This window comes from Wyeomyia smithii, chromosome 1, assembly GCF_029784165.1.
Source record: "Wyeomyia smithii strain HCP4-BCI-WySm-NY-G18 chromosome 1, ASM2978416v1, whole genome shotgun sequence".
NCBI classification, from domain to species: domain Eukaryota; kingdom Metazoa; phylum Arthropoda; class Insecta; order Diptera; family Culicidae; genus Wyeomyia; species Wyeomyia smithii.
In genome coordinates, this window is record NC_073694.1 from 125,503,126 (window position 1) to 125,575,214 (window position 72,089).

General features: G+C 39.3%; 3 protein-coding genes across 5 annotated transcripts; all 3 read left to right on the forward strand.

Annotated features, from left to right (window-relative positions):
• Positions 1-11,523: 11,523 nt before the first annotated feature.
• On the forward strand, positions 11,524-34,026 carry LOC129730325 (solute carrier family 23 member 2). Of its 3 annotated transcripts, none has more exons than XM_055689609.1 (4): positions 11,524-11,644; positions 11,703-11,832; positions 32,029-33,527; positions 33,590-34,019. In XM_055689609.1, the coding sequence occupies exons 2-4, from the start codon at positions 11,746-11,748 to the stop codon at positions 33,642-33,644; spliced, it is 1,641 nt and encodes a 546-aa protein (XP_055545584.1). In that variant the 5' UTR covers positions 11,524-11,644; positions 11,703-11,745; the 3' UTR covers positions 33,645-34,019. The 3 variants fall into 3 exon arrangements, with proteins under 3 accessions (XP_055545584.1, XP_055545577.1, XP_055545592.1); XM_055689602.1 differs by having other exon boundaries at positions 11,537-11,640; positions 33,590-34,018; XM_055689617.1 differs by lacking the exons at positions 11,524-11,644; positions 11,703-11,832 and adding an exon at positions 31,783-31,972 and having other exon boundaries at positions 33,590-34,026.
• A 20,893-nt stretch (positions 34,027-54,919) lies between these two features.
• On the forward strand, positions 54,920-56,464 carry LOC129717176 (uncharacterized). Its single transcript, XM_055667022.1, has one exon. It carries the CDS (start codon positions 54,920-54,922, stop codon positions 56,462-56,464), a length of 1,545 nt encoding a protein of 514 aa, XP_055522997.1.
• Positions 56,465-56,487: 23 nt separating this feature from the next.
• On the forward strand, positions 56,488-60,309 carry LOC129717177 (uncharacterized). The gene has a single exon (XM_055667023.1). It carries the CDS (start codon positions 56,488-56,490, stop codon positions 60,307-60,309), a length of 3,822 nt encoding a protein of 1,273 aa, XP_055522998.1.
• Positions 60,310-72,089: the final 11,780 nt, after the last annotated feature.

The window sequence follows — 72,089 nt, forward strand, 5'->3', positions numbered from 1 at the left end:
CGAAATTTCCAAGGTCCGACCTAACAAGCTCCGTGTCGTGGTCAGTGATCTGGCACAGGCCAATGCTATCGCTTGCTCTGAGCTCTTCACACGCGAGTATCGCGTTTACATACCCGCACGAGACGTGGAGATCGACGGTGTCATAACCGATTCGAGTCTGTCTGTCGAGTGTATCCTTAAAAGCGCAACCGGTTGCTTCAAAAATACCGAAACACAGGCGAAGATTTTGGATTGTAAGCAATTGCGGTCCATGTCTCTCGTCGGCGGTAAAAAAGTTTACACTCCGTCAGACTCGTTTCGCGTTACGTTTGCCGGATCTGCACTCCCTAGCCACGTCTCGATCGACCGGGTTCGTCTGCCTGTGCGATTGTATGTACCCCGTGTTATGAATTGCACCAATTGCAAGCAGTTAGGCCACACAGCCGCCTACTGCAGCAATAAGGTACGATGTAGCAAGTGTGGGGAGACTCATGCGGAAGATTCTTGCAGTGTTAATGCTGAAAAATGTATTCACTGTGGGGAAAACCAGCATGAGCTCTCCACATGCCCGGTGTACATGCAGCGCAGAGATAAAATCAAGCGGTCACTTAAGGAGCGTTCAAAGCGTTCTTACGCTGAGATGCTGAAGAAGACCGTGACCACTTCTACCATAACATCGAACCCCTTTGATCTGTTGCCCTCCGATGAAACCGATTCTGACGATTCACCAGCGGGAACATCTTATGCCAATCCTGGGGAGTCTAGGAAGAGGAAAAATGTTTCTTCTCCTAAACTTCCCCGTAAAGGTCCTAAGATTTCCCAAAGTGTAATGAAAAGTACGAACAAACCAAACAGTGCTGCGGAAAAACCGAAGCAAACTCCTCCTGGGCTTGCAAATTTAAAGTCACAGAAGGAGTTCCCAGCACTGCCAGGAACATCTAAAACCCCAGTTGTTCCTATTGCACATCCAGTTGATGAAACAAACTCTGGATTAGTGAAATTTTTCTGACATTGTGGACTGGATTTTTGAAAATTTCAATATACCCGATCCAATTAAAATTTTTCTTACAGCATTCCTCCCAACAGTTAGATCATTTTTGAAGCAGTTGACTGCCCAATGGCCCCTCCTTGCAGCGATTGTATCCTTCGATGCCTAATTCAACTGCGTATATGAAGGATTCTATCTCTGTCTTACAGTGGAATTGTAGAAGTATTTTACCAAAAATTGATTCGTTTAAAGTTTTGATAAATAAAAACAAATGCGATGCATTTTCCCTTTGTGAAACTTGGCTTACTTCAAATATTGATCTCAACTTCCATGATTTTAATATTATTCGCCTTGATCGTGACACCCCATATGGAGGAGTACTTTTAGGGATTAAAAAGTGCTATTCTTTCTATTGTATTAACCTCCCCTCGATTCCAGGCATCGAAGTTGTCGCATGTCAAATGACAATACAAGGTAAAGAGCTTTGTATTGCCTCAATATATATTCCTCCCAGAGCACAGGTTGGGCAACGGCTGCTCTTTGATTTAATAGAACTTCTTCCCTCGCCACGTTTGATTTTGGGAGACTTCAATTCTCATGGCGTGGCTTGGGGTTCCCCATACAATGATAACCGCTCCTCTTTAATCTATAACCTTTGCGATGACTTCGACATGACTATTTTAAACAACGGTGAAATGACACGTATCCCGAAACCTCCAGCGCGCCCAAGCGCTTTGGATCTATCCTTATGTTCGACGTCGCTACGGTTGGATTGCACATGGAAGGCAATCCTCGATCCTCACGGTAGCGACCATTTGCCTATTCTTATTTCAATTAATAACGGGTCGACTCGCATGCGACCAATTGACATTCCGTATGACCTCACTCGGAATGTCGATTGGAAGTTATACGAGGAAATGATTTCAAAAGCGGTCGAGTCGATTCAACATCATCCACCACTTGAAGAATACAACCTCCTCGCGGGCTTGATTCTCGACGCCGCGTTGCAAGCCCAAACGAAGAAATATCCCGGCGTAACGATCAAAGAACAACCCGTGGTGGGACCAAGAGTGCTCCGATGTCTACACGCAAAGATCCGACGCGTTTAAGGCCTACCAGAAGGGAGGTATACCTGGCGACTATTTACGGTATTCGGAGCTTAATACCAAGCTTAAAAGTTTGGCTAAAGCAAAGAAACGCGGATATTGGCGTCGGTTCGTGAACGAGACGTCGAGGGAGACATCGATGAGCACTCTTTGGAACACAGCCCGAAGAATGCGGAATCGCGTAACGGTCAACGAAAGCGAGGAGTCTTCAAGTCGGTGGATATTTGATTTTGCCAGGAAAGTATGTCCGGACTCTGTTCCTGAGCAAAACATTGTTCGCGATGCGTCTCCGGGCCACGACGCGATAGAATCACCTTTTACGATGGCAGAATTTTCAATTGCCCTCCTGTCCTGTAACAATGACACGCCTGGGTTAGATAGAATCAAATTCAACTTGTTGAAGAATCTACCCGGCAATGCCAAGAGGCGCTTGTTGAACTTGTTCAATAAGTTCCTGGACATTGTACCGCAGGATTGGAGGCAAGTGAAGGTGATCGCCATCCAAAAACCAGGGAAACCAGCTTCTGATCACAACTCTTATAGGCCGATTGCAATGCTATCCTGTATCCGGAAATTGATGGAAAAAATGATACTCCGTCGTTTAGACCACTGGGTCGAATCAAATGGTCTACTATCAGATACTCAATTTGGCTTCCGCCGTGCCAAAGGGACGAATGATTGTCTTGCGTTGCTTTCAACAGATATTCAGCTGGCGTATGCTCGCAAAGAACAAATGGCGTCTGCGTTCTTGGACATTAAGGGGGCTTTTGATTCCGTTTCTATTGACATTCTTTCGGGTAAACTTCACCGACAAGGATTTTCTCCAATTTTGAACAATTTTTTGCACAATTTGTTGTCCGAAAAGCACATGCATTTTACGCACGGCGATTTGGCAATTTTTCGCATTAGCTACATGGGTCTTCGCCAGGGCTCATGTTTAAGCCCCCTTCCTTACAACTTTTATGTAAATGATATCGACGAATGTCTGGCAAATTCATGCACGATAAGACAACTTGCAGACGACAGTGTAATCTCTGTTACAGGAGCCAAAGCTGCCGATTTGCAAGGACCATTGCAAGATACCTTGGACAATTTGTCTGCTTGGGCTCTACAGCTAGGTATCGAATTCTCTCCGGAGAAGACTGAGATAGTAGTTTTTTCTAGGAAGCATGAACCTGCTCAGCTTCAAACACAATTAATGGGTAAAACGATTTCTCAGGTTTTGGTACACAAATATCTTGGTGTCTGGTTCGACTCTAAAAGCACCTGGGGTTGTCACGTGAGGTATCTGATGAAAAAATGTCAACAAAGAGTGAATTTTCTTCGTACAATAACCGGACAATGGTGGGGAGCCCACCCAGGAGACCTTATAAGGCTTTACCAAACAACGATACTGTCTGTTATTGAGTACGGGTGTTTCTGCTTCCGCTCCGCAGCAAACACACATTTGATCAAACTGGAGCGAATACAATATCGTTGTTTGCGTATCGCCTTGGGTTGCATGCAGTCGACCCATACGATGAGTTTGGAGATCTTAGCTGGAGTACTACCATTGAAAAACCGCTTCTGGAGCCTGTCTTCTCGTATTCTAATCAAATGTGAGGTCTTGAACCGTCCCGTGATTGAAAATTTTGAAAGGTTAATCGAACTTAATTCTCAAACCCGTTTTATGACATTGTATTTCAATCACATGTCCCAAACTATTAACCCTTCTTCGAATATTCTAAATCGTGTCGACTTATCAAATACTTCTGATTCTACTGTGTTTTTCGATACATCCATGATAGAAGAAACTCGTGGAATCCCGGATCATTTACGCGTGCAGCAGATCCATGAAATTTTTTCCAATAAATATCGAAACATCAACTGCGACAATATGTACTACACTGACGGATCACTTCTTGATGGGTCCACTGGCTTCGGTATCTTCAATAACAATTTAACCGTCTCCCATAAGCTCGATAATCCTGCTTCTGTTTACGTCGCAGAATTAGCTGCAATTCAGTACACCCTAGGGATTATCGAAAAAATGCCCACGGACCATTATTTCATCTTTACGGACAGTCTCAGTTCCATTGAGGAGGATCTCCGATCGATGAAAGATGTTAAGCACTCTCCGTATTTCCTGGGGAAAATACGGGAACATCTGAGTGCTTTATCCGAAAAATCGTATCAGATTACCTTAGCGTGGGTCCCTTCTCACTGCTCGATACCGGGTAATGAGAAAGCGGACTCTTTGGCTAAGGTGGGCGCAACAAACGGTGATATTTATGTAAGACCAATTGCCTTTAATGAATTTTTCGCATTTGTACGTCAGAATACGATCATCAGTTGGCAAAATTCTTGGACCAAGGGGGAACTGGGAAGGTGGTTACATTCCATAATCCCCAAGGTATCGACGAACCCGTGGTTCAAGGGGATGGATGTAGGTCGGGATTTCATTTGCGTGATGTCCCGGCTTATGTCCAATCACTATAGATTCGACGCGCATCTCCGTCGTGTTGGGCTCGGGGAGAGTGGTATCTGTGCCTGTGGTGAAGGTTATCACGACATAGAGCACGTTGTTTGGTCATGCCCTGTACACCGTGACGCCAGGTCTAGATTAATAGCTTCCCTGCAGGCCGAAGGTAGGCAGCCGGCTGTTCCTGTTCGTGATGTCTTGGCGAGCCGTGACCTATCCTACATGTCCCTTATATACGTTTTCCTGAAATCCATCCACGCCCCAGTTTAGTCCTATCCCCTTCCGCCTACATCCAACCAAACGACAAGAACACGTTAAGACCCCGGATCCGGAAACAGCAATCAGACCCGCACGATACTCTCAAGGCCCGATGGAAACAACCCAATATGCCAGTCCGTAATATCTTGGCCCAGCAGCGGAACAAATTTAATATGCTGCTTACCTATGGCAATGAAAACCATCAAACAGCAAACCTGTGCTTTTAATGCAAAAAATTCTAGCTTTAAGTTAGATTTAGTTTCAGCTCGTAGTCGGCAGCGAGGATAAAAAATTTGCTTTTGGTTATTAAGATACTTTAGAAAGTAAGCTACCAGATATAATTGGCGCCGTTAAACATTGAATTGTATTTGTGCCGTGTCAAATAAACTATAGATGAAGAAAAAAAAAATAAGAAAATCTTTCTTCAAAATTTAAGCTCTACATTTTTGAAAAAAGGTCTTTTGAATCAATACGCGATGAAATATTTATTTAAGCATGCAAATATTTTGAGAAAAACGAGTTTAAATTCACTAAAGTACGTATTTTCATGGAAACCTGATTTTCTCAGTCTCCCACAGTTGGTTTCAACTTGGCTCTTCAATTTTCAAGCTCTTTATTTCCAGAGTAACATCTTCTGAATCCATAGATGCTAAAAGATTTATTCTAGCATGCGAAGATTTAGAGAAAAACGATTTTGAATTCACTAAAGTACGAGTTCTTATGAAAACTTGATTTTCTCCAAATCTGTGCATGCTAGAATAAATCTTTCAGCATCTATGGATTCAGAAGACGAAACTCTAAAAATATGGAGCTTGAAAATTGAAGAGCTAAGTTGAAACCTACCGTGGGAGACTGAGAAAATAAGGTTTTCATGGAAATACGTACATTGGTGAATTTTAACTGGTTTTTTCTCAAAATGTTTGCATGCTTAAATAAATATTTCATCACGTATGGATTCAGGAGACCTTACCGCAAAAATGTAGAGCTCAATATTCGAAGAACGGTTTTGTTGTTTGAATTTTTATAAAAATACGTAGTTTTGTGATTTTGTACTGAAATAATTTAAAAACTCCAAAATTCACTCTTACATACCATATTTCATCCACCTGACATGATTTGATACATGGAGCAATTGATACGTATGAAAATTCCCAGTGTTTTCTCAATCTGTTTAAAAAAATAGAAAAAAACACAGACATATTTGCGTCTCACAAAAACGGGGAGGGGTCCAGAGGGGTGGCACCTCTACCAAAACTTAGAGCAACTATTCCCCTTGAATAAAAGTCCAAGTTTTCCCAAATCGGCCGTTCCAGTGCTGAGAACGAGCATTTTCAAAAAACAAGTTCCGTCCCGGGTCTTTACGGGTTAAGGAACATTCTCTTGACCCTACAATTTGGCCAAAGGGAATCTACTTTCCTGAATTTGAAGAGCGCAGTAATCGTCAGGATTTTTGGGGACCGAAGCCATCGAAACTTCCTCGGAACAACTCACCGTTCCCGTCGCAATCAACTTTAAACCCTTCAACGCAATAGGTGCTCGACCACCGGTGGATTTTGGGGGCCAACGGGCCCCCAGTCCAGTTGAGTTATTGAATTGTACAGCTTTGCAAAAAAGTCATGATTCTTTTGTATCCCATAGCTTGGTGTCTGACTGTATGGAACAATGCGGAAACGAATATGTCGGCCTGCATCATGCCGCCAACAGCGAAGTTGTATTAACGCAGCAGACGGATATCGATGTTGCAGACGCACGTGTTGTCGTTTTGGAACCACGGTTACATCAACAAATCAGTATCTATTATCAAAATGTGAGAGGACTGCGAACTAAAATTGATCAGCTATTTTTGGCTGTTTCTGATGGCGATTTCGCCGCGATAGTTTTGACAGAAACTTGGCTGAATGACCATATTAATTCACTGCAATTATTTGGCCCACTATATACAGTGTATAGAAATGACCGGGATCCTGCGAAATCGGGTAAATCGCGGGGTGGTGGAGTGTTAATAGCTGTTTCCAACCGGCTACAGTCTGTGCGAATAGAATGCACTGAAAATGGCATTGAGCAACTTTGGGTAAGCGTGTGTACTGAAGATCGAAATATTTGTGTTGGTGTTGTCTACCTTACTCCTGAAAATGCCATTAATTCCGTGTCGGCTATTTCTAATGCACTTCGGTTACATGACTTTCATGCTTTATTTGGTGACTATAATCAACCGTCGCTGACTTGGAAAACGTCACACTCTGGTTTTGCTTATCCCGATCCGTCAGAATCCGTTTTCTCGCGCTCCAATTCTTCTATCATTGATGGAATGGACTCGCTAAATATGTTGCAGTTGAACACGGTTAGGAATGAACGAAATCGTACATTATATCTCGTATTCGTTAACGAAACAGCTTCTAAAAATTGTGTAGTGTCTGAAGCCCCTGAATCAAAAAATATTCGTTTCGCAGAAGTAGTGGACTATAGGCGGCTAATTTTTTCTAAAACCGATTTTGAAGGACTGAATTGCTCCCTTGGAAATTTAAATTGGCAGCTTTTACTAAATGCTGGTGTGAATGCTGCTGTTGAAAGTTTCTTTTCAATTTTGAATGAGCTGTTCACTATTCCAATCCCGTTTCGCGTCCTCGGTCGACCCCTCTTTGGTCGAATCGGCGACTTCGAACACTCAAACGTATTAGAGCAGCTGCGCTTAGGCACTATACTAAGCACCGCAACCCAGTATCCAAACGCGAGTTTAATTGCGCCAGTAGCAACTATAGAATTTACAATCGCTTTCTCTACAAGCAATATGTGATAAAAACGCAATCAGACCTTGAACGAAATCCAATGCGGTTTTGGAAATTTGTAAACGAAAAACGGAAAGAAACCGGACTCCCATCTACCATGTTTCTTGAGAACGAATCTGCCAGCTCACCCGATGGAATCTGTGATTTATTTGCCAAACATTTCTCGAGCGTTTTCAAGCCAAATTCAGCCACTGCAGAGCAAGTCCAAAGAGCTATCCAAGATGTTCCAACTAACTTGATTAATCTGTCCAATGTGCAGTTTACTGACAACGATGTTTTGACAGCTCTAGGGAAAATGAAGTCCTCCTTGTCCCCTGGACCAGATGGAATTCCTGCCATTGTACTTAAAAAATGTGCAGCACTGCTATGTGTACCTCTTAGGGTTATTTTCAACAAATCACTGGCACAGTCAGAGTATTCATTATTGTGGAAAAAAACCTTTCTGTTTCCTGTTTTCAAGCACGGCGACAAGCAAAACATTGTAAATTATCGTGGTATTACCTCGTTATGTGCAAGTTCCAAGTTGCTTGAAATTTTATTCGGAATTCTTCTATCACGCGCTACTAAACCGTACATTTCTGAGGATCAGCATGGCTTCTATCCCGGACGATCGACAACAACAAACTGCAGTTTACCTCACACTGTATTACGCGCATGGAGCTTGGATTGCAAGTGGATACAATATACACAGATTTGAAGGCAGCATTTGACCGCGTTGATCATGCTATCCTATTAGCGAAAATTGAAAGACTTGGAGTTGCATCTCCTCTTGTTAATTGGACGAAGTCTTATCTTATAGATCGATCTTTATCGGTTAAATTGGGAAACGCTGAGTCCTACAGTTTTGTGAATTTTTCGGGTGTGCAGGAAGCAACCTTGGTCCACTGCTTTTCTTACTGTTTTTCAACGATATCTGTCTGGTTTTGCCACTAGGATGCAGGCTAATTTATGCCGATGATCTTAAATCATATTTGGCAATCAGATTTATTGCTGACTGCCGGGAGCTGCAGAGGTACGTTGACCTTTTCTGCGACTGGTGTTGCAATTCTTCACCCGGAAGAAAAACCCAATAATCTGGAACTACACGATCAACGGTGAATTACTTAATCGTACAATTGAAATTAAAGATCTTGGTGTACTGTTAGACTATCAAATGTCATTCCATGCACACCTCTCACATATCGTTTCAAAAGCGAACAAAAACTTGGGTTTTTATTATGCGAACCACCAGAGAGTTCAGAAACCCATATTGCCTACGAGACCTATACTTCTCGCTCGTGCGTTCTGTACTGGAATAAGTGTCATTGTGTGGAGCTCGTACGCAGGAATATGGATCAGAAGAATTAAGTCTGTGCAGTCTAGGTTCATACGTTTTGCCCTTCGGTTCTTACCTTGGCGTAACAGGATGGAGTTGCCTCCTTACGAAGAGCGATGCCGTCTACTAGGGATGGATACCCTGGCTAAAAGACGGAAAATATTTGGAGCTGTTATGGTTGGTAAACTGTTGACCGGCCTTATAGATGCCCCTTGTATCTTGTCGCAAATAAACATCAACGCCCCTGCTAGAAACTTCAGATCAGCAGATATTCTTAGACTTGACGTCCAGCGTACTGTATACGGACAAAACGAACCAATTAGAGCTATATGTAGTTTATTTAATAGTTTGTATGTCCATTTTGACTTTTGTAGTTCTAGTGATAGTTTTTAAGAATGGGCTAAGACATGCTCTTTGACAAATTTTTAATGCTAATGTTAATGGTTTAATGTTAAATGTGGTATGTTGAGTGCTAATTGTTAAATGCTAAATGTTAAATGTTTATCGTTAAATGTCATTTTACGAAATTCTGGTGGGGTTTTTACGCCCGTTTGAGACTGACTCTTGGTTATCTCAAGTGGGCTTTTCCCCACCCTAGAAAAACCATCATGACCTTAATGGCTTGATGGTCGAATAAGAAAATAAATAAATAAATAAATAAATATTTGGTAATGCATCATATTACTGGCCAATCTTATTCGAGCTCCATTCTTGACGGATATCGCGCCAACCCGGGCTGGCAGCACTCTCTCAGAATTTGATGAAACAACCTAACTCCTGTGAAAACCTTCTTTCTTCGCTCAATTACGACCCAGTACTTATTGACCTGGCGTGCTGCTCGAAGCGCACTGTAAAATGAAAATGAAGTGTAAATAAAATTAACTATGTACAGTTACATATTTTTTTCTTTAATTTATGTGGACATATGAAAAGGTCTAACATGTTAAAACTTTGTTTTAATAAATCCATGTATCCAAAGACATACTAAAGATAGAAAAATGTTATCAAGGCTTTTAAGGAAGGGTCTGATTTTACAAATCTAAAAAAATTGAAATTCTTCTGAATTGTAATGTTCAGCAAAATGTTTAGCAAATTTTTTTTATGTCTAACACTGTTTCACGTTGAAAACGGCCCATTGACATGACGAAATTTTCGTTAGAAAAACTTTTTGAATTGTTTAAAAAAGATTTAGGTAATGAAATTAATTACTTAAAAAATTTAAATTTTAGGAAATCTGAGATGAACGTTTTTATGGGTAAGTAGGATCTAAAATTAAATTTTTCAATATTTTCAAATGAAAATTCAAGCAATTCTTTAAGAGTTTTTTCTTAACAACCTTTCTTAATGTCTTGTCATTATTCAGATATATTGATTTATAAAAATGCCTGAAACTTTGGCTCTTTTTAAAGGTAAGTCAAGATAAATATTAGAAATTGATTAGATTAATAAAGCCTACACCCTCAGTGAATTCTGAGAGAGTGCTGCCAAAATCTAACCAAGTTGTCGCGAAATCTGTCTCTTAGTTAATTACGTGCATCTTCATAATTACTAAAAACAATATGATAACCACTAACAGCATTTTAAGCGAGATAAATATCTTTTTTTGACCAACACGAATGATTTATATACCGTAACTATAGGAACACTATCGCAACTATTGGAACAAAAACGTGCAACATATTTTATATAATTTATTCATACTAGCTATTTATTTATACTAGTTAAATAAGTAATTTCGTTTATGCGATCAAGAGAATTTACCTATATTTAATGTTAACATATAATAAGGAAACAGCTGGTATTTGGGTATGATGCCGGTCTAACTAGCAAATCACCGTGTGCTTGAATCTCGACATGGAAAAGACTGTCAGTGTCAATAGGATCGTTAGCGCTCATTAGAATAGTTGGCCGCAGAGCAAAGCAAAAAGCTCGGTGTTACTGTCCGCTATCGTAAAAGACTGTCAGTGTCAATAGGATCGTTAGCGCTCATTAGAATAGTTGGCCGCAGAGCAAAGGAAAAAGCTCGGTGTTACTGTCCGCTATCGGAACTTGACTTTCTGTTATACACAGACTTCGTGGCTAACTGTCGAGTACATACAAAAATTGCGGCACTAGCGCTATGACACTACGATTTTAACTACTGACACTAACAATCTCTCCCGAGCACGAATTCGAACATACAATGATTGACTTGTTAGACCAGCATCGTACCTCGAGACCAGCGGGAAGAAATAGCTGGCCGCTTATAAATAATAAACAGTAGGTCAAGTTCTGATAGTGGAATGTAACACCAAGGTGTTGCTTTTTGCTTTACCAAGAACGATGTTTATTCTTCATCTTTTATCAAATCTATCTGTAAACAGTTTGTTTATGATTACAACCTATAATATAAAATTGCACGTTCCACTGCAATGGATTTATCACAGATCTTGCACTTATAATGCAGGGTGCTTAATAAAATATAGTTTATGCTACTTTTTTCGGAAATGATATTTTTGTAACAATCTATTTCAGTTCGGCGATTCAATAAATATTTTGAAAAGTGTTCTTGTTAATTTCACTTTTTAGCTTACGGGTTCTGATTTTATGACGATCTAGAAATACTAACATGTGCTAACAGTAAGAATTTTCTTTGTTGATATATCAATCAGATTCAGGGTGTACCAAAAGGTGTCGATTTTAAATAGACAAAATTACTAGTACATTTTCAGTTTGTACTAGGTACTTCGCAGAAACATAGCATTGCAGTGGGTATATCCAATCTTCCGTTACATTTATTGGTAACAGAGCTAAACCGTTTCTTCGGTAGGTCTTAATACTATTGGAATGTGCTACATATAAAATTTAACCAAATGGAGGCAATGAAGGCTAAAACGAACGTTAACTATGGGATTGATGACTTACCACCATGGTACTTGAGTATATTCATGGCACTGCAGGTATGTACGAATAATCTATACTCGGCTATCTTATTTTGTTTGTAACTTAAGTTAAGTGTAACTTAATGAATTGTCAGTGTATTATTTTGTGTGATTCTTCATTAATGATGACCTTCAAAGAAAAGATTTTTTTTTATTTTCAATATTTAATATATAATAAACTACAAAAACATCCAATTATTTCAGAATTTGATTGCTAGAGAGGTGCTATAGTGTTTGTTTGTAATTATTTGCTATTGCAATTAACGCTTATGGTTCGTAGTGATTTAAACCTTTTTGTCAAGAATTTCGTCGTGCTTTTGCCACAATGTTTGCCGAAAGTTGGTAATAATTTCATTTGAGATCTCTTCTAATGTTTGGACAACAGTGAGTTTATGAGTGCTCTTAGAAAGCTAGTTTTTATCGTGAATTATTCTCAAGTACTTGACATTGTCAGAACAATTTAAAATATTCCCAATTATCTTGGCAACGTGATTGTTATTTGTTTTGAGAGTAAAAGCTCTAGCCTAATAAGGAAGAAAGATCAATTGAGTAGTGAAATTTCATTAAAAGGGCAATCATTTTCATAGACCTATTTTTAACTAAGGTTTTACATTTTACATTCTAATTATGTTTGAAACTAAATGAGTTTTTATCAAAAATGAAGTATACATCGCATTGCTTGAAACAGAAGTAAATACGCTCTTTTCAAAAGTCATGATGTCAGACGTAATACCTACATACGTCTTAGTGTAAGGCTTTGCTATCAGCTGGTGATTCAAGATTTTGTGTCGAATTGAAAATCGTTAAGAGACTAATAAAATCTCTTAATATCTTCAAAATTCACTTACGTCTAGTAGTGAAGCATGGCATACAATATTTCGTCAAAATTCACGTACGCAAAGTACAACCTAAACATTATAAAACAAAATGAAGTGAATGTGAAGCAATTTTTGACGCAGGACTAGTTCTTTGTTTTCTATACTAGATTACACTTCGTGAAATTGAAAATGTAACTGGCACATGTTGCGTCAGATTTCAAACGTTTATAGCGAGCGAACGACTTAATGCATCTTAGTCATTTATATGTCGGTGGATAGATAAAATGTGTAACAATTTTTTGATATAATGTTCAACATTGTTGCTTTATTGCTTAATGTTGGAAAAAAGTGAAAAGTTCCAAGGTCAAGCTTTCCCATATATTTCCCTCGTTATTGGCTTGCTTCCCGAGCACAGATAACAATAACATGGGCGAAATAAATTCCACTGCCTACATATTTTGACTCAACAAAGTGTTTTGGTTTGTTCCTCTTTCTCCAAGCTGTGTGGCCACGCCTTAATGGCAAAAATCTACGCTGAACTCGATACAAAAGATTGCGTGTAGAAAATTCAGCTTTAGTCTAGTTTGTCACACAATAGCGAATGGAGTATAGCTGTTAGAGGTACGCGGCGTTGAGGAACGAGAGCTGCATACGAGTCAACTTCCAGGCACCGCGGAGCATGTTACCTTTATTCTGCACACGGCAGCAACAATAACCATTGTACGCTGCAGGATATTTTGCTGGCACAGCTGCTGGAGGGTACAGCGGAGAGCAAATTTTATGCGCGGCCAACAAAATATTCAATACTACCGGTCATGGTGCGATCATTAGCGCTCTATAGCACACATTTCTAGCTGAAAATTATGGAATCGGTTCTTTTCAGAACTATAAATGCTTGAAGATAAGAGTTATGAGAATTTTCTACTCCTAGTGTGAAATGTTCATCTATTTCTTAATAATCATTTTTACAATAACGACCAGGGCGCACCAAAGGTAAACGGTAGTGTTGCCTAAGAATAGTTTATCACAGCAAGATATAACCCTCATTTCAAGAATTTTCACTGCTAAATTGAGTGATTTCCGGTTTAATTGTTTGTTTGTGTCCACTCGAACACCGTTATCAGTCATATATTAGTAACGAAAATTAGTTTATCTAAGAACCAGAGTGATTTCCGCATCGGGAAAGCAAAAACTTTCTTTTGATGCTTATGAAAATCACTCAGTAGTATCGAAGGTGTTTTGGTTTGTTCCTCTTTCTCTAAGCTGTGTGGCCACGCCTTAATGGCACAAATCTACGCTGAACTCGATACAAAAGACTGCGTGTAGAAAATTCAGCTTCAGTCTAGTTCGTCACACAACTGCGAGTGGAGTATAGCTGTTAGAGGTACGCGGCATTGAGAAACGAGAGCTGCATACGAGTCAACTTCCAGGCAATGCGGAGCATGTTACTTTTATTCTGCATACGGCAGCAACTTGAAGATGAGAGTTATGAGAATTTTCGCAACCACTACTAGTGTAAAATTTTCATGTATTCATGCATCGTTAGTTTTACAATAACGACCATCAAATAAAAACGGTAGTGTTGCCTATGAACAATTTATCGCAGCATATTATGTATACATTTAGTCCTACGTCACCATTTAATACAACCTCTAGGGCTGTATACCTTGTAGTATTTTCTCTGCGTTACCTTTACCAATAGTATTTTTGAGATGTTTACATTTTGCGACTCACGCCAATTTATGAAAATTACGCTTTTTAGATTTGCTTTTTAGTATTGTTGTAATAAATTGAAGTTGCAAATTATCTAGACCACATTTGGTTGAAGTACCATAAAAAGTACCATGATATTTTTCCATGTGGATACGGTTAACTCACCTAACGGCTTACAGGTGGCAAGCTTTATAGTGTTGCCTTGAGTTTATATGCAGCGAAGCCCAACTTGGATATCTATGTTTCTTTAGTCTATGATATTAGGTACACGTTCCCAGCTGCCAGCAATGTAATACTCACTATATTTGCATCTACGACATGTACGAACACCTTCAAATATACAGTACTGGACAAAAAAAAGTACGCACCTGTGATATGTTCAAACTTTCTTGATTTAGGTAGAATCTAAGGCAGATGGATAATCAAAGTGCTCTAAAAAAGACAGTACTGGAGGTGTACTTTCGAAAAATGTTAGATAAAGCGACATAAGAACGACATATAAACATAAAAAGAGCTTATATTTGGAAATTGTCATTTTTCTTGTGGACAAAATAAAGTACGCATTATAGTGATTCAACGTTCAAACTGATTTTTTGACGTGGGACTACGTCTTTGTTTACTATACTGGGATGCATTCTGTTAAATTGGAAATGAAACGGGCAAATGTTGCGTCAGATTTCAAACGTTAATAACAGCATAACCAAATGATGGATAACAATAACCAATATGTTGTTGGATAGATAAAATGTATAACAATTTTGTAATATGCTAATTATCACTCTAATTTCATTGCTAAGCGGTGAAATTGATAAAAAGTTTCAATAACAAATTTACGCGAATAATGAACCAATTACATGAGAGCATTCCTAGCACAGACGACGTGAATGGACACCATCCGTTCCCTGTGATATTCTCTGTATCAATATCGAAATAGAAATTGACAGAGTCTCCCCGTCCCAATAGGTCAATTTATTTTTGCTTCCATGAGCTTAGACTAATATGATGTCTCGAAGGTAAAAGTTTTCCTAAAAGTTTGAAACAATACCCATCCTTGAGCGATTTCTAAACCTGCGTGTTGAGTTCTGAAGAACCTAATAAAAACTGATGTCTTGAAAGAAAACATGCCGGTAAAAGCAACAGTACCAGTGGAGTAAAGAACCGCAGGTCTCTCGTCGTCTATAATTGCAGTGGTACTCTTCTATTCGTACATTTCAGCGGTACACTTCTATTCGTACTGCAGCGGTACTATTAGTATTGCAGTGGTACACTTTTGTTCGTACATTTCTATTCGTATGCAATCGCGGAAAAGTGCAATGCTGCTGTTGATAGTGATTGAAAGTTCATCTCATAAATATGATTACCATAAATTACTCAACAAGAATTGTAATTTTTTGCAACGGATATTTATTTAATTTCATCTTCGATATTCACTAAATAATCGTGACCGGATAATATCGAAAGAGTAAATTCCTAAATATATACATTTATAGAAGAGTTGGAGCCTGCGAATGCTTGTGATTTTTTTGTTTATTTACTAAGATTCATACAGAATCTCTTTCTACATTTCAAAATTGTTAGATGATATATTATTGTTCTAAACTTTACCATAATAAACGTATATTACCTGTCTTCGTAATATAGCGAATGTAGTTGTAAGCAAATGAAAAAAATTGTCAAGAAAAAAAATAAAAATGGAATTGTTGATTGCTACGATTTTTTTGTTGGAACTTGTTAATAATTTTGTTTAAAATATCTTCTTATGTTTGTCAATTAATAAACCTTTGTAAGGGCCTTCATATTATTTTGAAAGTAAGATCATTATTATAGATTTGATTTAATCAGAGTTGAATAAGACAAAACCATTCATTATGATAACGTAAGTATTATTGGATTTGGTTTTTGAAGATGTAGGGTTAATTCTGACTTTGACGTATTACGAGAAATTCTTGGTGCTTCTTCAACAAGCACAATATGCTTGTGCCTTGTCAAATACATGTTGTTTGCACAAAATAATACTTCAGGCATAATAACGCCAAATATAAGCGTTATTCTTTCGAGTGTTGTTCAATATATTTTAAAAATTGATTTCTAGGGGAGGCTGAAAATAAAAATACATACAGTCGCTGAGCGAACACATTGATTCTGGCTGCATACTCTGTATATTTTGTAACAAAAAAACAACTAGTTACAGTGTTTAGTCCCACGTCACCATTTCATACAACCCTAGGGCTGTATACCTTGTAGTATTTTAATTTTAGTGTTTAGTTTGGCCACCTTTAGCTTCAATCACGGATTGCAGGCGTCGAGGCATACTTTCAACGAGGTTTTTAATATGTTGGGAGTCGATATTTGTCCAAGCTTTTTCCAAAGCTTCAAACAGTTTGTCGTGGTTTGTGACATCTCCCTTGTCGACATTTTGATCCAAAATCGACCACAAATTTTCTATCGGCTTTAAGTCCGGGCTTTGTGATGGCCATTCCAATAGCTTGATACGTGAAGCACGGAAATACGCAGTGGTTTTGTGGGCGGTATGCTTAGGATCATTGTCTTGTTGAAAAGTGAACTTCTTCTCTAAGCCAACCTTTCGCGCCGACTCTGTAAGATTTCTCTTTAAAATGCTGAAGTAATAGTCTGCCGTCATTATGCCATCAATTTTCTCAATATTACCAACACCAGACCAAGCAAAGCACCCCCACACCATGATACTGCCACCTCCGTGCTTGACCGTCTTCTAAATATTTATATCGGCAAGTTTCTCACCAGGTTTCGTCCAAACTCGTGCTCGTTGTTTGTGGCCAAAGAGTTCAAACTTACTTTCATCGCTCCAGATAACCTGTTTCCAGAACTCTATCGGCTTGTCGATGTATTTTTGAGCGAATTTGAGGCGTTTGATCCTGCAGAAATAAACCTCAGCCAAAAATGTATGCTGAATACGGAGTAAACAAACCTGTTAACCTTTCGAATCAAAGGTCGTCGTTGGGCAAATCCACTTTTATAACCCATTTCCTGTAGTCTTCTGCGCACAGTTTGTTCAAATATATTTAAATCAGCATTTTCACGAATCACTCGGTTAGTAGCGAAAGGGTTTTTTGCCACTTCTCGAGAAATTCGGCGATCATCGCTAGTTGTAGTTTTCCGCTTCCTTCCTCTACTGGTCCGATCGGCTACGCTTCCCAGTTCTCCATGCTTTTTGCATATTTTTCGTGCTCCTGCTTCACTTAAATCGTATTTTCGAGCAATTTAGCTATAAGAAAGACCTTCCTGACGGTTGTTAACTATAAGTTTACGAATATCTACGGAAATTTGCTTTTTTCCCATCTTATCCGATTGTACCGCGCACTAATAATGATAAACAAATAATCAAACACATTGTTTCGACGTTTTTCTGCAGCAATAGGAATATTATTGGACTTACGAGGAGTAGCACACAATTAAAAATAAATTATTCGAGCTGAGAAATAGTAAACTGATGATGATATAAAGAATACGTACTTTATTTTGACCAAGCGAAAATAGAGCTTAATTACAATTATGCTGAAGTGTGAATTTAATATGCAATTCTTTGACAAAATTATTATACCAATCGTTAGTATATTGGAAATACTACAACTTATCCGAATTCATCGAGTTCATATACCTTATATTAAAAAAGATACAGGAAGTTCAACATTAGGATAGTGGGTGCGTACTTCTTTTTGTCCAGTACTGTACCTTTATCAATAACCAAAATACCTGAATACTTCACTTTACTTTTAACATCCAAAAATGCATTACGATCCATTATCATATCATTATCATTAAAATATAACGTGCCCACATATCACTTGTTCATCGATTTTTAATCGGCGTACGACACAATCGATCGGGACCAGCTGTGGCAAATTATGCACGACTACGGATTTCCGGACAAACTGACGCGGTTGGTCAAAGCGACGATGGATCGAGTGATGTGTGTAGTTCGAGTATCGGGGGCACTTTCGAGCCCCTTCGAAACCCGAAGAGGCCTAAGGCAAGGTGATGGTCTCTCGTGCCTACTGTTTAACATTGCCCTAGAAGGTGTCATTAGAGAAGCGGGGATTAACACGAGTGGCACGATATTCCAAAAGTCGGTTCAACTGTTTGGTTTCGCTGACGATATCGACATTGTAGCTCGGACCTTTGTGAAGATAGCGGATACCTACATCGGACTAAAGGCTGAAGTTAAACGGATTGGACAGGTCATCAATGCATCGAAGACGAAGTACATGAAAGGAAGAGGTTCACAAGAAGATAGTGCTAACCTCCCACCTCAAGTTCAAGTTGGTGGTTATGAAATTGAGGTGGTCGACGAGTTCGTGTATCTGGGCTCACTGGTAACTGCCGACAACGATACCGGCAAAGAAATTCAACGGCACATTATGGCAGGAAATCGTGCATACTTTGGTCTCCGGAGGACGCTCCGATCGAGTACAATTCGTCGCCGCACCAAGTTAACCATCTACTAGACGCTGATCAGACCGGTAGTCCTCTACGGGCATGAGACATGGGCTATGCTTGTGGAGGACCAACGCACCCTTGCGTCTTCGAGCGGAAGGTGTTGCGTACCATCTTCGGTGGACTGCAGATGGAAAACGGAGTGTGGAGAAGGGGAATGAACTACGAACTGCAGGAGCTGCTTGGGGAGCCATCTATCGTCCACACCGCTAAGATAGGCAGGTTGCGGTGGGCTGAGCATGTTGTAAGGATTTCGGACGACAGTCCGGTAAAGATGGTTCTTGAAGCCAATCCGTCAGGGACGAGACGGAGAGGTACACAGCGGGCAAGGTGGATCGGTCAGGTGGAAGACGACCTGCGGACCTTACGCAGACTGCAGAGCTGGCGAACTGCAGCCATGGTCCGAGTGAAATGGAGACGACTCTTACGTACAGCAAAGGCAACATCACGGCTTGGGACTGTTTGATGATGATGATGATGATCATTATCATTATTTTTCGACCTTCCAGATCAAGGTCTCTCTTAACCCATTCCCGGATCGAGAGAAGTCAGATTTTACTCAAAAAGTTATCTTTAAACTAGTATTACTCAGCAACTACGTTTTTTGATATATTTTAATTTTTTATGGAGATGGATCGGCTTTCTCGGTCTTGGGAATCAAACGACTAAATTATGTTTGTCCTTACGTTTCAACCTTCGGTTTAGGCCTTTATTAAAGGTTGCTATAATTTAAATTACAAGTAATACAAGTAGGTACTAACAACTAACAAAAATGCATGAACTTACACTCTAGTCTGTCGTTTTTTGATAATTAACATATACATTTCAGATACATATTGGTCGAATTTAAAACTTATTTCTTCGTCCCATTTAAAAAAAATATATACGGTTGGATTAGCACAGACATGAGTTAAATGGGTATATAATTTAAACAGAAAACACATACATAACTTGGGGAAAATCACTTAGGCTAAAAAACTGCTCATCCTATTATTATAAACTATAAAGTTTCGGGTTGTTTTGATGACAAGAATGGAGTTTAGTACTGGTATGTTAACCATTAAACGGTAGGGGATTTAAGGAGCAGCGTTGTTTTGCAAGCAGATGATGGTGGGTAGTGTTGTCGTTGTAACATGGTCGTTAGAGAGAATTTTCTTATCAAGTGCCGACGCACTGATGTATTTTCTGCTCACATCGCGACCCCACCAGATGCATACATCCACTTCTCGGGGACAGGAGCCCGTTTACACATAAATTACATAGGACAGTTGAACGGTTTAGAAAATCCACACTGAACATTGAAATTCAGCACACCTTCTATAAAATAGGTATTCTTAAAAAGGATCTGCAGAACACCAAAAATAGCATAGAAGCCGCCGACATAGAGAAAACTTTCGCTCACAGTTTTCTCAAACCCAAATACAATCTGTACAGTCACGAGATATAAAATTGCGTATCAAAAGTTAAAGGGTATGTGCTTGAGTGCACAAACGTAGGCTTGGCGTGGGACTATTGTGGGTGTAAAGATTTAATTCTACCATAGCCATAGTATATAACACACACCAAACGTGAAATATCATACACAACAATCCATGAACGAAAAAAAAAACACAAACACACGCTACTCACACACACACATACACGCTACTCACACACACACGCTACTCACACACACACACGCTACTCACACACACACGCTACTCACACACACACGCTACTCACACACATGCTACTCACACACACACACGCTACTCACACACACACGCTACTCACACGCACACGCTACTCACACACACACGCTACTCACACACACACACGCTACTCACACACACACGCTACTCACACACACACACGCTACTCACACACACACGATACTCACACACACACACACGCTTCTCTCTCTCTCACACACACACACACACACACGCTACTCACATACACACACACGCTACTCACATACACACACACGCTACTCACATACACACACGCTACTCACATACGAACACACGCTACTCACATACATACACACACACACACACACGTACGCTACTCACACACACGCTACTAACACACACACACACACGCTACTCACACACACGCTACTCACACACACACACGCTACTCACACACACACGCTACTTACACACACACACGCTACTCACACACACACACGCTACTCACACACACACACACACACGCTACTCACACACACACACGCTACTCACACACACGCTACTCACATACACACACACGCTACTCACATACACACACGCTACTCACATACGTACAAACACACATACACACACACACACGCTACTCACACACACACGCTACTCACACACACACGCTACTCACACACACACGCTACTCACACACACACGCAACTCACACACACACACACGCTACTCACACACACACACGCTACTCACACACACATGCTACTCACACACACACGCTACTCACACACACACACACACGCTACTCACACACACGCTACTCACACACACACACACACGCTACTCACACACACACGCTACTCACACACACACACACGCTACTTACACACACACACGCTACTTACACACACACACACGCTACTTACACACACGCTAACGCTACTCAGATACACACACACTTGGTATACGACACACTATACCTACACAAATTACTATCGGCAGCATCCAAACGGCTTCCCAGTCTTCCAACGGTCCCTTCCAACGGCTTCCAATGGTCCCCAGCGCCGATTACGTCCAGTTTCGGGCTGCATTCCAACAACGATATCTGAATTAGATTACCACTGGTGGGGTCCAACTCAGATCGAAGGGAAGCCGAACTGTTTGCTTTGACGGTCGACCAGGGAATGAGCTTCTCTCAACACGGTATGTCCTTTTATAGCATCACTCAGTGTGGGAAACTTGGGTGATTGGGGGAAGAACCAATCACGTGGAAGCATCTCTGCTTTCTTTCTTCGTCGCTTACGTTGGGTGATGAATGCGATGCCAATTGGCTGGCATTGCTAGCCAATGACTGAATGCGTGAAATCATTTCGTCTATGTTTTTGAAGTCTGCGTTAGGGAAATATACCAATCGTATGACAAATGTATGTGGATATTCGACCTTCAAACTTTCCCGCAATTTTCACGGAGTAATAAGAAAATGGTAACTAAAATTATCACGTTATACAAATATCGTATGTTTTAGCTTTCCAACGGTATATTAACTATTGAAATCGTAACAGTTGTTTGAGCGCTATTAGCATCTAAAATCTTCCATTCCGCCAACCAAAAACGTTACATGTTCAATCCCGTTTTCCCAGAATGTACCTTAGTATAGTGAAGAAAGACGTAGTCCCACGTCAAAACAGAATTTAAGATCGAACGTTTGTTGTAGCAAGCGAGTACACTACCGTATGCAAAACCCACCATTAATGAGCGAGCCATCCTTAATGCCACACAGATTCCCATCCCAGCAGAAATGGCCACTTTGCTGAGTCTAGATCCAAAATTCGTGTTCCCCATTCATGACATTGTCAGATTCCGTTGTACCACCTCATTGCCAACCTGGAAACGATTCTGCGCACGTCCAACGAGAAAACTGTGCAAGATCGCAACACCCGACCCTCTTGTTAAGAGCGTACCTCACCACCCGGCTCTTGTACTGTCTCTTGAGAATCGATACAGTATCGATCCCCCGTTCTTATCAAACTCGACTCGATTGAATTTTCGTCGAGCTGACTATGATGGTTTGTTAGGGGTTATATACCTTTTTGGTCGAGAAAAATGAGGGAAGTTTGAATTTATTTTTAAGTGCATAGCACCATTTTCATTACATCAAAGTGATATTTTTCTTAAAGTACAGTTTATCAACAACAAAAAAATACGTTTGATTTTGAGATATACTTATTATTACTGGAGTTACTGTTTCCCCGAAACGCTTTTTTTTGCAGAGGCTTGCGGTGATCCTGAAAGAGACTCAGCGGGTTAACCGCAATCAAAAAACTCATATTATTTCATTAGTTTAGAAGTGTGCCGGGTCCTTGAACGATCGCTTTTATGAGTATTTTGTTTTCAGTGCAAACGGGAACGTTTTTCCCAAAAAATGCACGTTTTGAGCGCTAAAAATTGCATTAAATTTTTTTTTGCGGTAAAATGTAACTGTATGTTTCAAAAAGCGATCGTTCAAGGACCGGCAAATTTAATAACGGAAATTAAAAAAAAAGATGAAGGAAATCGGTTCAGTAGTTTTCCCGCAATCAGGATCACGGCAAAGTCATTTTTCGGAAAACACTATTCCGAGATAATCGCGTGTAAAGTTTCAAGTTTAGCTTATGCGGCCGTGGTGAGGCGCGCTGCAATCGCTCTAACTTTCTTCCTATTACTCAGATCTTTATGAAAATTTGTGAAAATGTTCTCAAGATGTTGTATTTGAAGATTTGAAGGCTTCAGCGGCCACCTTTTGAGCTGGTTAGAATCCTATCTAATGGGACGTACGCTGAGTGTTAAAATCGACGACGAAATCTCCCAATCGTTTTCAGTAACTTCCAGGATCGCCCAAGGCAGTCATCTTGGCCCACTAGTATTCCTGCTTTATTTCAACGACGTTCATTACTCCGTAAAATGCCCTCGTCTAGCATTCGCCGATGATTTGGAACTTTTCAACAAAATAAAACATACCACCGACACCACTTTTCTTCAGCAACAACTTAACATATTCGCCAACTGGTGCGAGTTGAATCGAATGACACTCAACCCATCCAAATGCTCCGTGATCACGTTCACTAGAAAACTCCGGCCACTACATGTTGATTACATCCTTAACGGTTCTCCAATACAATGAGTCGAATTCATCAAGGACCTCGGAGTGCTTCTGGATGAAAAACTCACCTTTAAACAACATATATCTTTCATCGTAGCGAAAGCTTCCAGACAACTGGGACTTATTTTCCGAATGACGCGTGATTTCAAAAATATCCACTGTTTAGTCACGCTCTACTGTTCGCTGGTTCGGTCTTCACTGGAGTACTGTTCAACGGTCTGGATCCCTCACTATAACAATGCTATCCATCGGAACCGAAAAGATCCAGCGGCGGTTTGTACGTTATGCCCTTCGAACGCTCCCCTGGCGGCAACCTATGCGTAATACTAGGTACGAGGATCGCTGTCAGCTTCTTCAGATCGACACTCTCCAACTACGCCGACAAACAGCGAGTGCTATGCTAGTATCAGATATCCTGACATCACGAGTTTACTGCCCTGCCATTCTTCGCCAAATCAACCTGAATGCCCGCACTAGAACTCTGCGAAGGATGCCAGAATTGCAATTGCCCTTTCGTCGAACCAACTACAGCTCTAATAGTGCCATCACCGGTAGACAACGCGCTTTCAACAGAGTATCACAAGCCCTTTGATTATCATTTATCGTTTAGTGTTAGCAAAGCAAAGCTGCTACATTCCGATTCGGAACTTGACCTTCTGTTTATTATACACAGACTTCGCTAGCGCTACGATCCTACTGACACTAACAGTCTCGAACCTACAACGACTGGCTTGTTAGGCCAGCATCGTACCTCAAGACCAACTGGAAGGTTTAGTGTTATACGCTCGAAATTTTTGTTACTGTTCCGTCGACTTCTATATTAGTAGCCATTAGGACATGTTATTTTATGTCTGTTGGCAGTAGTAGTAAATAAATAAATAAATAAATAAATAAATAAACTAATAAATTTTCGATAGTTTTGAATGCGCGAGATATATCAACATCATCACGCTCCCTCCGGATTACGTCATCGTATCGTTCGAACGTGCCACAAGACCTTATCATGCAAACCATCATATACCGGTGGCCGAGCATAAAGGAAAAACCTAAATTATTCCACCTAACGGTCAGACCCAGCCTTTCTCATTCAAACTTTTATTAGTAAAAATAGATTTACATGAACGCTTCAATCCAATAAATTTATATTCACTCTTTAGGTTCTAAAATATTGATGTTGTAATCTATACATATAAAAATGCAGTCCGGTCTGTCTGTCTGTCTGATCCATATAGGCTGGAAAACTACCGAACAGATCGGCGTGAAAGTTTGTGTGTAGGGGTTTTTGGTGCCGATAAAGTTTCCTATGATAGTTTGAGAACCCTCTCTCTTCTGGAAGTGAGGGGTCCCATGCAGATAAAACATAAATTTCTGCACAACTCAAAAACAAACCAAGCAAATGAAACCGAATTTGGCAGGTGAATATTTTGAGAGGTAACAAATATGTGCATAATGGTTTGACACCCCTCTCTCTTCTATAAAAGAGGGGTCCCATACAAATGAAACACAAATTTCGCACAGCTCAAGAACTAATCAAGAAAATACAATCAAATTTGGTATGTGAATGTTTTTAGAGGTAACAAATATGTCCATAATGGTTCGACACCCCTCCCTCTTCCGGAAGCACTTGTTTCTGCACAAATTTCTGCACATCTCGCGAACTAATCAACTAAATGGAACCATATTTGGCAGGTGAATGTTTTTAGTGGTAACAAATATGTTCCATAACCGACCTCAGGCAACATTTTGGATTGTAAGATGGCAACTTCCGGATTCTGGAAAACAGCCAAAAATGACCGATTTCCACCCAATATGATAATATCCGGATCTAGAATGATACACAAGAGCTAAAATCGACTACAGATACCATTTTGAATCTTAAGATGGCGACTTCCGGTTTCTGAAAAACAGCTAAAAATGACCAAATACCACCTAATATGAGTTTTTCTTTAACCAGTATGACGTTCAAAATCCAGAAATTGTCTCCAAATGCCATTATGAAATCCAAAATGGCGACTTGCGGTTTCGGAAAAACAGCGGCAAACGACCATATACCACCCAATATGGGTATTTCCGGAATCGTAATGATGCACTGGAGCCACAAATCGATTTTAGACAACATTTTGAATTGTAAGATGGCAACTTCCGGTTTCTGGAAAACAGCCTGAAATGGACTAATCCCATTAAATATGAGTATCTCCGGACTAGAAAGATGCAAAAAAGCAAAGCAAAAAAAGCAAAGCCTTGGTGCTACATTCTGTATCGGAATTCGACCTTCTGTTTCACTATACATAGACTTCGCAGTCGACTGTTGAATGTACAGGACAATTGCGGGGCTAGCGCTACGATCCTACTGACACTAACAGTCTCTCCCGAGCCGGGACTCGAACCTACGTCGACTGGCTTGTAAGGCCAGCATCGTACCTCGAGACCAGCTGAGAGAAAGATGCACAGAAGCTAAAAATTGATCACAGGCACAATCTTGAATTTTAAGATAGTGACTTCCGGTGTCTGGCAAACAGCCGGAAATGACCAAATACCATTCAATATGAATGTTTTCGGAACCAGAATTACGCCCAGATGACAGAAATTAATTTCACAGGCAATTTTAAAGTCCAAAATGACGACTTTCGGTTTCTGAAAAAACAGCTCAAAGTGACCAAATACCAGCCAACATGAGTATCTCCAGAGCCAGGATGTTGCATGAAGCTAAAAATTGACCTCAGACACCATTATGGATTGTAGGATGGCAACTTCTGGTTTTTGGAAAACAGCCAAAAATGGTCGATTTCCGTCTAACATGAGTATCTCCGGATCTAGAATGATACACAGCAGCTGAAATCGACCACAGACCCGATTTTGGATTCTAGGTTGGCCAGAAATTATCTTAAATAACATTTTGAAATCCAATATGGTGATTTCCGGTTTGTGAAAAATAGCCTAAAATAACCAAAAACCATCCAAATTGAGTATCTCTGGAACCAGAATGATGCAATGAGCTAACAATTGATTTCAGGCACCATTTTGAATTGCTAAATGGCAACTTCTAGGAAACAGTCGAAAATGTCCGAATAATACTCAATATGGATATTTCCGTAATCGAGATGATGCATATAAATCAAACATTGACCCTAGACACCATATTGAATTCAAAGACGACCACTTTTAGTTTCTGGAAAACAACCTAAATAACTAAACACCTCCCAAAATGGGTTTTACCAGTGTCTGATTAATGCCAGAAAATCTGCTGAAACTGACCGAATACCACCGAAAGACCGAATCATTTGTTATTTGACTTTGATCATATCCTATGGCCGATTCGTCGTGCATTTGCAGACTTTAAACGCATCGCAAGGAATCAATGAATTTGGAACGTTCAAATAGTACGATACCACATTTAAATTATGTTGAGGCCATTTATATCGATCAAAGCAGGTATAGTTTTAAATAGTCTTTGAATTTCTTTTCTTTCCATGACTTTTGAGCCACATATCAAATTGTTATGAAATTTGTTATTTGTAAGTTTGAGAGATGACTCGTTCGTATGACACTAGTTATCTTCAAATAAGTCATGTAATCTTTGAGATGATAGACTTTCGTTGTTTTATTAACAATTTAATACATAACGGTTGCTTAAGTTCGATTATAATCAAATGAAATGGGAACGTATAGGGTAGCCAAAATTTGAAAGCACGTGTTCAATCACAATTTATCAGTTGATCCTTAACTAGCCCGCTCATCTGATAATAATATATATCAAATCGGTTGTGTAGTTTCTGAGATAATGAAGTTTCGTGATTTTCACATTTCGGTACAATACAGACGAAGTTACAGTTTGATTACAGTAAAATTCAATCGGGTGTTATGAGGCATCTAGACTTATTAATTGACACTAATTTTGTGGAAATCGAGTCAGCCATCTCTGTGAAAAGTGAGTGAGTCCAAGTATTCTTCGGAATATGTTCTTTTTCATAGCTGGATTTCACATTTTTAAACATAACAGGCCAAGTAATAGTCCGATTGCAAAACAAATCAATAGGGTCTTATGGGGCAACTGGACCTTTCATTTGACACTGATTTTATTAGAATCGGTCCAGCCATCTCTGAGAAACATAAGTGAAATTAAACAGTCTTCAGAACACATTTCTTTTCATAACTTCTGAACCACAACTTCAATCTTAATAAAATTCAAAAGTTAAGGGTATTTAAGGTAGCCCGTTCATTTGAAACCAATCTTGCTTGAATCGGTTGTGTAGTTTTTGAGCTAATGATGTTTCATGATTTACATTTTGATACATACCCTCTAAACCAAAAATCCGATTACAATAAAATTGAACAGGGTCTTATGGGACAACGAGACCTTTCATTAGCCATTAATTTTATGAGATTCGGTCCAGCAATCTCTGAGAAAAGGGAGTGAGAATAAAAATCTGCACACACACACATACACAAACATACAGAAAATGCTCAGCTCGTCGAGCTGAGTCGTGTGATATATGCCATTCGGCCCTTTGGAGCACTTTTATACTTTCGGTTGTGCGAGTGATTGCTATACCTTTCTAGGATAAAGGGAAAAACCAGCATGAATTTGGATCTTCTCCTGGTAATGGTTGAGTTTTGCAACTATTTCAAATTCAGAGGCAAGTACTACTTGCAACAGACGGGCACCGCCAAGGGTAGTCCTTTATCGCCAATTCTTGTCGATATTGTGATGGAGACCCTTCTATGCAACGCAGCCCTAAAACTAAGTTTCACTTCCCCGGTTCTCAAAAAGTATGTGGACAACTTGATACTACTCTACCAAAGCAAGAAACACAAAACACCCTCAGCATATTCAAATATTTTCATCCAAACCTCCAATTCACGATGGAAGAAGAAACCAATGGTTTCCTGCCGTACCTAGACACGAAGGTCATTCGTTCCGCACAACAAACATTAAGTACAGAATGGTATCCCAAGCCCATTGCATCCGGACGTCTGCAAAATTACCATTCGTTCAACCCGCTTTCAATGAAAATAAACGTCGCCTCAAATTTCATCCATCGCGTAACCAGCCTGACCACCAACAGCACCGCAACACAGTAAAAACAAACGATTTTCCAGCACCTCCGTCGTAACAGCTACCCATCTGCTCTCATCAACTGCCTCATAAACAGATCAACACAACGGTTTTCCCAACCGACAACACTACCCACCAACATCTGCCTGCAAGACAACGCTGCTCCTGAAATCACCTATCGTTCAATGGTTAACATACCAGTACTTTCCATTCTTGTCAGCATCCTAGAAAGAGATTACCCGCTAGTTAAGATAGCATCACCAAGATAGTCATCTATACGATCCCTTGTAGTGTTTGTGAGAAATCGTATATTGGCATGACAAAGAACCATTTGAAAACTAGAATTAGTGGACACAGATCCAACATCAACAAACTAGCTGCATCCTCACACCATCCAAATTAGCAGAGAACAGCTCCTACATAGCATATCTCTGATCACGAACACACTTTCAATCTTAGCAGTACCAAAATAGTCGATCGTAGCTACCGTTCTACGGATCTCCCTATTCTGGAAATGTGCCGAATCTACAACACACACAACACGGTGAATTTCCGCACAGACGTTGAGAATCTCAACACCACTTACGCAGGCATTCTCCACACTTACGCAAACACCGTCTTTCGCAGATCACAAGTCGCTTACAAGATCCGACAGATGCTACCATTTCAGATTCATAGCACAATTCACCGCAAAACCTCCCACTCCATTTTGAATGGCCCGTTATAGTTTAAAATAAGAGGAAGATCAGTTTTTCAGCCTTAGTTAATGTTTTTATGTGTTTTCTGATTTTTTCATGTGTTTTCCGTTTAAATTATATACCCGTTTAATCCATGTTTGTGCTAATCCAACTGTATATGTCTTTTTTAAATAGGCCGAAGAAATAAGTTTTAAATCTGACCATTATGTATTTATGTTAATTATCAAAAAACGACAGACTAGAATGTAAGTTCATGCATTTTTGTTAGTTGTTAGTACTTCTTCTAAATAATTATAGTAACCTTTGAAAAAGGCCAAAACCGAAGGTCGAAACGTGAAGACAAACATAATTTAGTCGTTTGATTCCCAAGACCGAGAAAGCCGATCCATCAATCATCCCGGTCGTTTATCCATTCCATTGATTTTTTAATTTTATGTTTCTCCTAATTCAGTTAAATATTATTGGTTAGCTTACAGTGTGTAGAAATGTGATGATTTTTATTTTTATATTTTTGTGTGTTCTTTTTTAATAGTTCTTTTTGTCACACGGTGTATACTTTTCCTTGAAAGACCCAACTACTATTTACAACTTTGCTTAAGACATTTTATCAATCATACAAAACGTTCTGGCTTTAACTTATTTATTTTTTTTTTGAAATTTTTAACTTTTTTCTAATTCTCCATGTTGTTTAGGTTTATAAATATTTTTTTTAGATAATAATTACAATTTATTTCAACTTTTTTTCCTAAAAAAATTCAAGAGTGCATACTTTTTTGCGAAGATAATTCAATATCTCCAACTTTGCCGAAGATGTCACACCGATCTACAGTCTCTCATATTTTATACCTTCTACAAAAATATTGGCCATACTGAAATATCTATTTTTGCCAAACATTATCCAAATGAAGGTCCTATCATTCCTCTTTACAGAAAAGTGCTACTTGTAGTAGATTTTATAACGAATTTCAGAGATGTAGCTCAAATAAAACATCAAGAATTATTAAAGTTTCAACTTTTCTACTTGGTGACCGAGGGGTCAACGAATTCGATCAAACAAAAATAACATTATCAGTTTTTCTCTATTTCTAACAACTATGTGCATTTATATCAAATTCGAAATACCTTATGCACTTAGGAGTCTGGTCTTGGCGAAAATTGCTCAATTACTTCTTCAAGTAACAATTCGATTTTGTTGGTGAGTGACTTTATCTGCAATTCTCAAATTTTCTCTTCTTCGCAATTCTTTGAGCTTTTGTCGATTGAGTACCAAAAATAATCTACTGGCGCAGCGTCTATTCTTAAAAATATTAGAGGTAAGAAAATTTTTAATTTTGAAATGACTTATCTTTTCGCTGGAAGGTGCGACGAGCAAAAAAAAAGGTCATCACTCTGTCTTCAAGTCTGGCCCAGGACTAGAGGGGCCCTTTGTGTCGGAAGGCCCGGGGCTTTTGCTCCCTTTGCCCCCCTTAAATCCGGGCCTGAGCGTTAAAGGTATCTGGTTGCGAAAAAATGGTTTCCGAAGAACAAGAATATTACTTGTATTTTCAAATAACGAATCACCTTTGTTTGGTTTAAATTACTAATAAAGTGGGTTTCTAAGCAAAAGATACTGTAGTATGAACAGGAGCTTAAATTCAAAATAACTCGAAAACCGATGCATTTAGAATGTAAACTACCAAGAGCTTTTTGATTCAAAATGTCTCTCTGCATCTTTTAAAATCATTAGAATACAAATATTTTGAAAAATGTTTAAATTAGAATTTTTATAAAAAAATTAATCTACCATAAAAAAAATATTTTTCATTTCTTCATCCTTGACTTATTTTTAAAAGTTGCGTAACAACGCCAGGTTTCTTTAAAAAAAAAAATAATTCAACTCTTTTTTTTTAAATTGAAATTTAATGTTTATTTTTAATTTTTTTAGGTAAAAAACAAAATTTTTGTACAGTGTAAATTTTTTTCATGATGCATTTTCAATTCCCTACAACTCATTCTCAGACAGTTTTTCTATACAACCAACGGTTTCTGGGCTACAATGCTTCGAATACAACCTATGCCAAAAGACATACGCCCTTTTAGAACATAACTCATGGGTGTAAAAAATCTCTCCATCTGTGAAAAATGCTCAGTTTGCTAAGCCAAATACGTGTGCAAAGTTTCATTCAAATCAAAAATGGTCGATATTCGACCATAGATCATTTGGCGCGATCTTGCTCATATGAGAATTCGCGTAAGTGAGAACAGCTTTAAAAATTCTCTTTTACTTGTGTCAGGGCCAATAAGGCCTGCACATCCAATTAGGTATACATATAAGGTGATTAGAAGTAAACATGAGACTGTATGTGTACCGAAAAATAAGCACACAATACGCGCCTTTGGGTTGTGTCGTAGAGCGAATACCATTATAAATTGTTTATTGACACCGGAATTTTCAGCCGAAAACTGTCAAAGCATTTGAAAAATTCTACCGAAAGTGATGACAATTCGTGCTGCTGCCCCGTTTTTTGTTATCAATGTCAACAAGCAGAGACCCTTTAAATCATCTTCCGTACTTATTCAGATTGGTAGAATGAAATATTTAGCTAGTACGCTTCATTGCTAATATTTTGAAATTATAATTAACATATAAACTTTTTTTCAGCATTATCTTACAATGATTGGCGCAATTGTGTCAATTCCATTTATCTTAACACCGGCGTTGTGTATGGAAGATGAGGATCCCGCACGCGGAATCATCATATCAACAATGATCTTTGTTACTGGCGTTGTAACATATCTACAGACAACTTGGGGATGTCGACTGCCAATCGTTCAAGGAGGAACTATATCGTTTTTAGTTCCAACATTAGCAATTTTGAATTTACCACAATGGAAATGTCCTAGCAAAGAAGTAATTAGTGCAATGAGAGTTGACGACAAAACAGAGCTGTGGCAATCAAGAATGCGTGAATTATCCGGAGCGATTGCTGTTTCTGCTCTTTTACAAGTATTCATCGGATATACTGGTTTAGTTGGCAAACTTTTGAAAATAATAACACCTCTTACAATCGTTCCTACTGTGTCACTAGTAGGTATAACACTATTCTCTCATGCCAGTGAAGCCGCTTCCAAACACTGGGGTATAGCTGTTGCGACAATTTTTCTAATGACTCTTTTTTCACAAGTAATGACCAAGGTTGAGGTTCCTATTCTCCAATATCGCAAAGGTCATGGAATAGAGATGGGATGGTTCCCTCTCTTTAAACTGTTTCCCGTACTTTTGACGATCATTATTATGTGGTCACTTTGTGCCGTGTTGACAATAACCAATATATTCCCAGAAGGTCATCCTGCACGCACCGATATACGGATTAAAGTATTGCATAATGCCGCTTGGTTTCGTGTACCGTACCCAGGTCAGTTTGGAATGCCAACTGTAACATTAACCGGAGTGTTGGGAATGCTAGCTGGTGTCCTGGCTTGTACGGTAGAATCTATTAGTTACTATCCAACTGTATCACAAATGTGCAATGCACCTCCTCCTCCGTTACATGCTATTAATCGCGGTATCGCTACAGAAGGCTTAGGTACAGTTCTTGCTGGATTATTGGGTTCCGGTAATGGTACAAATACGTTTGGGGAAAATGTCGGAGCAATCGGTGTAACAAAAGTTGGTAGTCGACGAGTAATTCAATGGGCTGCTCTAATTATGGTTATACAAGGTGTACTAAGTAAATTCGGTGCTGTATTTATTATGATTCCTGATCCTGTAGTAGGCGGAATATTTTGTGTCATGTTTGGGATGATTGCTGCATTTGGTCTCTCAGCATTACAATACATTGATCTACGTTCAGCACGAAATCTTTATATTCTCGGTTTATCAATTTTCTTTCCATTGGCGCTTTGCATCTGGGTCAATGAACATCCTGATTTTATAGAAACAGGAAATGAAACAATTGACTCAACTCTATCTGTGCTTCTTGGCACCAGCATTCTTGTTGGAGGATGCTTAGGCTGTACGTTAGATAATTTGATTCCAGGAACACCTGAGGAGCGCGGATTGATAGTATGGGCTAAAGAAATGTCGTTAGAGATCACAAACGATGAGTTGACTATAAATACTACATTTGATTTTCCATATGGCATGCAGACTTTAAGATGGTAAGATACATGTAGAATATGATACTTTAATACACGTTTATTTGTTTTTTATATCATTTTAGTTGGAAATGGACTCGCCACATTCCGTTTTTACCAACATATAAAATGAATCTGTAAAAGGAATTATCTAAAAAAAACTATATAATAAAACAATCATAGATAATTTAAGCAAAAATTGGGTATTTAAATGTAATGACACTTTTTGTTTCCGCTTCAAAATTATCCTGTCCAGTGAAAAACTCCTGTCCTGGTAGTTGTTCGAAGTTAGCTTTGACATCGTCCATTACACAGCAACTGCTTGCGTCAACAGGTTTGAGTACACTCAAAATATTTTTCACGTTATCGTTACTAAATTTCCTGTACTTATTCATTTTCTGTCATTTTGCATGATTTATGTGACAAACATAGCATCTACGTGAAAATCACATGCATACTATGTTTTATCACGTAGCATCTATGCAACTTGGCAACGTCAAAAAGAATGAAGTATCGCGTGAACTCTCCGTGCGAAAATACACAGAAATCAAAATGTCGAAGCTGTTGTCTGATTCAGTCTTTGAACATGAAAGGAATTTCTCGATGACTTCCCAATAAGTGAGCTTTAGAGAAACCATAAGAATCCGGCATCGAGATTTCTAACAGATTTAGTCCAAATTGCGAGGAATTTCCTGAACGTAAACAGTTGCAGCTAAGAGTGATGATCGCCAACGAATGTCGCAATATCATTTTGCCATTTTGTCTGTCGTTTAATTCATTTACGAATTGGCGATTTTGCATGCCCGTGCGACTTATCAAGCAACATATTTAGATAATTTCTGAAAACTATTCCTAGTCTCTAAAGAATTTGGGAAACCGCAATTGAAAAGTATACGTTGTATAAAACGTAGAACCTATCAGACAAGCAAATGCTTTTCACTTTACCGGTAGTTAAATTTTACGTGAAACTCACATGAAATGAATATGTCTACTGCATAAGATTCATAGGATAAATCATCACACCAGTTCATGATGAACTCAAATGACAATCACGTTAAATCTACGTGAAAATGACAGTGGAAAATATTCACATAACTTTTCCGGTAATTATAACGTGAAAAATTTTTTGAGTGTAGGGCTATCTGGGACGGGTTTTGGCAGTTGTTTGCTGGCGTTCATGACGACTTGGGAACTTTTGAACCTTGTACATATGTAATCCACTTCATACCTTGGCCTTTTGGACGTATGATTGAGAAATTCCAAGCTTTTTGGCCGAACCACGTATTGAACTGTTGGGTTGATAGGTAATTTTTTTTTTGACTTTCCCTTCCCGCATGTTGGACCCGGTTTTTGTCCTGCGCCACTCTTATGATCCAACGTCGACTTGTCCTTGAACCGTTTTAGAACTCCTGAGACGGTCGAATTACACATGTGAAGCATTTTCCCAACTCACGATGGAAAAGCTCCGGATTTGCCATGGGTGCTTAAAATTTTGTTTCTCTCCCTTTCACTTACTTAGCTTCCATGTTGGCGGCAACAAAACACACATCTGTCAAATTCACAGCATGTAAAGAATACACTCTGAGACCGAAATTTCGAAATTTGGGTAATTTCCGGCGAGCTGGAAAAAAGTTGTAGCCAATTAGAGCGATATAAATCTAATTTTCATTTCATGTCACTTCCCCCCCCCCCCTTTCAAAATTGTTGAAAAATGAAAAATGTTGATATATAAAACAGGAGAAAAAAAAGTTCAAGCTGTTTTGTTTTTTTTTTTTTTTTTTTCGCTTGTTTTGCGTCGGTCTAGTTCCGCCACTGTTGTGGCCAATCACCGACGCCCAGGGAGGCGACTCCACACCCAGGACCCTAACTCACGACCCGTTTATTAACGAACCGGCGCCAGCGGCTTTACTTCCTCATGCGATGGAAGGCGTGATCCCAGAGATTTTTCGCCTCAGAAAATCTCCCGGTGTCGGCTAGGATTGAATCTGGACCAGTTGGGTTGGTTGTGAGTGGATCACGCCACCTCACAACCATCGACACCTATGTCGGCGGTGGGATTCGAACCCAGGCGTCGAGCGTGGTTGGCGGAGACGTTACCAACCACACTAGGCCCCCGCTCAAGCCGTTTTGTTAACATTATTGGTTTACGACGTATTGGTTGGCGTGACGTTATTGGTTTACGAGCGTATATATTCAATTTAGCAACAAACAAGTCCAATTGACAGGGAGAGTGTCGTCAAAAGCAAGCCAAATAATTAATAAAGGTAAGTGTTTTAATTTTTTTTTTATCTTTCTTTTTTGTTTAACAACATTTTTTTTACACGGATTTTTTTTTATCTCTAAACATTCATTTGAATAAAAGTCATCGTAACTTGCATACACATATTCATTAAAGATGTTTCATTTTTCTGCTTCCTGGTGTTATTTATTTTTCAAATATATGGCATCACCCGCGGGGAATGGGTTAAAGCGGTTCATCGACATATGTAAATGTTAAAACTTGATAGTAAGGAACCAGAATTTTTTTGATTCCATTTGAGTCCTTAAAAATTCTAAACTTATCGAAAGTCAATTAATAATGACCCCCGCTTGTCATAGTACATCTTTTCGGGTGTCCCATTATTGCTGCAAGAAGCATTCAACGATGTCCATCATTTCAGAAATACGATATCCTTTTTTCTAATTTTCTCTTTCTGTCTTTTTTTTTTTCAAGGGAAACGCTGACAAAAACTTGCGTCTAGTTAAGTAATCGGTCTTTTAATATGTTTGTAAGACTTGCCCTGAAACCTCTTTAATCGGTCCTTTCACCTTTGTTATACTAAAACAAAGGTTATAAAATCGATCGAGAAACGCAAAATCCGAGGCCCGAAGGGGCCTATGTATGTAGTCTGAATGTATGTGACGCGTATATATGTAGTCTGAATGTATTGTGATTTCAGAGAAAAATTAGAATTTCGCGCTCTAACTGACAACCGCAACTGACAACCGAAAATGACAATCTCAGGCAGCACCGATAAAAATGCGACTCATGAACTTGTTTGTCAAAGCGTATGCACTCTTAATTTACTTCAATTGAAATTGAATAGCATTGAAGCCCCCTTGATTCCACGCCCTCGACTATGCAGCAGAGCCGCATTGATATGGTTTCCAATCAGAATGTTCTACGAATGAACTAGTTATAATCCATTAATTGATGTTGCTTAAACAGTATGCAATATAACATAGTTTTCATTGACTGGTGAATGACCGCCGGTTAAAACCTCAACAAAAAAATGTGTCGATGAGATATATGGGAAAAAGACCTCTGAATTTCGTTCAGAGATTTAGAGGTACGGCTCAAGAGTTTCGTCTTCTCGAATAAGTCACTATTCTAAATTTCAGCACAATCGGACTTCGGGAAGTCGTGCGGGTAAAATTATACTTTTTTACCAATGAAAAAATGTTCGTTAAAAAAAATTGTGATGCCAAATTTCTTAGAGATGCAATGAACGTTAAAATCTAGTGTTATTTATAAGATTTGAACCACTGCGATCATTATTTTGATCTTTTGTGGTAAAAAAAAAATATATATATATTTTTCAGCTGGGAACTCTCTCAGCTTCAATTTATTTTTACGTTTGAGGACATTTTTCAAAAAGCCGAAGCTTCTGAACCCTACCGCTAAACGAAATTCGAAGGCCTAGTTTCCCCATAACTTCTGTTGGTTTCAGCTTGAGAATTCCTATGCTTCAGAAAGACTTTTTTTTTGAAAATTTGTTTCCTGAGATAACATAAATGTTTTCCAGTACCGCAAAAGTCAGCGCATCGTTTCTATGTCTGTCTCCTGCATCTTCAAAATTGAGCTTTATAGACATACACACTTAAAATTTTTTGCCGGGTCTCGGTAATTTATTGCCGGGAACGGCACCACTGAGTGCTCGGTTAAAAAAATAATGACAGCTGTCACATTCTCCGTGAATCTCGGTTCACCTAACTGATATTTCGGCTCGTTAATATTTTGTGCCGAAACTTCAGTTAGGTTGAACCGAGATTTTCGAAAAAATGTGACAGCTGGCATTTTTTTTCTAACCGAGCACTCAGTGGTGCCGTTCTCGGCAAAAATTACCGAGACCCGGCAAAAAAATTTAAGTGTGTAGTCATGGCATTGTTGTTATAAATACATTAAATCACCAAAAGCATGCGAACTTTAACAAACCTGTACCCGATGTTGTCGTATCATATTCACTAACCGATCTAAAATTAGGCGAAATGGTGCCCATCGCTGATGGCAATAAATCGTACATGCCTTTGATGATGAATATGATATTCTTTGCTCGATCAAGACAAACGAAAACCTAAGAAACAAATAAAAAGACTCCAATTAACTAATGAGGTGTAGAGAATAAAACTTATTCGGATATTTTTGTATTTCAATAACGAACATTTCACTATCCCCAGTTGAACGTGTATCCAGTGCTATTCCTTACAGCACTTTTTTACCAGTGTTTGAGATGTCTGTCAGTTGCGGGTGCTGCTTCTTCTTTTTCTTAAACATACCTGCATTCTAATTTTTTTGTGAAAGGACAATATGTGACGCTAAATACTAACGCACCTTTCTTACAGTACGCAATATCCGATTCTATGATTTTAGGCTCAAATGAAAGCGATTGCGCTCCTCCAGAATACAACCGAGCGGTTTTTGATTAGTGGCTTAGATTTTAGGATATTGATCAAAGAGTATTCTTTATATGTGACATTTAACTTCTAATGCAAAATGAACGGCCTGGAAGGCCAAGTATTGTATACCAATCGACAAAGTTCGACGAATTGAATATTCTAAACATATTTTTTTTTTTTTTAAAGGGGGGATTTGTTAGTAGCTTAAGTATTTATGATAAATATCAGTAAATAATGAGTATGTGTGTCCAATCACAAATGGTGACTTCTCAACACTGTTAGAAATTTGTAATTTTAATTGTTAGGATTTGTTTGCTTTCGCAATTAGGACTTATCATTCGTAGGGATTTAAACCTACTTGTCAGAAAAGGGGAAGTAAACTTACAACTAACTTAATTGCTAACTTATTGGCTATAAAGAGAGCTTATCGTAGCAATTGAGGATTGCAACGATTTTTGTCGAAAATTGTTAATAATTTTATTTGACATAGCTTCTAATGGTTCAACACCAGTAAGTCTATGTAATTCGAGTGTACCAAACCAAGGAGGACGCTTCAAAATCATTTTCAGAATTTTATTCTGAATCCTTTGGAGCGTTTTCTTCCTTGTTGAACAGCAACTTGACCAGATCGGTACAGCATAAAGCATTGCTGGTCTAAAAATTTGTTTGTAAATCAAAAGTTTGTTCTTTAAACAAAGTTTAGAATTCCTGTTAATGAGAGGATATAAACATCTCGTATATTTGATGCACTTGGCTTGTATACTCTCAATGTGCTCTTTGAAAATAAGTTTTTTATCATAAATTAGTCCCAAGTACTTAACCTTGTCGGACCAACTTAAAATAACCCCATTCATCTTGACAACGTGATTATTGTTTGGCTTGAGGAAAGAAGCCCTAGGCTTATGCGGAAAAATTATCATTTGAGTTTTAGAAGCATTGGGAGAGATTTTCCACTTTTGCAAGTAGGAAGAAAAAATATCTAAACTTTTCTGCAATCGACTGCATATGACACAAAGACTTTTTCCTTTTACGGAAATGCTTGTGTCATCGCAGAACAATGACTTTGTGCATCCTGGAGGCAAATCAGGAAGATCTGAAGTGAATATGTTGTACAGGACTGGACCCAAGACTGAACCTTGAGGTACACCTGCTCTGACAGGAAATCTATCAGATTTTGAATTCTGATTGTTCTGCAGAGTTCGATCAGTAAGATCATTTTTTAAAATTTTGATTAGGAAAATTGGAAAATTAAAAGTTTGCAATTTCGCAATCAAACCTTTATGCCAAACACTGTCGAATGCTTTTTCTATGTCTTAAAGAGCAGCTCCAGTGGAATAACCTTCAGATTTGTTAGCTCGTATCATATTAGTAACTCTGAGCAATTGATGAGTTGTGGAATGCCCATGGCGAAATCCAAACTGTTCATTTGCAAAAATTGAATTTTCGTTTATGTGTGACATCATTCTGTTAAGAATAATTCTCTCAAACAGTTTACTTATTGAAGAAAGCAAACTGATTGGTCGATAACTTGAAACTTCAGCTGGGTTCTTATCCGGTTTTAAAATGGGAGTAATTTTTGCATTTTTCCATAATTTGGGAAAATATGCAATTTTGAAGCAGCAATTGAAAATTTTCACTAAAAATTCCATTGTGCTCTCAGGGAGATGTTTGATTAGTATATTAAAGATTCCATCGTCACCAGGTGCTTTCATATTTTTGAAATTTTTAATAATTGATTTAATCTCATTCAAGTTAGTTTCAATTATTTCTGCAGGTAAAAAATTCTGGGAAGAAATTAAATCAAATTGACGTGTGACTTCATTTTCAATTGGACTCACAAAATTCAAATTTGAGTTATGAACACTCTCAAACTGCTGAGCAAGTCTTTGAGCCTTTTGTTCATTGGATACAAGAAAACGTTCACCATCTTTTAAAACTGGAATAGGCTTTGAAGGTGTCTTAAGAATCTTCGACAGCTTCCAAAATGGTTTTGAATATGGTTTCAATTTTTCAACTTTAGTCTCAAAATTTTGATTTCTCAGAAGAGTAAATCTATGCCTAATCTCTTTCTGTAAATCTTTATAAATAGTTTTAAAAACAGGGTCACGAGAACGTTGATATTGACGTCTGCGGACATTTTTCAAACGAATTAGAAGTTGAAGATTTTCGTCAATTATTGATGAATCAAATTTCACTTGAGCCTTTGGAACAGAATAATTCCTGGCATCAACAATTGCACATTTTAATGCTTCCAAAGCGGAATCAATATTCACTTCGTTTTGCAAATCAAGCTCATTATTGAAATTTCTCTCAATATGAGTTTTGCAACTTTCCCAATTAGCCTTGTTATAATTAAAAACAGAGCTCATAGGGTTCTAAACATATAAAATGCAGTTCTGTCTGTCTGTCTGATCCATATAGGCTCGGAACCGATCGGCGGGCAATTGTTGGTGGCGAACCAGCCTGTGGCTGAAAGCCACCTTAATAAAGCAATAAAAAAAGTAAATAGGGGTTTTAGGGGCCGGGAAAGGTTACTCAGGTAGTTCGAGACCCCTCCCTATTCTGGAAGCAAGTGAAACACAAGATTTCTGCACATCTCGAGAACTAATCAAGTAAATGGAACCAAACTTGGCATGTAAAAGTTATTAAATGCAAAAAATGTTTTAACGGTGGTACGATTTTGGCAACACGTTCAAATTTAAATTCTTTATAATGCCTACCGGACTAAAAAGAAAATTCAACAGCCAATTATATAGCCAATCCGAACAGTGTTGTCAGATGCCTACCGGACTGAAGCGAAAATTGAAGCGAAGGTTGCTGGTGGCAACATGTCCAAAGTTTTTATGTTGCCCAAATTGAACCGTGCGAAAAACGAAGCGTGCTAAGATCGAACGAGGTCTGTACAACCAAATTTGGCATGTGAATGTTTTGAGGGGTAACAAATATATCCATAGTGGTTCGACACCCCTCCCTCTTCCGTAAGGGAGGGGTTCTATACAAATGAAACACAAAATTCTGCACATCTCGAGAACAAATCAAGTGAATGGAACCAAATTTGGCATGTGAAAGTTTTTAAAGCTAAAAAATATTTCTATGAAGGTTCGAGACTCCTCTCTCTTCTGGAAATGAGGGGTCCCATAAAAATTAACCATAAATTCCGCACAACTCGAGAACCAATCAAGCAAATACAACCAAATTTGGCATCTCAATGTTTATAAGGGCAACAAATATGCCAATGATGGTTCGGCACCTCTCCCTTTTCCATAGGAGAGGGGTCCCATACAAATCTATACAGATAAAAGGAGTTCTGTGGAGTTCTGTCTGCCTGTCTGATCCATATAGACTTGGAAACTACTGATCCGATTGACATAAAAATTTGTATGTAGGGGTTTTTGGGGCCGGGGAAGGTTCTTATGATAGTTTGAGACCCCTCTTTTCTTTGGAAGGGAGGGCCCCCATACAAAAGAAACACAATTTTTTGCAGAACTCGAGAACTAATTGAACAAATGAAGCCAAACTTGGCACGTTAGTGTATTAAGAAGCGGGAAATACTTCTGTCGTAGATCGACACCCCGACAGAATGTCCGCAAGGAGGTGTTCTTTCGCCACTTATATGGTCTTTGGTGGTGGGCGATCTTCTCAAAAGCTTAGAAGCAAAAGGTTTCGAAGTTGTGGGCTTTGCAAATGACATAGTCATCTTGGTAAGAGGAGAGTTCGACAACATAGTTTCGGAAAAAATGCAGGAGAGCAAGATCGCGCCAAATGACCTATGGTCGAATATCGTCCATTTTTGATTTGAATGAAACTTTGCACACGTATTTGGTTTAGCAAAATGAGCATTTTTCACAGATGGAGAGATTTTTTACACCCATGAGTTACATTCTAAAAGGGCGTATGCCTTTTGGCATAGGTGTTATTCGAAACATTGTAGCCCAGAAACCGTTGGTTGTATAGAAAAACTGTCTGAGAATGAGTTGTAGGGAATTAAAAATGCACCATGAAAAAAATATACACTGTACAAAAAAATTTGTTTGACAAAGAAAAATTAAAAATAAACATTAAATTTCAATTTAAAAAAAAGAGTTGATTTTTTTTTTTATTTTTTTTTTTAAGAAACTTGACGTTAATACGCAACTTAAAAAAAAAGTCCAGGATGGAGAAATGAAAAATATTTTTTTTTATGGTAGAATATTTTTTTGAAAAAATCTATTAAATAAATCTATCATTTTTCAAAATATTTGTATTCTGATGATTTTAAAAGATGCAGAGAGTCATTTTGAATCAAAATGCTCTTGGTAGTAAACATTCTAAAGGCATCGGTTTTCGAGTTATTTTAAATTTAAGCTCGAAAATTTTTTAATATTTCGGAAAATACACGTTTTTCTTAATTTGTTCATGGTTCTCCAGCAAAAACCATACGTTCATTGGAATGCTTGATCAAAAATATACAATTCATTTTTTGACAACAAAACTATTGGATAAATAACTCAATCGCTAAACCTTAGCCTACCTACACGTTCCTCCTTGCCGAATGTTTTATAAAAAAATATGTTTGTCGTGCAACACTACCTATTTGTTTACTAATAATAACCGTTTGTAAAGTACGCAACCAATAACTACTGGGTTACCTATAATATCTGTTTTCGTATATAAATACGATTGCACGATTGCACGATTGCACTCCAGATGTGTTAGTAACAGTTTGCATTTTGTGAAGATGAATAAAGTGAAAATGGAATACACCAAGCCCAAATGCTGTAAATCCTTTCCTGATCATCGGTGCTCATCAAGCTTACACAAATTAAACGAAAACGTTATTGCAAAATTAAAAATATTAAACAGCCAAGCTCATTTTAATACGTCTTTATCAATTTGTGATTCGTATAGTTATTTACTGTTTACTATTCAGAATCTGAAACACTTAAGAATATAAGCTTCATCATAATATCGGAAGTACTTCATCATGATACTGTTGCGGTACAGGTGTTCATTGCCAAATTAATGAGTTTTTTGAAAACAACAATAGAGTTGAAAAAAGCGATATTAATATCTGATGGAGCTACCTCACAATATAAAAATAGAAAAAACTTTGCAAGTTCAAAACAAAATATAACGTCGATGCAGAGTGGCATTTTTTTTGCGACTTCTCATGGTAAAGGCCCATGCGATGCAATTGGTGGCCTATTAAAACGAATGGCAAGAAATGCAAGTTTAGCTAAAGAACATGACCATCCCATTACAAGCGCAAAAAATTGTATGGTTGGTCTAATCAGAAAAGTAATGAAAATTCATCAAAAATTTCAGTAAGTTGGGTATCTTATGAAGAATATGAACAAGGAGTAACAGAATGGAGCAATAATTTCAAAAAAATCTAAAATAATAGCTGTCACATAAAAGTATTACTCTTTTGTTCCGATTTCAGAAAATAAGATACAAACGAAGCTGGTTTCAAAAGATGACGAATCATTTACTTTTGATGTATATAAAATATAAGGTGAAACTAGTTCTGTAAATTATCTATGTCATAAAAAACCTAAATTAATCCACCTAGCGGTCAGACTCAGCCTTTCTCATTCAAACTTATTAATTGTAAAAATAGATTTACATGAATGCTTAAATCCAAAAAGGTATATTCACTCTTTGGGTTCTAAAATATTGATGGTGTAATTAAAGTATAAAATATGAAATTTGACGTAATGTTATTGCTTCAGAAATAGCGAAATATAAGAAATGACTCTTAATTTCGAACAATTCAATCACGAGCGATACCGGGAACGTTCAAACAGTACGATACCACATTTAAATCATGTTGAGGCCATATATTTTGATCAAAGCAGCTATAGTGTTGAATAGTCTTTGAATTTCTTTTCTTTCCAAAACTTTTGAACAGTAAATCAAATTTTTATGAAGTTTGTTATTTGTAAGTTTGAGAGATGACTCGTTTGTATGACACTAGTTATGTTCAAATGAGTCGTGTAATACTTGAGATAACAGACTTTCGTTGTTTTACAAACTAAAACATAACGGTTACTTAAGTTTGATTACAATCAAAGGAAAAGGGAACGTATGGGGCAGCCAAACTTTGAAACCACGTGTTCAATCATAATTCATCAGTTAACCCTTAACTATCCCGTTCATTAGATATCAATATTGTTCAAATCTGTTGTGTTGAGTTTCTAAGATAATGAAGTTTAGTGATTATCACATTTCGATACAGTACAGACGAAGTCACATTCCGATTACAGCAAAATTCTCGAGGGTTTTATGACGCAGCTAGACCTTTCATTTGATACTAATTCTGTGGAAATCGGGTCAACCATCTCTGAGGAAAGTGAGTGAGCCCAAGTAGTCATCAGATTATGTTTCTTTTCATAGCTGGCCTTCACATTTTTAAACATAACAGGAAAAGTAATAATCCGTTCGCAAAAAAAATCATTAGGGTCTTATGGGGCAACAAGACTTTCCATATGACACTGATTTTATGAAAGTCGGTCCAGCCATCTCTGAGAAACATGAGTGAGATTAAACAGTCTCCAGAACACGTTTCTTTCTGTAACTTCTGAACCATATGTTCAATCTTCATAAAATTCAAAAGTTGAGGGTTTTTAGGTAGCCCGTTCATTTGAAACCAATTTTGTTCGAATCAGTTGTGTAGTTTCTAAGATATTGATGTTTCGTGATTTTTACATTTTGATACATAACCTCTAAACTAGAAATCAGATTACACTAAAATCAATAGGGTCTTATAGGGAAACTAGACCATTCATTTGCAATTGATTTCATTGAAATCGATTCAGCCATCTCTGAGAAAATCGAGTGTGAATGGGAGAGCGTTACACACACACACACACTCATGCAGAATATGCTCAGCTCGTCGAACTGAGTCGAGTGGTATACGACATTCGGCCCTTTCGAGCACTTTTATACTTTAGTTTTTGCAGTGATTGCTATATTTTTCTAGGAGAAAGGCAAAAAGTGAAATGATAGAAATGACTTTTAATTTCAACTTCAATCCCGAGCAAGGCCGCAAACATTGAAATAGTACAATATTTAATTCAAATGACGTTGAGGCCACATATTTTGATCGTAGCTATAGTTTTGAACAGTCTGCGGGTTTCGTTTCTTTCTATTTCTTTCTATTTCAAACCACATGTTTAAACATTATGAAATTCATTGTTTAAGGGTTTGAAAGCCCATTTATTTGAATTCAACTATGTTCATAGCTTCTGAGATATAAGAGCGTTTTTCACATTCTGACGCAGCGCCAAAACTAAAAGTTTGATTACAATGAAATTCAATAGCAACCTAAGCGGCAAATAGACCCTTCATTTGACACCAAGAGAGAAAAAATCGGTCAGACCATCTCTGAGAAAAGTGAGTGCGAAAGAAAGGAGCACATACACACGTACACACCCACACACAAACATATACACCTATACATGCATATATGCAGAAAATGCTCGATTCGTCGAACTGAGTTGAGTAGTATATGACATTCGGCCATTTCAATCATTTTTCTACCTTTTAATTAGCCAGTGATCGTTAGGAGAAAGTCAATATATATTTTTTTTTTAATTAAGGGGGGGATTTGTTAGTAGCTTAAGTATTTGTGATAAATATTAGTAAATAATGAGTATGTGTGTCCAATCACAAATGGTGACTTCTCAACACTGTTAGAAATTTGTAATTTAAATTGTTAGGATTTGTTTGCTTTCGCAATTAGGACTTATCATTCGTAGGGATTTAAACCTACTTGTCAGAAAAAGGGAAGTAAACTTACAACTAACTTAATTGTTAACTTATTGGCTATAAAGAGAGCTTATCGTAGCAATTGAGGATTGCAACGGTTTTTGTCGAAAATTGTTAATAATTTTATTTGACATAGTTTCTAATGGTTCAACACCAGTAAGTCTATGTAATTCGAGTGTACCAAACCAAGGAGGACGCTTCAAAATCATTTTTAGAATTTTATTCTGAATCCTTTGGAGCGTTTTCTTCCTTGTTGAACAGCAACTTGACCAGATCGGTACAGCATAAAGCATTGCTGGTCTAAAAATTTGTTTGTAAATCAAAAGTTTGTTCTTTAAACAAAGTTTAGAATTCCTGTTAATGCGAGGATATAAACATCTCGTATATTTGATGCACTTGGCTTGTATACTCTCAATGTGCTCTTTGAAAATAAGTTTTTTATCATAAATTAGTCCCAAGTACTTAACCTTGTCAGACCAACGTAAAATAACCCCATTCATCTTGACAACGTGATTATTGTTTGGCTTGAGGAAAGAAGCCCTAGGCTTATGCGGAAAAATTATCATTTGAGTTTTAGAAGCATTGGGGGAGATTTTCCACTTTTGCAAGTAGGGAAAAAAATTATCCAAACTTTTCTGCAATCGACTGCATATGACACGAAGACTTTTTCCTTTTACGGAAATGCTTGTGTCATCGCAGAACAATGACTTTGTGCATCCTGGAGGCAAATCAGGAAGATCTGAAGTGAATATGTTGTACAGGACTGGACCCAAGACTGAACCTTGAGGCACACCTGCTCTGACAGGAAATCTATCAGATTTTGAATTCTGATTGTTCTGCAGAGTTCGATCAGTAAGATAATTTTTTAAAATTTTGATTAGGAAAATTGGAAAATTAAAAGTTTGCAATTTCGCAATCAAACCTTTATGCCAAACACTGTCGAATGCTTTTTCTATGTCTAAAAGAGCAGCTCCAGTGGAATAACCTTCAGATTTGTTAGCTCGTATCATATTAGTAACTCTGAGCAATTGATGAGTTGTGGAATGCCCATGGCGAAATCCAAACTGTTCATTTGCAAAAATTGAATTTTTGTTGATGTGTGACATCATTCTGTTAAGAATAATTCTCTCAAACAGTTTACTTATTGAAGAAAGCAAACTGATTGGTCGATAACTTGAAACTTCAGCTGGGTTCTTATCCGGTCTTAAAATTGGAGTAATTTTTGCATTTTTCCATAATTTGGGAAAATATGCAATTTTGAAGCAGCAATTGAAAATTTTCACTAAAAATTCCATTGTGCTCTCAGGGAGATGTTTGATTAGTATATTAAAGATTCCATCGTCACCAGGTGCTTTCATATTTTTGAAATTTTTAATAATTGATTTAATCTCATTCAAGTTAGTTTCAATTATTTCTGCAGGTAAAAAAATCTGGGAAGAAATTAAATCAAATTGACGTGTGACTTCATTTTCAATTGGACTCACAAAATTCGAATTTGAGTTATGAACACTCTCAAACTGCTGAGCAAGTCTTTGAGCCTTTTGTTCATTGGATACAAGAAAACGTTCACCATCTTTTAAAACTGGAATAGGCTTTGAAGGTTTCTTAAGAATCTTCGACAGCTTCCAAAAAGGTTTTGAATATGGTTTCAATTTTTCAACTTTAGTCTCAAAATTTTGATTTCTCAGAAGAGTAAATCTATGCCTAATCTCTTTCTGTAAATCTTTATAAATAGTTTTGAAAACAGGGTCACGAGAACGTTGATATGACGTCTGCGAACATTTTTCAAACGAATTAGAAGTTGAAGATTTTCGTCAATTATTGGTGAATCAAATTTCACTTGAGCCTTTGGAACAGAATAATTCCTGGCATCAACAATTGCACATTTTAATGCTTCCAAAGCGGAATCAATATTCACTTCGTTTTGCAAATCAAGCTCATTATTGAAATTTCTCTCAATATGAGTTTTGTATCTTTCCCAATTAGCCTTGTAATAATTAAAACAGAGCTCATAGGGTTTAAAACTGATTCATGAAGAAAAGAAAAAGTTATTGGAAGATGGTCAGAATCAAAGTCAGCATGTGTGATCAAATCACTACATACATGACTTTGATCTGTTAGCACCAAATCAATTGTTGAAGGGTTTCTTACAGAAGAAAAGCATGTAGGACTATTCGGAGACAAAATAGAATAGTATCCTGAAGAACAATCATTGAATAAAATTTTGCCATTGGAATTACTTTGAGAATTATTCCATGTACGATGTTCAGCGTTAAAATCGCCGATTATAAAAAATTTCGAACGATTTCTGGTGAGTTTTTGTAAATCACCTTTAAAATAATTTTTGTGCTCGCGTGTGCATTGAAATGGTAAATATGCTGCGGCAATAAATAAAATCCCAAGTTCAGTTTGAACTTCAATCCCCAAAGTTTCAATAACTTTCGTCTCAAGATGGGGAAGAGCACGATGTTTGATTCGGCGATGAATAACAATTGCAACTCCACCGCCGGAACCCTGAATCCTATCATATCTATGAACCACGTAATTGGGATCATATTTTAATGTTATGTTAGGTTTCAAAAATGTTTCAGTAATAATTGCAATAAGCACATTATTTACTGTTAAAAAATTAAAAAGCTCATTCTCATTGGCCTTCAATGAGCGAGCATTCCAATTTAAAACTTTGATCGGTTTATTTAAAATCATTGCTGAATTTTAAATTAGAAACAATTTTAATTGTAAAATTGGTACCTATTTGAATGGCTTCAAACATTGATTTTGCCTGCAACATGGCGTTCATAAGATCGAACATTGCTTGTTGCAGAAAAGAAAGTTTACCTGCCGTAATAGGCCACAGGCAGTTGACATTAGAAAAAATATTTTCGGTAGCAATATTAGCTGGGGTAATAGGTGTACAATTATTTCTAGCGTCTTTTGCTTAGGTAAACTATGCGTCACTGGTACGCTTGGAGAATTTTGTTTTGAATTTTGTACCTTGCCTTGCCTTAACAATTGCTAAACTGCCTGGGCATTGATAAAAATTCGACATATGGTTGCCGTTACAATTCGCACAGCGAAAATTTTTACTCTCTTTCACAGGACATGTGTCCCTTTTGTAAGAAGAGTCTCCACAAATGGGGCATTTTTGGTCCATGTTACAAAACTTTGAACCATGGCCATAACGTTGGCAAACACGGCATTGGGTGATATGCTTTTCACCTCCGCCAAATTTGCGATATAATTCCCATTTTACATGCACGTTATATAAAGCATATGCTTTTTCAAAAAAATTTAAGTTATTAACCTCACTGCGGTTTTCGCCTCTTCGGCCAATTTGATAAGTAACTTTGACATCGGAGAGAAACGTAGAAAGTTCTCTTTTAAAAATATTAAATTCAGAAGCAATAGTTACCACAATAGGTGGAACTTTTTGCCTTTCTCCTAGAAAGGTATAGCAATCACTGAAAAAACTAAAGGTATTAAAGTGCTCCAGAGGGCCGAATGTCGTATACCACTCGACTTGGTTTGACGAGCTGAGCATTTTCTGTATGTATGTATGTATGTGTGTATGTGTGTGTGCGTGTGTGTGTATGTGCAACTTTTTTTTCTCACTCACTTTTCTCAGAGATGGCTGGACCGATTTCCGTGACATTAATTGCAAATGAAAGCTATAGTTACCCCATAGGTTGCTATTGAATTTCATTGTGAAAGGCCTAGTTGTCTAATAGGTTGCTATTGAATTTCATTGTAATCGGTTTGTAACTTTGCCCGTTATTTATAAAAATGTCAAATCACGTTATAAAAGCAAAGCATATATCAAAGACTGCTTAAACTCACTTACTTTTCTCAGAAATGGTTAGACCGGTTTTCACGAAATTATTTGAAATTGAAAGGTCTAGTGGCCTCATAACACCCTATTGAACTTCATTGTAATCGGATTTTTAGTTTAGGCACCGTGAATCAAATTGTGATAATCACGAAATTTCATTATCTCCGAAACTAAACAACCAATTTAAATAAAACTGGTACCAAATGAACGGCCTGTTTTGAAAATCCTTAACTAATGATTAAACATGTGGTTCATAATTATGTATAAAAGAAGGGTTTTGAAACGAAACATATTCCAAAGACTGCTTAAGCTCACTCAATTTTTGCCTTTCTCCTAGAAAGGTATAGCAATCACTGCAAAAACTAAAGGTATAAAAGTGCTCAAAAGGGCCGAATGTCGTATATCACTCGACTCAGCTCGACGAGCTGAGCATTTTCTGTATGTGTGTGTGTGTGTGTGTGTGTAACGCTCTCCCAATCTCACTCGATTTTCTCAGAGATGGCTGGACCGATTTCGATGAAATTAATTGCAAATGAAAGGTCCAGTTGTCCCATAAGACCCAATTGAATTTCATTGTAAAAGGATTTCTAGCTTAGAGGTTATGTATAAAAATGTAAATATCATGAAACATCAATATCTCAAAATCTACACAACCGATTTGAACAAAATTAATTTCAAATGAACGGGTTACCTAAAAAACCCTTAACTTTTGAATTTTATGAAGATTGAACGTGTGTTTCAGAAGTTATGGAAAGAAACGTGTTCTGGAGACTATTCTATATCACTCAAACTTCATTATCTTAGAAACTACACAACCGATTTGAACAATATTGATATTAGATGAACGGGCTAGTTAAGGATTAACTGATGAATTATGATTGAACACGTGGTTTCAAAGTTTGGCTGCCCTATATGTTCCCTTTTCATTTAATTATAACCGAACTTAAGCAACCGTTATGTTTTAATTCGTAAAACAACGAAAGTCTATTATCTCAAGTATTACTCGACTTATTTGAACATAACTAGTGTCATACAAACGAGTCATCTCTCAAACTTACAAATAACAAACTTCATAACAATTTAATATGTGGCTCAAAAGTTTTGGAAAGAAAAGAAATTCAAAGAATATTCAACACCATACCTGCTTTGATCAATATATATGGCCTCAACATGATTTAAATGTGGTATCGTACTGTTTGAACGTTCCCGGTATCGCTCGTGATTGAATTGTTCGAAATTAAGAGTCATTTCTTATATTTCGCTATTTCTGAAGCAATAACATTACGTCAAATTTCATATTTTATACTTTAATTACAACATCAATATTTTAGAACCCAAAGAGTGAATATACCTTTTTGGATTTAAGCATTCATGTAAATCTATTTTTACAATTAATAAGTTTGAATGAGAAAGGCTGAGTCTGACCGCTAGGTGGATTAATTTAGGTTTTTACAGAAATTTCACTTTGAATAGTTTTACTTTCGAACATTTCAATTTCGCCGGCTTATTGCTCAGGCAGAATATCATATAAATTTTCACTGCATAAGCTAGTTTCAGAAAGAGATGCCTCTCTTTTCCTCCCCGTAGCGATGCGTGGTTTCTTTTTTCGTCCTGCCATTCCAGGTGATACGAAAAAAGTTCAAAAATAATATCAAATTGCAAGTATTGAGAAAGAAAGAAATAGGTAGTCTTGAGAAAGACTGATGTAAGTTAACTTCCAGGTAATCTTTAAAAGACACACTGACAAAACACAAACTATGAAGCTATAGGCAGTCAAAGACCAGTCCACAAGCATCCGAAAATACGTCTGATCTGTCGGGCAGCTCAAGACGCACTGGAGAAAGTCAATTTGTTTACTTTCATTATGTGATTTCACATTTTTATAAACAACGGACACAGTTACAATCCGATTGCAATAAAATTCAATAGCAGCCTATGGGGCAACTAGACCTTTCATTTGACACTAATTTTGTGAAAATCGGTTCAGCCGTCACTGAGAAAAATGAGTGAGTTTAAACAACCTCAGGATAACTTTTCTTTACATAACTTTTGAACCATATGTTCAATCATAACGAAATTCAAAAGTTAAGAGTTCTGAAGACAGCCCAATCATTTGAAACCAGTTTTTTTGAAATCGGTTGTGTGGTTTCTGAGATATTGATGTTTCGTTATTTTTACATTTTGATACATAACCTCTAAACTAAAAATCCGATTACAATGAAATTCAATAGCAACCTATGGCGCAACTAGACCTTTCATTTGCAATTAATTTTATGAAAATCGGTTCAGCCATCTCTGAGAAAAGTGAGTGAGAAAAAAAAGTTGCACATACACACACACACATACATTCATACATACAGAAAATGCTCAGTTCGTCGAAAGAAGTCGAGTGGTATATGACATTCGGCCATTGGGACCACTTTTACACCTTCGGTTTTTCCAGTGATTGCTATACCTTTCTAGGAGAAAGGCAAAAATATGTTCCTAAGATAATAAAACTCGAAAATAAATATTTGATTCTTATATATATTTATATCACTTAGAACATTTAACTCTTTTCTTGAGAACCGCCCGCCCAATCGTTTTGTTGTCAAAGAATGAATTGGATATTTTTGATCAAGCATCCCAATGAACGTATGATTTTAACTGGAGAACCATGGACAAATTAAGAAAAACGTGTATTTTCCTAAATAATTATAATTTTTCGAGCTTAAATTAGAAATAACTCGAAAACCAATGCCTTTAGAATGTTTACTACAAAGAACTTTTTGGTTCAAAATGACTCTCTGCATCTTTTAAAATCATCAGAATACAAATATTTTAAAAAATGTTTGAATTAGAATTTTCATAAAAAAACCTGAATTAATCCACCTAGCGGTCAGACTCAGCCTTTCTCATTCAAACTTATTAATTGTAAAAATAGATTTACATGAATGCTTAAATCCAAAAAGGTATATTCACTCTTTGGGTTCTAAAATATTGATGTTGTAATTAAAGTATAAAATATGAAATTTGACGTAATGTTAGTGCTTCAGAAATAGCGAAATATAAGAAATGACTCTTAATTTTGAACAACTTAATCATGAGCGATACCGGGAACGTTCAAATAGTACGATACCACATTTAAATCATGTTGAGGCCATATATTTTGATCAAAGCAGCTATAGTGTTGAATAGTCTTTAAATTTCTTTTCTTTACAAAACTTTTGAACAGTAAATCATGAGCGGGGGCCTAGCGTGGTTGGTAACGTCTCTGCCAACCACGCTCGACGCTTGGGTTCGAATCCCACCGCCGACATAGGTGTCGATGGTTGTGAGGTGGCGTGATCCGCTCACAACCAACCCAACTGGTCTAGATTCAATCCTAGCCGACACCGGGAGATTTTCTGAGGCGAAAAATCTCTGGGATCACGCCTTCCATCGCATGAGGAAGTAAAGCCGTTGGCGCCGGTCCGTTAATAAACGGGTCGTGAGTTAGGGTCCTGGGTGGAGTCGCCTCTCCGGGCGTCGGTGATTGGCACAACAACAGTGGCGGAACTAGACCGACGGAAAATAAGCGAGAATAAAAAAAAAAAAAAAAAAACAGTAAATCAAATTTTTATGAAGTTTGTTATTTGTTAGTTTGAGAGATGACTCGTTCGTCTGACACTAGTTATGTTCAAATGAGTCGTGTAATACTTGAGATAATAGACTTTCGTTGTTTTACGAATTAAAACATAACGGTTGCTTAAGTTTGATTACAATCAAAGGAAAAGGGAACGTATGGGGCAGCCAAACTTTGAAACCACGTGTTCAATCATAATTCATCAGCTAACCCTTAACTATCCCGTTCATTCGATAAGATAATGAAGTTTAGTGATTTTCACATTTCGATACATTACAGACGAAGTCACATTCCGATTACAGCAAAATTCAATAGGGTGTTATGACGCAGCTAGACCTTTCATTTGATACTAATTCTGTGGAAATCGGGTCAACCATCTCTGTTTAAGATTCAATGAGTAAGATTTACTGGCAACTCAAACGTGATCCACAATATTTCTCTCTCGCTATAATTTGCGCTTATCGTGCTATCGCGCTTATCAGATTAGGTCAAATAAGGATAGCAATCAACATTCGATCGTGCGAGATCGGGTGCTGAATTCACCACTAGTGGCATATATTACCGTACCCCACTTGTACCAGAGTCAGTTCTTATTCGATCGTTAAGCAATATTACTGATCCGCGCTAAAGAGTCGAGAATAATTAATAAAGAGAAGTCCTTAAGTTACAAATAAAGTGATTTTCTGTGCCGAATTGTGATATACATCTTACTACGGATGTGTCCGAAGACCGCGTTGTGAGTTTAGTGCTCTATCGGTAATCTGAATCACTTAGGCTAGTGGCCTCCAGTGAGACTATCGAAGTGTCAAGGTACGCCCAATCAGGAACATTTGGTCCTTCGAACCGGATTCGTTCCGGATTGCCTGGTTGGACGGACACCTAAGAATTAAGTGAAAGATTTCGAAAGACTCTTCTGAAAGTGAAAAGAGTGAGCGGCACGTGGCCGGTAACAACCCATTGTGCTCGAGCAACAAAAACTATTGTGTGCTGGACATCATTGCATGTGGCTACTTATCGCCATCGCTGTTTGCTGCCCGCGTGGGAAACACGTTTAGATGAAATCGACTGCTGGTGGAGTTGCTGCGTTGTAAGGAGTTACGACTGCTGCTCGTTCGTCAATCAGCTGGGAAGTATTCTGCATGTTATACGGCTATCCATTGCATGAGTTGCCATTAAATGTTGGTTTGGGTTGAGTGGATACTGTGCGAAATAAAAATTGATATTTTCAAACGCATGAGCGTCTTTCTTTCATTGGGATTTTGAAGGTTGGTTTGAGTGTGAGTCCCTTGATTGGCGGATTGTCTGGCTTTGTCGGTTATTTCGAAATTTGTGGGTCCACTGCTGCTGTCAATCCCCCTATTGGTTTCTTGTCAATCGCGAGCGTGAATACCCGGTTATTCGAGACGGTCGAGTCAACCAGCAAATATAAGCTAAAAGTTCTGTTTTTATACTTAATCGAGTGAAAGCAAGTGAAAGTGAACTCTAATAAACTAAACACAGTTTCATTTCTAACATTCGTTTCTTGTGACATTGATCAGCATTACTGCAAACTGGTGATCTAGTGACGTGAAGTGTAAAATGGATGATGTGAAGGAGCTGAAGAAGCAGGAGCGGCAGCTGCGGTCATCCATCAAGGGGATAGCAAAGTTTGCCCAAGCATTCCGCAAGGAATTGCATGAGAAGCAAATTGAGGTTCGATTGGAGACCCTAGAAAATGCAATGCGGAAATTCTATGCTGTCCGTCGCAAGATCGAATTGAGTATCGACGAGGAAAATGCAAAGATAGACACAAAGGAACCTGCTGATCAACGGAATGAGCGCTTGCAAGCGTTGGCAATTCAGCGAGAGGAGGAGTATGAGGAAGCGATTCGACTTGTTGAAGAAGAATACTTAGAAGTCAAGGCCACGCTTATTGCTCTGCGACCCAAGACGGAGGTTCCGTTCAGACGTTCTGTTCCCGAAGCTGAACCTGCTGCAGTTCAACCAGTCATGTCGAAGGTTAAGCTGCCTGATATCAAGCTCCCATCATTCACTGGCAAGACAAAGGATTGGGTCACATTTCGAGACACGTTCCGGAGTTTAATATACAACAATCATCAGCTTGACGATGTCGACAAATTCACTAATTTGCGGTCCTCAGTTGCTTATGACGCGTTTCGAGAAATCAGTTCCATTGAGCTTACCGCTGACAACTACGAAGTGGCTTGGCGACAGTTGGAGAAAAAGTTTGAAAATAAAAAGCTTATTGTAAAAGCGCACTTGGATGCCATTTTTGCCATTGAACCAATGCGAAAGGAAAATTTGGATGCCCTAAATCACTTGATCAACGAATTTGACAGGAATTTACAGATGCTAACCAAGATTGGAGCAATTCCTGCTGATTGGTCAACAATTCTTGCTCATATGGTTTGCTCGCGTCTAGACATGGTAACCCTGCGTCAATGGGAAACCCACCACAACTCGAGAGAGGTGCCAAAGTATGAAGTCCTTATAGAGTTCCTCCTTGACCAATGTGCAGTTTTGCAATCGATTGTGCCAGTTAATCCAAACATAGACGAGTCACGACGGCCCCGTCTGTCTGCTACACATGCAGCTGTAAAGATGGCCAAAAGATGCGTCTTTTGTGGAGACTCCTACCACTTAGTGTTCCGATGTGATAAATTTAGAGCCATGTCAGTGCCGCAGAGAGTGAAAGATGTCAACGAAAAACGGCTTTGCCGAAATTGCTTAACTCCAGGTCATTTTGCTGAAGGATGTTCCAGAGGTTCCTACAATCGATGCGGCAGACGGCACCATACTCTTCTGCATTACGAAGGCAGGATAAACCTTCTGAAACCGGCAAACAATTCCGCTTCGCAAACGCAATGTAGACAACAGACCATAGGGCCTCAACCAGTACGAACACAGCAGAAACCACAAGGTCAGACACAAAACACAACACCTCAAACACTTTCCCAACAAAAACCTTCAACCTCACTCACGTACAACCCATTACAGACCAACATACGACAGCTACTCTCAAAACCGTCGTTCAATCAGCTCCACGACAAGTACTCATGTCCACAGCGATTGTTCGTGTTGCTGATCAGTTTGGAAACTTCTCGTTTGCTAGAACACTGTTAGATTCGTGTTCAGAACTTTGCTATATGACTAACAGTTTTGCGAAAAGGTTGAAATTCCGAGAGTCACCTACTTTTCTGAAGGTTCAAGGTATTGGTAACGGCAGCATTACGTCAAACAAGTACGTTAATGCCAACATTCAACCGCGCCTACCTTCAATATCGTCATTTGTTGAGAATATACAGTTCTACGTGCTACCACGGATTACAAGAACGCTGCCGATTAGTCCAGTCGAAATCAATTTCAGCCATCTGTCTAGCGACCTTGTACTAGCGGATCCATCGTATGGTAAACCGGGACCGATTGATATGGTAATTGGTGCTGAAGTATATTATGACTTACTCGAAGCAGGCAAAAAGAGGTTAAGCGAAAGTGGCCCAACATTGCAAGAAACTGTTTTTGGGTGGGTTATCTCCGGACGAGTATCTGATCAAGCTCCCAGTCCATTAACGACTACCTACGTTAGTTCCACTGTGGATCTCCAAGAGTTAATCGCTAGGTTAGAGGCCTGCAAGGTCAACAGCACTCACTCACTTGAAGAGACTGCATGCGAAGAACTGTTTGAGCGCACTACCATCCGCGATGCTGAAGGGAAATTTGTAGTAACACTGCCAAAACGGAAGTTAGAGATTGTGGAGCTAGGAGAATCGAGAGGCATTGCGCAAAAGCGGTTTGCTAGTTTGGAGAGAAAACTCGACGCTAATCCAGAATTGAAGGCGATGTATGTTGAATTCATCCATGAATACCTGCTGTTGGGACATATGAAAGAAGTGGACGATGAACTATGCCAGGAGCCTGTATACTATTTGCCTCACCATGCAGTAATAAAGCCGGAGAGTACCACGACGAAGCTCCGTGTAGTTTTTGACGGTTCGTGTCGCACGTCAACCGGTGTCTCTTTGAACGATGCGCTGATGGTAGGGCCGGTCGTTCAGGACGACTTGTTCTCGATTATTTCCCGTTTCCGCTTCCATCGCTTCGCTCTCGTTGCCGATGTGGCCAAAATGTACCGAATGGTACGAGTTCAACCGCCAGATCAACATCTACAAAGGATTTTATGGAGAAATTGTACAGATCAACCCTTAAAATCATATCAACTCACCACTGTCACATATGGAACTGCTAGTGCGCCGTATCTCGCTACAAAATGTCTTACGAAGCTGGGAGAACATCGCCAGTCGTCACATCCGCTCGCCTCCCGGGTAATTCGAAAGGACTTTTATGTCGATGACATGCTATCGGGAGCTGACAGTATCAAGGAAGCAAATCAGCTGATTGCAGAGGTGACGGAAGTAACAAATTCTGCTGGGTTCACTCTCAAGAAGTGGAACTCAAATGCTACTAAATTACTGGCGAAACTTCCGAAACACCTACGTGATGATCGATCTGCTCTGGAATTCAACTCCTCTGATTCCACGATTAAGACGTTGGGACTACGATGGGACACGTGTGCGGATAGTTTTTGCTTCACTTTTCCGCAGTGGAGGTCTACCGCATCAGCTATCACCAAGCGAAGTGTTCATTCCGATGCTGCATGCCTATTTGATCCATTAGGACTGGTAGGACCAGTAGTATTGCAGGCGAAGATATTTATTCAGCAATTGTGGCGATTGAAGTGCCATTGGGATGATCCGTTGGATAAGCAGCTTCAGGCAATATGGCGCGAATACAAGCAAAATTTGTTGGCGTTGGAATCTTTATCCGTACCGCGTTGGATCGGTTGCAGCCGTGATTGGGCTCAGATCCAGTTGCATGGTTTCTGCGATGCCCCCGAAGTTGCATGCGGAGCATGTTTGTATATACGGTGCATATCATCAGATGGAACAGTCTCGGTTTGCCTTGTTTTGTCGAAGTCCAGAGTTGCACCACTGGAAAACCTCAAAGCAAAGAAAAAGAAAATAAGCATCCCCAGTTTAGAATTATCTTCCGCCCTCCTGCTCAGCCACCTGTACGAGAGGTTTTTACGAATTGCACCAGTTAAAATCTCGTTCTTTTGGACAGACTCCATGATTGTCAAACACTGGCTGGCATCACAGCCTTCCAGATGGCAAATTTTCATTGCGAATCGCGTATCCGAGATTCAACATCTCACTAAAGATGGCGCTTGGAATCATGTACCAGGTATCGAGGACCCAGCAGACTTAATCTCGCGAGGAATGTCACCTGTCCAGTTGCAGTACCAACGGCTTTGGTTTGAGGGCCCGTGTTGGTTGTGTCAAGCTTCAAATTGTTGGCCTCAAGACGTGGAAGGGACCCCTGCAGAGATCGAGCCTGAGCTTCTAGAAGAACGAGCTACGTCCGCATTCCCAACTCAAGTATTTCAACTGAGTGAAATTTTCAGCCTCAGATCGTCGTACACAGAGCTCGTCCGATTGGTAGCGTGGCTATTGCGCTTCAGGCATAATTCTCAAGTCTGTCACCGACAACATAGAAGGTTGGGAAATCTTACGTACGGAGAGATTGAGCAAGCCACACTTGCACTAGTGCGCTTGTCCCAGCAGGAATGTTATTCAGCTGAGCTACGATGCTTGGAAAAGCATGGCCATGTTCAAGAAGGTTCTTCACTTCGAAGCCTGCATCCGCAAATGTCAAATAACAATGTGATGTGTGTCGGCGGGCGATTATCCCACGCGTCCGTTCCAGAGTCTAGAAAGCATCCATTCATCTTACACCACCATCATCCATTAGCTACGTTAGTCATGCGGCACTACCATTTACGTTTGTTTCACGCTGGACAACAATTGTTAGTTGCATCTGTCCGAGAAAGATTTTGGCCAACTGCTATTCACAGCTTAGCCAGGAGAATCATCCATGAGTGTGTCGATTGCTTCAAGAACAAACCAAGGATCTTAGAACAGCTTATGGCTGATCTCCCACCAGAACGAGTAACACCGTCATCGCCATTCTTAAAAGCTGGAGTAGACTACTGTGGCCCATTCATGATCAGTTATCCTAACCGTCGTGCCAGGCTAGTGAAATGCTATGTGGCAATATTTGTCTGTCTAGCTGTGAAGGCAGTCCATTTAGAACTCGTAACTGACCTGACTACTGAGGCGTTTCTTGCAGCGCTAAAACGGTTTGTCGCTCGACGCAGGAAACCTCAACTTATAATGTGCGACAACGCTACTACGTTTGTTGGTGCCAAGAGAGAGTTGGCCGAGCTTCACCATCTGTTTCGCAGCCAGCAGTTCCAAGATTCAATCGCAAAGCAAGCAGTAAAGGACGATATTGACTTACGGTTCATTCCCCCTCGCTCACCAAACTTTGGTGGACTTTGGGAGGCGCAAAAGAAGTCATTTAAAAATCACTTCAGAAAAACCATCGGACTGAGAACTCTTAACATCGATGAAATGCAAACAGCACTTGCACAGATCGAGGCAGTGTTAAACTCGCGTCCAATGACACCGGTTAGCAGCGATCCTAATGACTTCGAGGCACTGACGCCTGGGCACTTCTTAGTGCATCGTCCACTCACCACAATTCCAGAGCCTGATTTACAAGAAATCCCTATTAACCGACTGTCAATGTGGCAACGAGCCCAGAGTGTAACACAGCAACTGTGGAAAAAATGGAGCACACAGTTTTTATCTGATCTTCACAATCGCACCAAGTGGACTAAAAAACGCGACAATGTAGCAGTAGGAACGATGGTCCTGCTCAAGGATGATAATGCACCACCACTCAAATGGAAGTTAGCACGTGTAACCAAGATCTTCGCCGGTACAGATGGCAACATCAGGGTGGTCACTGTACGTACCAAGGACGGTTGTTTCGACAGGGGAATATCGAAAATTTGCGTCCTCCCAATCCGAGACAACATCCAGCAATCAACAGCAGACGGCCACTAAACCCGCTGCTGCAACGGTGCGGAGGCCTCATCAATGAGCGCCTCCGCAGCCCAGTTAAGTTTTTGTTTTATTTTATACTCAAAAAAGCTCAAAGAATGTTTATACCCCATAGGCCATTCTGCCCGGCATTCCGGGTCAGAATTCATCGTTAGAGTCAATTTCACTCCGCCACCCATGATTCCACCGTCGTTCAAGATACACGTACTAGTCTCGTGTCTGCATGATGCATGTCAGTTATAGTAGAAGTCTACTGGAAGGGTCCAGTGTGTTATGTTTTGGTAGCAAGCATGGATTTCGGCGCGAAGGGCGTCTGCGTTGACCACAAGGGTCACCGCTTGGTTTAAAAAGTCAACTAATCACATCGTATTAGTTTAGAGTTACGCATCACGTTTTTTCTCCTGGAGGGCAACCATGGCATCATCTCCAGCAGGCCTCGATCTGTTCATTGACGTTGGGTCTGAGCAACCTGTCACGTCGATTGGCATCATCGATACCACAGGCAAAGTTCAACAACCACCGCATTCAAGGCACTCTCCTATACATCACACAGGCATCATCATCGCAAATATACAGGCGCCGTTAAAGCCCTGTGTGGTAAGTTGTTCCGGTTTTACAAAAAATCTCGTCTGTATACTATATCCGTTTTAATCCGAGGAAACAACCAACCAATACACACACCTGGCTATCATGCACAACGAGCTACACGACGAAATGAAGTAAGTCATTCATACAGCACGATCCAGTCATCCGAGTTCATCAATTGAAGTCCAGCATAGAAGTACATAACACCACACCAACCACGAAGAGGTTTCATCTAGATTCATCGCAAGCATCACTATCCGAAATCGTTCCCGCTAGAAGGCAACAAATTTCATACCACCCAAAGGAAAAGCTGAAGGCACATCGAGAGGGCTCGGTGTCGACTCCATTGCTTGAGTAACAGAAAACAACAAAGTAGAAATTCAAACCAAACACAAATTGTTCAAATATTATTAGTATCTAAATAGAAGTCAGAAAACTAATTGTAATTTAAAGTAAAAGAGCAAACGTAATTGAAACCCGGCTGGTTTCAAGGCGGCCGGCATGTTTAAGATTCAATGAGTAAGATTTACTGGCAACTCAAACGTGATCCACAATATTTCTCTCTCGCTATAATTTGCTCTTATCGTGCTATCGCGCTTATCAGATTAGGTCAAATAAGGATAGCAATCAACATTCGATCGTGCGAGATCGGGTGCTGAATTCACCACTAGTGGCATATATTGCCGTACCCCACTTGTACCAGAGTCAGTTCTTATTCGATCGTTAAGCAATATGACTGAACCGCGCTAAAGAGTCGAGAATAATTAATAAAGAGAAGTCCTTAAGTTACAAATAAAGTGATTTTATGTGCCGAATTGTGATATACATCTAACTACGGATGTGTCCGAAGACCGCGTTGTGAGTTTAGTGCTCTGTCGGTAATCTGAAGACTTAGGCTAGTGGCCTCCAGTGAGACTATCGAAGTGTCAAGGTACGCCCAATCAGGAACAATCTCTGAGGAAAGTGAGTGAGCCCAAGTTGTCATCAGAATATGTTTCTTTTCATAGCTGGATTTCACATTTGTAAACATAACAGGAAAAGTAATAATCCGTTCGCGAAAAAAATCATTAGGATCTTATGGGGCAACAAGACTTTCCATATGACACTGATTTTATGAAAATCGGTTCAGCCATCTCTGAGAAACATGAGTGAGATTAAACAGTCTCCAGAACACGTTTCTTTCTGTAACTTCTGAACCATATGTTCAATCTTCATAAAATTCAAAAGTTGAGGGTTTTTAGGTAGCCCGTTCATTTGAAACCAATTTTGTTCGAATCGGTTGTGTAGTTTCTGAGATATTGATGTTTCGTGATTTTTACATTTTGATACATAACCTCTAAACTAGAAATCAGATTACAATAAAATCAATAGGGTCTTATAGGGCAACTAGACCTTTCATTTGCAATTGATTTCATTGAAATCGATTCAGCCATCTCTGAGAAAATCGAGTGTGATTGGAAGAGCGTTACACACACACACACACTCATGCAGAAAATGCTCAGCTCGTCGAACTGAGTCGAGTGGTATACGACATTCGGCCCTTTTGAGCACTTTTATACTTTAGTTTTTGCAGTAATTGCTAAACCTTTCTAGGAGAAAGGCAAAAAGTGAAATGATAGAAATGACTTTTAATTTCAACTTCAATCCCGAGCAAGGCCGCAAACATTCATTCTGTGCCGAACACGCATCAGTATCGGACGTGTTTGGTGATCGCTCCGATAGAATATAAAACCAAAGACGTGTGAACAAGTGTTGGCATTGTTTGCCAGATCGAGTGAAATAAATCCGGGTTCAAGGTCGCGCCTTTGTGCAACTGTTTCGCATCGTGACTGCCAGCTGGTGCGTAAGCCGATTTGGCTGCTGGCTGAATTGTGCTACTGCAGTGGACGAGACACAAAAGAGGAAAAAGAAGAAGCCATCAGTTGACAGTTGAGTTGTATCGCTGTGTGGAGTGATCTCACACCTGGCTCGCTGCTGGTGGCTGTTTGGTGCTGCTGTATTGGTGCTGCTGGCTGTAACGGCTGCAACTTCGAACGATCGGACAACCAACCTTACTGGAAGGGAGAAGTAAAGAGGTACGTGCTCTTGTCGGCGCTAGTGCGCTAGACTTAGCGGGATGGATGTAGATCCCTCGCCTCCCGCGCCACCATCCCCGAACCCCTCTGACCCTGACCCTTCTGTTACCCCCTCCCCTGTTCATTCTTCAGTCCCCCCTCACCCCAGGCTTTACCCAGACGGAGCCCAGGGCAGCTATACTGTCTATTTTCGGCCAAAGGCGGGACCGAAATCGAAACAGTTGAACCTCTTGCAGATTTCTAAAGACCTGACGAAGGAGTACAAGGGCGTGACCGAAATTTCCAAGGTCCGGCCTAACAAGCTCCGTGTCGTGGTCAGTAACCTGAAAGAGGCCAACGATATAGCTTGCTCTGAGCTCTTCACACGCGAGTATCGCGTTTACATACCCGCACGAGACGTGGAGATCGACGGTGTCATAACCGATTCGAGTCTGTCCGTCGAGTGTATACTGAAAAGTGCCAAAGGGTGCTTTAAGAACAAAACCTGTCCCGATGTAAAGGTGCTCGACTGCAAGCAATTGCGGTCAGCATCGATCATCGGTGGCAAAACAGTATACACTCCGTCAGACTCGTTTCGAAATACGTTCGTCGGGTCAGCGCTACCAAGCCACGTCTCGATCCACCGGGTTCGTCTCCTTGTGCAATTATATGTGCCTCGCGTCATGAACTGCCTGAATTGTAAGCAGTTAGGCCACACCGCCGCCTACTGCTGCAATAAGGCACGTTGTGGCAAGTGTGGGGAGAATCATGCGGATGATTCCTGCAGTAAAAATGCTGAAAAATGCATTCACTGTGGGGAGAGTCAGCATAAGCTCTCGACATGTGCGGTGTACATGCAGCGCAGAGATAAAATAAAGAGGTCTCTCAAAGAGCGTTCGAAGCGTTCTTACGCTGAGATGCTGAAGAAGACCGTTACCACTTCTCCCATTACATCAAACCCCTTTGATCTGTTGTCCTCTGATGAAACCGATTCTGACGATTCACCAGCGGGAATATCTTACGCCAATCCTGGGGAGTCTAGAAAGAGGAAAAATATTTCCTCTTCTAAACTTCCCAGAAAAGGTCCTAAGATTTCTCAAAGTGAAATGAAAGTTACAAACAAACCAAACAGTGCTGAGGAAAAACCGAAGCAAACTCCTCCTGGGCTTGCAAATTTAAAGTCCCAGAAGGAATTCCCAGCACTGCCAGGAACATCTAAAACCCCAGTTGTTCCTTTTGCACTCCCAGTTGATGAAACAAACTCTGGATTAGTGAAATTTTCTGACATTGTGGACTGGATTTTTGAAAATTTCAATGTACCCGATCCAATTAAAATTTTTCTTACAGCATTCCTCCCAACAGTTAGATCATTTTTGAAGCAGTTGACTGCCCAATGGCCCCTCCTTGCAGCGATTGTATTCTTCGATGCCGAATTTAACTGCGTATATGAAGGATTCTATCTCTGTCTTACAGTGGAATTGTAGAAGTATTTTACCAAAAATTGATTCGTTTAATGTTTTGATAAATAAAAACAAATGCGATGCATTTTCCCTTTGTGAAACCTGGCTTACTTCAAATATTGATCTCAACTTTCATGATTTTAATATTATTCGCCTTGATCGAGACACCCCATATGGAGGAGTACTTTTAGAAATTAAAAAAGCGCTTTTCTTTCTATCGTATTAACCTCCCCTCGATTCCAGGCATCGAAGTTGTCGCATGTCAAATGACAATACAAGGTAAAGAGCTTTGTATTGCCTCAATATATATTCCTCCCAGAGCACAGGTTGGGCAACGGCTGCTCTTTGATTTAATAGAACTTCTTCACTCGCCACGTTTGATTTTGGGAGACTTCAACTCTCATGGCGTGGCTTGGGGTTCCCCGTACAATGATAACCGCTCCTCTTTAATGTATAACCTTTGCGATGACTTCGACATGACTATTTTAAACAACGGCGAAATGACACGTATCCCGAAACCTCCAGCGCGCCCAAGCGCTTTGGATCTATCCTTATGTTCGACGTCGCTACGGTTGGATTGCACATGGAAGGTAATCCTCGATCCTCACGGTAGCGACCATTTGCTTATTATTATTTCAAATAATAACGGGTCAACTCGCATGCGACCAGTTGACATTCCGTATGACCTCACACGGAATGTCGATTGGAAGTTATACGAGGAAATGATTTCAAAAGCGGTCGATTCGATTCAACATCATCCACCACTTGAAGAATACAACCTCCTCGCGGGCTTGATTCTCGACGCCGCGTTGCAAGCCCAAACGAAGAAATATCCCGGCGTAACGATTAAAGAACGGCCTCCCACTCCGTGGTGGGACCAAGAGTGCTCCGATGTCTACACGCAAAGATCCGACGCGTTTTTGGCCTACCAGAAGGGAGGTATACCTGGCGACTATTTACGGTATTCGGAGCTTGATACCAAGCTAAAAAGTTTGGCTAAAGCAAAGAAACGCGGATATTGGCGTCGGTTCGTGAACGAGACGTCGAGGGAGACATCGATGAGCACTCTTTGGAACACAGCCCGAAGAATGCGGAATCGCGTAACGGTCAACGAAAGCGAGAAGTCTTCAAGTAGGTGGATATTTGATTTTGCCAGGAAAGTATGTCCGGACTCTGTTCCTGAGCAAAATATTGTTTGCGATGCGTCTCCGGGCCACGACGCGATAGAATCACCTTTTACGATGGCAGAATTTTTAGTTGCCCTCCTGTCCTGTAACAATAACGCGCCTGGGTTAGATAGAATCAAATTCAACTTGTTGAAGAATCTACCCGGCAATGCCAAGAGGCGCTTGTTGAACTTGTTCAATAAGTTCCTGGAGCAAAACATTGTACCGCAGGATTGGAGGCAAGTGAAGGTGATCGCCATCCAAAAACCAGGGAAACCAGCTTCTGATCACAACTCTTATACGCCGATTGCAATGCTATCCTGTATCCGGAAATTGATGGAAAAAATGATACTCCGTCGTTTAGACCACTGGGTCGAATCAAATGGTTTACTATCAGATACTCAATTTGGCTTCCGCCGTGCCAGAGAGACGTTGCTGCGTTGCTTTCAACAGATATTCAGCTGGCGTATGCTCGCAAAGAACAAATGGCGTCTGCGTTCTTGGACGTTAAGGGGACTTTTGATTCCGTTTCTATTGACATTCTTTCGGGTAAACTTCACCGACAAGGATTTTCTCCAATTTTAAACATTTTTTTGCACAATTTGTTGTCCGAAAAGCACATGCATTTCACGCACGGCGATTTGGCAACTTTTCGCATTAGCTACATGGGTTTTCCCCAGGGCTCATGTTTAAGCCCCCTTCTTTACAACTTTTATGTAAATGACATCGACGAATGTCTGGCAAATTCATGCACGATAAGACAACTTGCAGACGACAGTGTAATCTCTGTTACAGGAGCCAAAGCTGCCGATTTGCAAGGACCATTGCAAGATACCTTGGACAATTTGTCTGCTTGGGCTTTACAGCTAGGTATCGAATTCTCTCCGGAGAAGACTGAGATAGTAGTTTTTTCTAGGAAGCATGAACCTGCTCAGCTTCAAACACAATTAATGGGTGAAACGATTTCTCAGGTTTTGATACACAAATATCTTGGTATCTGGTTCAACTCTAAAGGCACCTGGGGTTGTCACGTGAGGTGTCTGATGAAAAAATGTCAACAAAGAGTGAATTTTCTTCGTACAATAACCGGACAATGGTGGGGAGCCCATCCAGGAGACCTTATAAGGCTTTACCAAACAACGATATTGTCTGTTATTGAATACGGGTGTTTCTGCTTCCGCTCCGCAGCAAACACACATCTGATCAAACTGGAGCGAATACAATATCGTTGTTTGCGTATCGCCTTAGGTTGCATGCAGTCGACCCATACGATGAGTTTGGAGGTCTTAGCTGGAGTACTACCATTGAAAAACCGCTTCTGGAGCCTGTATTCTCGTATTCTTATCAAATGTGAGGTCTTGAACCGTCCCGTGATTGAAAATTTTGAAAGGTTAATCGAACTTAATTCTCAAACCCGTTTTATGACGTTGTATTTCCATCACATGTCCCAAAATATTAACCCTTCTTCGAATATTCCAAATCGTGTCAACTTATCAAATACTTCTGATTCTACTGTGTTTTTCGATACATCCATGATAGAAGAAACTCGTGGAATCCCGGATCATTTACGCGTGCAGCAGATCTACACTTCTACACTAACGGATCACTTCTTGATGGGTCCACTGGCTTCGGTATTTTCAATAACAATTTAACCGTCTCCCATAAGCTCGATAATCCTGCTTCTGTTTACGTCGCAGAATTGGCTGCAATTCAGTACACCCTAGGGATTATCGAAAAAATGCTCACGGACCATTATTTCATCTTTACGGACAGTCTCAGTTCCATTGAGGCTCTCCGATCGATGAAAGATGTTAAGCACTCTCCGTATTTCCTGGGGAAAATACGGGAACATCTGAGTGCTTTATCCGAAAAATCGTTTCAGATTACCTTAGCGTGGGTCCCTTCTCACTGCTCGATACCGGGCAATGAGAAAGCGGACTCTTTGGCTAAGGTGGGCGCAACAAACGGTGATATTTATGAAAGACCAATTGCCTTTAATGAATTTTTCGATCATCAGTTGGCAAAATTCTTGGACCAGAGGGGAACTGGGAAGGTGGTTACATTCCATAATCCCCAAGGTGTCGACGAATCCGTGGTTCAAGGGGTTGGATGTAGGTCGGGATTTCATTTGCGTGATGTCCCGGCTTATGTCCAATCACTATAGATTTGACGCGCATCTCCGTCGTGTTGGGCTCGGGGAAAGTGGTATCTGTGCCTGTGGTGAGGGTTATCACGACATAGAGCATGTGGTTTGGTCATGCCCTGTACACCGTGACGCCAGGTCTAAATTAATAGCTTCCCTGCAGGCCGAAAAAAGGCAGCCGGCTGTTCCTGTTCGTGATGTCTTGGCGAGCCGTGACCTATCCTACATGTCCCTTATATACGTTTTCCTAAAATCCATCCACGCCCCAGTTTAATCCTATTCCCTTCCGCCTACATCCAACCAAACGACAAGAACACGATAAGTCCCCGGATCCGGAAACAGCAACTAGACCCGCACGATACTCTCAGGTCCCGAGGGAGACAACCCAATATGCCAGTCCGTAATATCTTGGCCCAGCAGCGGAACATATTCAATATGCTGCTTACCTATGGCGATGGAAGCTCGTATTTGGCAGCGAGGATAAAAAATTTGCTTTTAGTTATTAAGATACTTTAGAAAGTAAGCTACCAGATATAATTAGCGCCGTTAAACATTAAATTGTATTTGTGCCGTGTCAAATAAATTATAGATGAAGAAAAAAAAAAGGCCGCAAACATTGAAATAGTACAATATTAAATTGAATGACGTTGAGGCCACATATTTTGTTCGTAGCTATAGTTTTAAACAGTCTGCGGGTTTCGTTTCTTTCTATTTCTTTCTATTTCAAACCACATGTTTAAACATTATGAAATTCATTGTTTAAGGGTTCGAAACCCCATTTATTTGAATTCAACTATGTTCATAGCTTCTGAGATATAAGAGCGTTTTTCACATTCTGACGCAGCGCCAAAACTAAAAGTTTGATTACAATGAAATTCAATAGCAACCTAAGCGGCAAATAGACCCTTCATTTGACACCAAGATAGAAAGAATCGGTCAGACCATCTCTGAGAAAAGTGAGTGCGAAAGAAAGGTGCACATACACACGTACACACCCACACACAAACATATACACCTATACATGCATATATGCAGGAAATGCTCGATTCGTCGAACTGAGTTGAGTAGTATATGACATTCGGCCATTTCAATCATTTTTCTACCTTTTAATTAGCCAGTGATCGTTAGGAGAAAGTCGATATGTTTACTTTCATTATATGATTTCACATTTTTATGAACAACGGACACAGTTACAATCCGATTGCAATAAAATTCAATAGCAACCTATGGGGCAACTAGACCTTTCATTTGACACTAATTTTGTGAAAATCGGTTCAGCCATCACTGAGAAAAACGAGTGAGTTTAAACAACCTCAGGATAACTTTTCTTTACATAACTTTTGAACCATATGTTCAATCATAACGAAATTCAAAAGTTAAGAGTTCTGGAGACAGCCCAATCATTTGAAACCAGTTTTATTGAAATCGGTTGTGTGGTTTCTGAGATATTGATGTTTCATGATTTTTACATTTTGATACATAACCTCTAAACTAAAAATCCGATTACAATGAAATTCAATAGCAACCTATGGCGCTACTAGACCTTTCATTTGCAATTAATTTTATGAAAATCGGTCTAGCCATCTCTGAGAAAAGTGAGTAAGAAAAAATAATTGCACATACACACACACACATACACACATACATACATACATACAGAAAATGCTCAGTTCGTCGAAAGAAGTCGAGTGGTATATGACATTCGGCCATTGGGACCACTTTTATACCTTCGGTTTTTCCAGTGATTGCTATACCTTTCTAGGAGAAAGGCAAAAATATTTTACCATAAAAAAAATATTTTTCATTATTATTATTATTATTATTAACGTCAAGTTTCCTTAAAAAAAATAAAAAAGATTCAACTCTTTTTTGTAAATTGAAATTTAATGTTTATTTTCAATTTTTTTTTGGTCAAAAAATTTTTTTTGTACAGTGTATATTTTTTTATACTGCATTTTTAATTCCCTACAACTCATTCTCTGACAGTTTTTTCATACAACCAACGGTTTCTGGGCTACAATGCTTCGAATAAAACCTATGCAAAAAGGCATACGCCCTTTTAGAATGTAACTCATGGGTGTAAAAAATCTCTCCACCTATGAAAAATGCTCAGTTTGCTAAGCCAAATACGTGTGCAAAGTTTCATTCAAATCAAAAATGGTCGATTAAATTTTCGCGTATTTCCAGGCGATTTGAAATGATTTTGCTCAGGAGGCTCTGAAGTATGCCCAGTCTTGGAGTATAAAGGGTCTCAGCATTAATCTGATAAAAGCTGCAACCGTACCTTTCACTAGAAAGAGGAAATTCAATCTAAAATCTCTCAAGCTTGGAGGAGTAGAAATTCCATTCAGTGAACAGGTTAAATACTTAGGAGTTGTCCTTGATGCCAAACTAAATTGGAATGCACATCTTGACTATGCAATCAACAAGGCGGTCAGTACATTATGGTTGTGCTCCAAAACCGTTGGAAGAAAGTGGGGCTTGAGACCGAAAATGGTGATGTGAATACTCGCATCTATTATACGTCCAAAACTGACCTACGCTGCGTTAGTGTGGTGGCCAAAAACCAAAGAGGCCACCGCTAGAACAAAGCTAGATAAAGTTCAACGACTTGCGTGCATTGTTATAACAGGAGCAATGAAAAGCACCCCATCAAAAGCTCTTGATGCAATTCTTCATCGGCTGCCTTTGTACGAATACGTGCAACTAGAAGCAGAAAAGAGTGCCTTGAGGCTCAAAAGAACAAAAACTATCTTGTCAGGTGATCTCGTGGGTCACCTGACTATACTGAACTTTTTTAAAAGAGGGCCAGTGATGAGTATGAATGGTGACTGGATGGCACCTCAGGACAATCATGATATTCCCTACAAGGTATGCGAAACGTTGCGTACAGACTGGGAAGTCGGAGTTCCTGATGTCCGTTCCGGTTCAACGATATTTTTCACAGCTGGCTCAAAAATAGGTACAAAAACTGGTGCAGGAATCTTCGGCCCTGGAATTAATGTTTCAGTGGCAATGGGACACTGGCCAACAGTGTGTACTGTTAACGGTAAAGCAAATGAACCACCTTCTGTTAATTAAAACCACTATTAAATAACCACCTTTTTTGTTTTCGAGATGTAAAGTAATGTATCACCACAAAGGCAAATGAACCACCTTCTGTTCACAAACGCTAACTCCCGACTAACTTTATTACATTGAAAAACCGATTCGACACCGGCTCCACGACAACGGCACCGGTGTCAACTGCTTACTTAGCTAATTTGTTTCCTGACCTACTGACTACTGCTGCTACCACCGAAAGTCAACGGCCGGCTTCGATCAGCTATGCCGCAACGTTCTGTGGTGTTGCAAGTGTTTCAAGCAGAGATTTTTGCAATCCTTGAATGTGCGAATGTGTGTCTGACTAGAAAATACAAACCTGCAAATATTTGTATTTTCTCTGACAGTCAAGCATCGCTGAAAGCACTTGAGGCTTATAAATGTACATCCAAGATTGTCTGGTAATGTATTTTCACATTGCGACAGCTATATCCAACAAACTTAATAAATTTGTATTGGGTTCCAGGACATTGTGGCATTGGTGGGAATGAAAAGGCAGACGAACTTGCAAAACAAGGATCTAACTCACAGCTTATCGGCCCAGAACCTTTCTGCGGTATATCAAACTGTGCAGTGAAAATGAAGCTTAAACACTGGAAGGAACAATAGGTGATAACCAATTAGTTGGAAGTCAAAAAGTGTTTCCAATCTGAGAGATTTATAACGCTAAACGAGAATCATTCGAAAAAGCTCCTAGAGCTCAACAAAAGAACTCTTTATACATACGTCGGCCTAGTAACGGGGACTGTCCGAGTAGATATCATTTAAAGAACATTGGCCGGGTTCGGGATGATATTTGTCGCTTTTGTAATATGGAAAGCGAGACAGCGGAACATCTGCTGTGCAGTTGTGGTGCATTATTTAAACGCAGATCAAGGTTTCTTGACAGTGGCTGTTTACAGCCCAGAGAGATTTGGTCTTTGAATCCTGGGAAGGTGATTGGCTTCATAAACCATATTTTACCTTACTGGGAGCGTGTCGGTGTCGGTACCTGATCACTCAACAATAGCAATTGACTGCATTCAACACAAACGGGGAACATTTTGTTACTTTGGTGCAACTTTTTATTACTTATTGTGTATTAGACCGTGCATTATACACAAAGAATAATAACCAAAAAGTAACAAAAATTATGACGGCCACACGCTTGTATGTGTTTCTGCAGGAGAACATACAGCCAAGAACCGCAATGCATGTGTTAGCAAAACTTCACTCGTTGCATTTGTATTGATGCAACGATCATGTTCATTTCTGTCTCCTCATTCACACATAA

Bases quoted from the DNA above. Each gene is read 5' to 3' on its own strand.
- LOC129717176 (XM_055667022.1), top strand. From the start codon at position 54,920: ATGGATGATGTGAAGGAGCTGAAGAAGCAGGAGCGGCAGCTGCGGTCA.
- LOC129717177 (XM_055667023.1), top strand. From the start codon at position 56,488: ATGACTAACAGTTTTGCGAAAAGGTTGAAATTCCGAGAGTCACCTACT.
- LOC129730325 (XM_055689609.1), top strand. From the start codon at position 11,746: ATGGAGGCAATGAAGGCTAAAACGAACGTTAACTATGGGATTGATGAC. The intron at 11,833-32,028 runs GTATGTACGAAT...ACTTTTTTTCAG, and splicing joins GTATATTCATGGCACTGCAG to CATTATCTTACAATGATTGG. The intron at 33,528-33,589 runs GTAAGATACATG...ATATCATTTTAG, and splicing joins GGCATGCAGACTTTAAGATG to TTGGAAATGGACTCGCCACA.